At 42.4% G+C, this 72,048-nt stretch overlaps 1 protein-coding gene across 1 annotated transcript; it reads left to right on the top strand.

The window, feature by feature from the left end:
* The first annotated feature begins 33,808 nt into the window (after positions 1 to 33,808).
* On the top strand, positions 33,809 to 70,201 carry tbx4 (T-box transcription factor 4). Its single transcript, XM_079559717.1, has 9 exons — positions 33,809 to 33,913; positions 43,061 to 43,247; positions 44,229 to 44,323; positions 53,783 to 53,902; positions 57,926 to 58,073; positions 63,813 to 63,965; positions 65,996 to 66,084; positions 67,149 to 67,372; positions 69,362 to 70,201. The coding sequence occupies exons 2-9, from the start codon at positions 43,077 to 43,079 to the stop codon at positions 69,922 to 69,924; spliced, it is 1,563 nt and encodes a 520-aa protein (XP_079415843.1). The 5' UTR covers positions 33,809 to 33,913; positions 43,061 to 43,076; the 3' UTR covers positions 69,925 to 70,201.
* The last annotated feature ends 1,847 nt before the right edge of the window (positions 70,202 to 72,048 follow it).

The following is a 72,048-nucleotide window of genomic DNA, read 5'->3' as shown; positions in this document are numbered from 1 at the left end:
TCTGCGTGTGTTCATCACGGCGCCATGGAGTCTGAATGTAAACTGAAAGCTTATATTTACATCATTCCGAGCCATCCTACAGCCGTCTTTCCCTTACACTGTCATTATTTCAAATTTCAAACATAAAATATCGATGCTGCGGAGCCCCAAAGAATGCTTTTACGCCTCCGCCATGCAGGACGTGTCCATATTAATATTCTTTAGAGTCCTGTTGAGCTATGTTTGTTCCTTTCCCGGAGCGCCGTCACATATACAGTGTATTCCCTCGCGGCGGTCGGCTCTTTGTTCTCCTCGTGTTGATCCCCCTGTAACTCTTCCCATTAACCTTTCCGACAGCCCTCCTCCGTGTTATTCCCCTTCCCAAACACTGCCTTCATCCTCTGACCCCGCAGCCATCGCTTTCCTTCTCGTCCCGCGCGTCTGCTCCGTGTCTCCGGCGTTTCCCGCTTTTGATCCGAGCCGCCATTTTCCTGGGACGCGTTTTTTGACGAAGTGACGGCGAGAGCGAGCCGGGGCGCGGGGAGAAAGTGTTATGGGACAAGATGAACGCGGCAGGTTAGCACCAAGGGAAACAAACCTATGGAGATGTATCAATGGAGTTCAGTGTTAACATTATACAAAAGGGCGGAGTGAGAGTGAGGCGGCGCTGCAGGCGGTGGATAGACCCGGGTCTGCAGTGTATACACACAAGTGTGATGGAGAGAGAGAGACGGGCAGAAAGGGACAGTATAGTGTAGTGTAGGGGACAGTCAACTTGTACCTCAGAATCAGAATTACTTTACAGTCAACCCTAGCAATTGTTAACACGATGTACAAAGAATGATCAGAAATAAGTTCTTAAGAGGGGGTGCAGAGGAGAGGAGAGGAGAGGACTGAAGAGACTGTGAGATGCTTCTATTGGGCCATAATAATGTACCCTATCACAACTCTGCAAATGACACTCAGATCTATGTGTGCTGGGGTATATGTGTGCTCTCTAAATACATGGGCACCTGGTGTGAAAGTTGGTGAAGTTGTGAGTTGTTACACTGCGTTCCAAATAATAATGCAAATTGGATTTTTGTGTCAAAATGGTAAAAAAACAAAACAATAATAATGAAACTCATGGATGGTATCGTGTCTTGGGGCTCTATGAATCACTGACATTAATCTCAGAGACCTGGGATGACTAGTTTTCAGGTTAAGCCCAGTTAAGGGAAAAACTACTGAAAAAGGGTGTTCCATTTTATTATGCAGATCATCATTTTCAAGCAATATGGGAAAGAAAAAGGGTCTGTCTGCTGATGAAAAGCGTGAAATAGTTGAATACCTTGGTCTAGGTACGAAAACCTTCGATATTTCATGAAAGATTAAGCATAATCATCATACTGATAAGAGATTTGTGGATGATTCAGAGCACACTCCGGTTTGTGCAGATAAAGGCCCAATATGGACGGTTTCTGCCAGACAAACACATCAGATTAAGAGAACAGATGCTACAAAGCAGACAGGTATTTGAAGCTGCTGGTGCCTCTGGAGTCTCCCGAACATCAAGCTGTAGGACCCTCCAGAGGCTCCAGTTGTGCATAAACCTTCTATCCGGGCCTCCCCTAAACGGTTAATTGAATGTTCATGAACAGAAACGGCTGCAGTGGCTCAGAAATACATGAGGACTCATTTTCAAACAGTCTTGTTCACTGATGAGGCCGTGTAACCCTGGATGGTGAGATCAGTGGAGTAGTGGATAGTTGGTGAATGGCCACAATGTCCCAACAAGGCTGCGACGTCAACAAGGAGGTGGCGGAGTCATGTTTTGGGCCAGAATCATGGTGAGAGAGCTGGTCGGCCCCTTTAGGCCCTTTTAGGCTCCCTGAAGGTGTGAAAATGACCTTTGAAAAATATGTGGAGTTTCTGACTGACCACTGTCTTCTATGCTACAAAAAGAAGAGCCGTGTTTTCCCTAACAAAATCCTCTTCATGCATGACAATGCACCATGTCATACTGTAAAGAATACCTCTGCATCACTGGCTGCTATGGGCATAAAAGGAGAGAAACTCATGATGTGGACCCCCTCCTCCCCTGACCTCAACCCTATTGAGAACCTTTGGAGCCTCAACAAAAAAAACTTCTGTGAGGCTGGGAGGCAGTTTTCATCCAGACGGCAGCTCTGGGAGGCTATTCTGACATCCTGCAAAGAAAACTCTACAAAAACTCACAAGTTTAATGGATTTAAGAAGATTTGAAGCTGCTATCACACAAGGGCTCCTTTGGTTAAAATATAACTTGACCTGTTAATATTTTTTTTGATTGAAATATCTTTTGATTTCAGTAAATATGACCTCCTAAGGCTGCAAATTCAACAAATGACCATTTTCAGTTAATTATAAGCTTTAAAATGTATTGAAACGATGAGTTGCATAATAATTTGTAACAGTGGATTTTAAGGTTTTTACTATATGTATTTTTGAAAAAAATACTGTTATCACTAGGAATTTTTTTCCACCACATTTAAATGATCCTCTACCAGGTAAAGACTTGAAAATTATGCTGACTCTCATTTGAGTTAACAATTTAGAAAATCTTAGAAAAATGTCATTTGCATAATAATTTGGAACACAGTTTATAGTCGTCACTAAGCCAGTAACTAGATGTACTGGATCACTGGTAAGTGTGTTGACTATTTATAAAGGGCTCACTAGCCCTTATGCTATGATGCTACTGTGTTTTTTAGCATGCGGGACCACCCGTGGCTACCACCAATGAAAGAGGAAAGCCCTTCTCTTTGGTCCTCATGGTGGGGAGGTGACATTGCTGTAATACCACCCCCTGACTGGTAAACACGTCCCTATGTAACTTTGGACCTTGTCTAAAATGCTTAACGCCTGGCTCTTTAAAAAAAAATAAAAAAATGCTATGACCCATGTGACAGTGCTGAGGTAGGTATAATATTTTTAACCATGCAAGTTTTTGTATATTAGAAATAAAAAGTCATATGATTGACAGGCTCTGGAGCTCTGTGGAGGCTCCGCTTGCCCCGTGAGGGCGGGGCTTCCCACCTTTTTGGCACCTCCCCTTCTTCTTGGCAGGATGATTGTCCTCTTTTCTTTTATGATGGAGACTGGGATGTGCTGTTTTAATATGGACTGTGATGTGGACACTGAAGTGGGCTTGGTCATGTAACTGAATGCGTGACTAGATGTGTAACTGTAACTTATTGAATAACCTTCGAACTAAAGAATCCATTGACAATTTTAACAAAACATGTAACAAATGAAACGCCTCTGTCCTGTCGATTCTGCAAATCTGTGTTGCCTTTTACTGCGGGTTAAATCTAATTTTACATACATGACAGCGTTGTGAGTCACCTGGAGGCTCGCTCTCTAAAACAAAACAAAAAATCAGGTTAGGGTAATAATAAACTCAGACCTGACTTTTAACAGTCATGTTAAATCAATAACATCTGCTGCCTTTTACCATCTATAAGACATTGCCAAGATCAAAAGTGAAGTATCTAAACTGGATTTAAAGAGACAGATTCATGCGTCTCCAGCAGGTTGCACTACTGTAACGGCTGCTCACTGTTAGACAGCTGCAGCACCTCTAGAACGCTGCTGCTCCAATCATGCCGAGAACCAGGAAATACGACTACATTAGTCCAGTGCTCCGGTCGTTGCACTGGCTTCTTTCGCTCAGAGAAAAGGCTTAAAACAGCTCTGCTTGTTCCAAATCTCTTTATGCTGAAGCACCAAAGCACCTCTGTGACATGTTGGAGTGAATGTGCTGAGGCTGTATTTCAGTTGTACCTCAGGTCTGGAATTGTCTCCAAGAATAGCTCCAAGCATTTTTATTTGGCCACGTATTGTCACTAGCATTTTAACTAATACTATAACTTGTATTTGTATTCATATTATTCTTATGTATTCAAGTCCTTGATATGAAATGTGCCATACAAATAAAATGACCAGACACACATAAGTCAGGTGGCCGAAAGGTGTTGGTGGATGACACCATGACAGTCTGCACTATAGTTGGAGATGGGGTCCCACACCGTCAGCCTCAGATGGGCTGTTCTACCTCTCTCCAGGCAATCTGTGATGATACAGGAAGTTATATGCATGCCCTTATAGTCAAGTAAAGTAAAAGTAAAGTATAGGTTTGTATTATTTATCTAAGTTATATGTTTTTATGCTTCATGTTGCAGGATTGAACCGAAACAAAATCTTAGTTTGTGAACCTGTTCACTAACACTTCTGATAACATATTCTGATTCTGGACATATACAGTGGGGGAAAAAAGTATTTGGTCAGTTTCACATAGACATTGTATTGGATTTTGGCCAAATCCTTTTTTTCCCTACTGTATTTATCCTGAAACGTAATGGCTGCTCATGTAGTTCATTGTGCTTTGTGCTCAGCTGTCTTTGTACATGTCCTGTGTATGTATTTTGTTGTATACATCAACCTGCCAGGGGGTCTGCAGATGGAAATTAGCCCAAGTTCCCCCTTTAATGAAATTTAAGCCTGCAGCCTCTGTTTACATTGGATAATTTGAATCTAAGATCCTTAGAATATAAACTGTGTTTTGTCAAGACAAAGGGAAACAGCAAGAAACCATGTTTGGGCTGCACAAAGGAGAAATACAATTTGAGTGGTTTAGAAAGACTGCAGCTATTTAGGTAATGCAATGTTCCTTGCCATGTTTGCTGGATTATTTTGAACGGATAAACTTGCTAACCCTGTAGTTTCGATGTCTCAAACATGAAAACTAAAATCCATTGTATGAGTGAAGCAGTTCATACTTCAGTCTTCTCTGCTGTTGTTCCTGGACATGTTCAAAGTCAGTACTATATTTCACTTTAGAACAGAACTTGTAAATTGTGCAGCCAAAGCTACGTACTACCTATTACGTCATCCTTTTATTGTAAATGAAAAACACACATCCTCCTGATCTGATCAAAGTGTTTGTATCCGAGGAGCTTTCATCCCGCGACGCCTCGCCTCTAAAACCCTTTTGTAAGATGGCCGCCGCCGGATCAGTGGCACCCAGTGAACATGGAGATAGCTGAATCCGCGACACCCTGTAAAGAGGGGAGTGAGGAGCGAGAGGCTTTCAGCGCCAGCAGCAGACGAGGAGGACCAAAGGGTTTAGGACGCGAGCAGACGGGAGACGAGAAGGCGAGAGAAGTCTAAATGGGCTCTGATTTAGGGAAGGGCAGTTCAGTGGCGGCGGCTCGACGGCAGAGGGAGTTTGAGACACGTGGAAGAAATTGAGGGGGAGGATGGATGATGTACAATGGGTCGCTAAGGTTTTCAGACTCCCTTTAAATCTTTGCTATGATGGTGCAGTTCTCAGTGTGTATGACATTCACCAAAGACCAACAAAGCAGGACAGCCTTTCAGTCTGTATAGAGAGGTACATGAAGTTTAAGTACCTGGGAGTCAGACTGGACTCAAATTTCACTTTCAAGAAATATATAAAAAGGCTGTCAACCCTAAAAAAAAACTCCAAAACTTTCAACCCATCAGGCCTTTGTATCGCTAAATCCTATCGTCTTCTCTCACACAGAGTACTGTTTTACTCTGTGGTCATTCGCTGGGACCACTGCACTGAAGCCTGTAGATCAGCTGTATAAAAAGAGCCATCACGGTTTAGAGAAATACGTCGTAACTTAAAACAGACTTGCCTCGTCTACGAATCCCTCTATGGTTTGGCCCCTCCCCCTTTGGAGGAATTTATTAAATGAAAAGACTTAGAGCCTGATCAGCCACTAGAGGGGACTGTGAGGTTCCATTCAGACGAACCGCTGGACAGAACAGCTGTTTCTCAGTTGTGAGGATCCTCGGTGTCTCTGTGACAGGGCTGGTTGGAGTGTTTTGCATAATGGTTCAGTTGTACTGTCCTGTTCACTATGGACACACTTCCACAAGACTTAGCAGCCCCATCCTCACAGCGGCAGGGCAGTCCGGACAAGCGTTCCCCCGAGGATGACCCCCTGACCTCCGACGCAGGACGGGCCCAGGACACGAGAAGCAGCCACTGCAGGCACTTTAATGCACACCCTCTTTTAGCGATTTTTTATCTTAAAATGTATATGTCGGCTTTTAATTACATTACGTTGTATTTGAATCCTTTTAACCGTTTTACTCATTGGCTACATCACCACAGCTGTACATCAATAGTACAGTATCCTCAACCTTCTCGCTTGGTCCCATAAATCCCAACCCTGTGACATCTCAATGACTTTGGACAGAATCCACGTCATCACAGCACAGTTCCAATTCACCCCTCAGCCTCTCCGCCACTCCACTCCTCCGTTTGGCTCGATTACCAAGGATGCACCTGTGGATCCTTTGCTGCTTCACACCACATTCACACCTACAGCGGTGGGAGTGAGCGTTCCCAATGCTGGCTGGGATCGCTGAGTGGAGCAATACGGGTGCGGCCAGAGCTCGTACGGCATTTACATAGCGTTGAAATCAATCCAACTCTATACAAATACAGAGCCATAGTTGCGACCACCAACCACAGAATAAGATCTGACAGACACCTGTGTGTTATTGGCTCACACACTTCAGCTGCTCCAGCCCTGCCTCCACCTGCTGGGGGTCTGGCCAAGGGAGTAGAACGAGCTGAGCGAAGGAAAGGCAAATATGTTTCACTTGGTGAGAATGCAGAGCAATCTGAAACGTCATCTTGCTGATGCTACTTAATTGAAATTGCACTAAATCCCACCACCGCTAGTCCAGAATGGAGCTGGTAGAAGGAACAGCGATCTTGAGGTTCTTCATTGAGGCCTTTGAGCAATTAGAAGACAAAGAATAAAAAGAAGAATCAGTACAGGTAACAGTCTACTAAGCTGCATGCTCCCATGTTGTTCACATATGCTATACATAAAACAAGCACATCTCAGTACTCACATACTCAAGTCACATTTTCTAAAAATACTTTTTTACTCTTACTTACGTAAATATTTTGCCTACTACACACCTCTGCCCAGTATGATCCATTCTGAAGAGTGTTAGCCTACTGGTGCAAACAATTTTGTGCTTGAGCTAAATTTCATTGTACATTGTCCTTATTAAACTAATTAATGAAATAAAAAATGAGAACAACAAGCACTTGCTTTTCTACCAACTGTGCAGTACCTGTGCTGCGAGGGAGGACACCTCAGCCGACTTTGGTCCGTCCCGGGAGGCCATTGAACACCTTGCAGTGTGTGCTGATCACGGAGAAGCAGCATCGTCAGGGACCAACCCAGACCCTGCTGTTGCTTTTCTGGCTGACCTGTGGGTCCAGCTATAGGACAAGCTCCAGGGCTTTAAAAATCACATCTCCACTGTTCACCGCAGATGAAGTGGTGGGTGTCCTCCCTCGCTTCATCCATGTGCCCACCATGGAGGAGCTCCAGGCTGTGGGTGAAGGTATCGGACGGCAGGCAAATCTCCCAGCCTTTGGCAGAACAGCTGGGGCAATAGACAGGACCACTTGTCCGGGTGGTGCTGATGGTCAGGATTACATGAACCGGTGAGTGAACATCTTAAACATTCACACTCCCATCACACACTCGTCTACATCCATGGGAAGCTCTTCCATCGTGCTCCAGGCTGTGTGTGACCTTCAGGGCCGGTTCCAGGACATATTTGTGTTGTACCAAGAACACATGAGGGTGAAGAAGGGCCAAGTAGCAGCCGTGACCCTTTTCCTGATCCAGGGTTTTTGCATTCCTGAGTTTGGAACCTACAGGTATTGAAATGTGACTACATTGGCAAATCAAATAGTTATTGGTAAAATATTCTGCTCACCCTGTATTTGGTTATTATTTATTTATTTGTTTGATTCTCCTCTGGCTCTGGGTGTGGAAAGATTCATAACAGAGACCTGGTGTTTATTATGTGATGATGATATTGCTCACTTGTAGCCTTCAATGGCTTAATTTTTTCTCTGTGCATTTGTTCCTGTGAAAATAAAATAATTGTTTTTTTCTGTCATATTACACAGGATTATTACATAGCTTCCCATGTGCCTCACCTGTTGCCCATCTAAATATGCATGATTGTTTTTCTAATGCTTCTGCTGCTCCGGTTTCTTGCACACTATTGTCTGTATCTGCAATGACGATTCTAATTTATTAAAAGCTACATTTAGTAAACCATCATAAATCTGTCGCACTGAGCACATTTTTTGGCATGCCACACAATTAAACTGGTTTATTAACAGGTGTGGGACTTTATAGTCATGTGAAGGCAGTAGTGGGTACGTCGATGTATCCTTGGTATATTAGCCACATGCTAACGAAAGGGAGGACACACATGAACGTTATGAGAGTGAGAGTAGACAGGCACAACTTACCAGGGCAGAGAAAAGAGTCTGAAGTCCAGCCAGGCGCTCCACATCCAGAGAACAGTGAGAGCCTCTGATCACACAGTGTCTCGTTCAGATATCGAGTCCATTTCAATTTGATCGATTGCCCCCCTACTCTGTAGACATCATTATCACAGAAAACGCAGAAAACGCTCCAATCAATTTGTCAGCGCATGTCATTATATCCCAGTTACTGTTTGAGAACCCAGGTTTCTCATTATCTATTTTATAAATCGGGAATATTGTAAAACTCCTGAGAATAACCGGGAAACTCAAGTGCATGTAAACGCGCTCATAGGGACACAAATAAAGCTGCACAAATAGTTTTTTGATGCATTGTGAATCTATAATAATGAAATTCACAGAGCATATCACCACAGCAATAGGAAATAAAGAAAGCACCATTGGCGTATTTATTGATCTAAAAAAAGCTTTTGACACCATAGACCACAACATTTTATTTCAAAAACTGCCGCATTATGGAATTAGGGGAGGGGTGTTAAATTGGATCAAAAATTATTTAGAAAACAGACAACAATTTGTACAGTTTGCTGGCAATACTTCGGAAAAAATAAAAATTGAATGTGGAATACCCCAAGGTTCCATTGTTGGGCCCAAACTTTTTATTTTATACATAAATGATCTATGTGAAGCATCAGAAATATTACCGTCTGTGTTATTTGCTGATGACACAAATGTCCTTTTCTCTGGAAATAATTTAAAGAACATGAGTAAAATAATTGAAAAAGAAATGATGAAAATAAAGGATTGGTTTGATGCAAATAAATTGTCACTAAATGTGGCTAAAACAAAATTGATGGTGTTTTTCAAATTGTGAATTAAACGTGGATATCCAGCTGTCTTTAAATGGAAGAAATATTGAAAGAGTATCTGAACTCAAGTTTTTGGGTGTGACGCTGGATGAAAAATTAAATTGGAAATCTCATGTCCACAGTGTTAGAAATAAATTAAGTAGAAACATTGCTGTTCTTCACAAAGTAAAATATTTTTTAAATCGTGAATCTTTAAGGGTCTTATACTGCACTTTAATACTTCCTCACTTACTTTATTGCTCAGAAGTTTGGGGAAACACATACAAAACTACAATTCAACTGCTGATAAAAATACAAAAAAAAGCTATAAGAATAATAAATAAAACGCATAGTAGAGAACATACAAATCAACTGTTTATAAAATCAAAACTATTAAAATTACAAGATCTCATTAAATTACAAACATTGATAATAATGTATAAAGCAAGATTTTTTCGATTGCCTCAATCTGTACAATTGATGTTTGTATTCAACGCTGATGCATCCAGTCGTAGAAAACTTCACTTTACTCTCCCTTTTGCCAGAACAACCCAGAAGCGGATGGGCATCAAACTGTGGAACGCCCTGCCCTCCACAGTGCGCCAATTTAAAAAACAGTTAAAATCAACAAGTATCAACTCTTACACACTACTGTAAATATTAGATTTCAACTTTAAAAACAGTAGTACCTGTGTTGTTTATTCTAGTTTATGGCTTAAAATATAATACCTGTGAATCAGACCATTTATGTTTTGTTTTTTCTTGTTTACCTTTTGTATCTGAAGAAAGGGGCACTTAGCATAAGCGTTGTCTTCATCGTGCTCCTTTTCAATCATGTATATAAAAAAAAAAAAAAAAAAATCATGTATAGTTGTTGAAATGTGAAAACATGTAACTAACATGACTGAAATAAATAAATAAATAAATAAATAAATGAATAAATAATCTATGATAGCAAAACATATACCATTTGACGCTGTGCACTGCTGCAGACTTGTGCGAGTTGAGTCCAATCTCGTGGCTTCACTCGAGCATTGGAGATGTTTGACGATCCACTGCCCGTGTGCTGCCCTGTCTGGGTAAGTGTGTGTCCCTCACGGAGGTCCGAGCTGTTCCTGGGATAACTCGGTCTCGTGTTTGAGCCCTGCAGGTCACATGGCTCTCCCGGAGGATGGGGGGACACCCTCACCACCAGGGAACAACTGACCAGCGCTTGACCCGGCGGCACATGACCCACCAAATACCACCGAGGACTACTCCGGGAAATACCAGGGAGAAACGCCACCGAAGAGTAGCTCTGCAGGAGCGGGAGGGAGCGGGGCGGCGAGGCACAGTTGACCCCGACACTGAGACGATGGAGCCGAGCCCAGTTAAACCGCTTGGAGAGAAAAACATGGCCGCCGCTTCAAAGAGCAAAGAGGATTAGAGTAAAACAAGACGTGACAGTCTTTAGATCAGAGTCAGGGGTGAGCGGGCGGTTAAGTCCAGGAGAGACGCACAGCAGGCAAAGGGGAATTGTTAGTTTATATGACAATCTATCCAAAGGTTGTGCTAATGTGACTTCATCATATTGTAAGGACAGGTACTATTCCAGGCCCAAAGGCTTTAACTGGGCTGCTGTTTTATATAAAGTCACACAAACGATTTGTTTGTTTTGTAAATCGATCAAATAATGACCGAGGTGTTGAAATCAGACAGAACTTTCAGTATTCAGTGCTGAAGCAGGAGATGCCGTTGGACCTGAACTGACTCAGTGCAGTTGATTGTCTGTGTGAGTGAATAAGTGACAGAAAAAAGGCAGGTGAGGATGAAAGGCAGTAGTGACCGATGTATAAAAAGTGCAAAGCTAACTGTGGAGAACTCTCAGGCCCAGGTTATGTAGCGGCCAATGTGAAAAGAGAAAGAACCGATCCATTCATTTTTCTAAGCGGCGCTCTACCTGTAGCTACGGTGAGCTACAGGTCTGAAAATTGGGGAAAATAGAATTATTTTGAAAATCTATAACTGAAAAAAGCACATTTTTGCAGATTTCTGATGGTTTGCAAAAATATTGCCTCACCATTGTTACCGAGAAAGTCCCAAAAATATTGAGATATTGTTTTTTGTCAATGTTGCCTAGCCAACTGTGTGAATGTCCTTTTATTGTGGACAGCCTGTCACACCTGAGCAATATTCATGTGTCTAAACACCAAACGTGTTGCGCACATGAGTACTTCTGTCTATATCCAGACAGAAGTACTCACATATTTCTTTATTTGGTTACAACATAGAATAAACGCTAACGTGTTTCCTCAGAGCGTTTATAATCAGGATGGCTGTTCAGACTTATATAGCCTTGGTGTCTACCAGGTGCACATGGGACCCAATTGTAAGTGAACCAATCCACTCACAGTGTTCTACATAGACAATGAGAACCTGCATGTTTAACCAAGAAAACATTTTAAACTAAAATCGTCATTCAGTCCATGGGGTGCCATTTTTTTATTTATTTATCATTTTTTGGGCTTTAGCACTCGGAACATTGGAAGACTTCCCTTCCTGGATAAACATGATCACATGTTGGTTCATGGATGACTTCATCCTTGAATTAAATGTGTAACTACTGTAATGAATGTACATGAAAATCTTAATAATTCATCATGATCATGAGGATCACATAAGAAAACCATGAATTCATTAAAACAGCAATGAAATGACAATAAAATGAGCAACCAATCATGATCATGAGGATCATGCATGAACACCATGACTCATATGGAGGAAATCTACTTGTAAATTATGGGCAAAAACACAAAGTATAACTTTATAGGATAAATTTACGGCAATCATGAACTTCTCATTTGCTAATCCTTAATACAACATGATTTCATTATGATCATGTCCCCTCAACTAAAGTGGTGCATTATCCTAAACATTTTAACCTGTTAAAAACCAGCTCTGGAGATCTTATTTGGTGATGCTGTACTTGTAATAGCTTGTTATAAAAGTTTTTTAATTGTGTTTTTCACACAAAAATTCCAATTGAAAAAAAAATTAAAAAAAAAAAAAATCCAGAAATCATTGCTTCTTCTTCAGGACTAAGGTCTTTAACAGGTTAAAAGGTTCTGGGTAATGCACCACTTTAGTTGAGGGGACATAATGTGCAGTATATTTCCTCCATATGAGTCACAATGTTCATGTATGATCCTCATGATCATAATTGGTTGATTATTTCATTGTTACTTCGTTGCCGTTTTAGTAAATTCATGGTTTTCTTCTGTGATCCTCATGATCATGATGAATTATTAAGATACATTCATTACAGTAGTTAGATGTTTAATTCAGAGATTAAGTCATCCATGAACCCACATGTGGTCATGTTTGTTCCAGAGAAGTCATGATGAATGAATCATGAATCATGAAATCATGCATTCATTCATGCATAAGTTCATGAAAATCATTCATGAACTCATGTACCATTATTATAAAGTGTTACCTTCTTCTTCTTGGGGTCCATAACCTGAGGGACCAACAAAATTTCCCTCCAAATGATGCCTACAGTCATCAAAGAGGTGAGCAAAGTATTGGAGTCATGTGGAAGAGTCGAGAAAAGGTCATATTTGAAGGAAATGATGAGGTGGTCGACAGAAGCTGTGGATGAAGCAGATCGAGGAAGACGTCAGGTGAATATGAACATTTGGTAAAATACTAGTGATGTGACGTTCATGACCGGGCGGCTCTTTTTAACGGCTCTTTCAGGTGAACGCTTCAAACCGAATCTCAATTGTCTTTAATCGATCGTGTGTTAGATATTGTGAGTTATCTGGCTGGCGAAACAAAACTTTGATATTAAAAAGAGCCAGTCTTCTGAACGGCTCTTTAAAATGAATGGATCCCAACGACTCCCAGAAAAGAGCCATAAATCTTGCGGAGGTCACTTTCATGTTGTTTAAATATGTATGAAGATGAAGCGCCTGGGATATTATAACGCTTGTTTCGGTTGTATCTGAAAGGTGCTCTAATCTGGCCATGGTCAGAACACATAGTGCTCCAGCAGCGCATCCTCAACACTGTTCACACATTCCTCTTTGAAACACATGATGATGGGCTCATGATAAGCATTTTCCCCCCTTGTTTAGTCCATCCTACATTGTATTTAGTCCTCTTTGTACACACTTCAGATTGCATTAGTTGTTGACTTGTCTGACTGGCTGTCCTTTCAGGTATTTTACCGTAAGAGTGGGGCGAGACGTTACGGGACCTTTAACAATCACTAAAAAATACAACAAAGGGAGACTGGATCACGTTTCTCGAGCACTGTAGGCACATCCTTACGACCACTACAAGGAGCTCTCGAGAGGTTTCAGCTGATGAGGCCGAAAACTAAAAATGAATAGAAGTTGAAGTTTATTTATTGATTGTTTATTCCAAGTTTGCCCTTTAAATACAAAGGTTTAAGGGATATATCAGGATTTTTGACATAGGGCCTAATTTCCTAGTTTTTCAGAGTGTTGTTGATTTCTGGAGATATTTTTTGGGGTAATTCATGCAGTTCTTATGTTTGAAGAGTTACCTGGCGCTAGGCTAGTGCAAGGCTAGCACATTTCTATGGTATCAGCTAGCCTGCATTAAAAACAGTCTGACCCGCTCCACAGTGCACCTGAGGCAAATAGCTTATAACGTCAGACTAACCATATAAATGTTGGTTGGCACCCCGAGGTGCAATACACACTAATGGAATCACAAAGAAGAAGCTAACAGGCTAACGGGCAAAGCTAACTGTGGGCTGGCGCCACTTTAGCAGTATTTACAGCCAGATTTGAGTGAAAAAAATTATCTCCATTGAGTAATTGTGTTGTGGCACAATGTACAATATCCCTCTGTCCCTTTGTCTTTTCTGTCAGCGTAGTATTTACTCTCACGGACAATTAATGAGTAAAAAAAAGGCAACATGCAACAACATCTGCAGTGGCGCTTGTGGCCTCTATGAATTACTTAGTTCTGCTTTAAGCCAGCACTATTCTTTAGAGCAGTGGTTCTCAACTGGTGGGTCAGTAGCCAAAAATGGGTCACAGAACCGGAGTGTCCAAAGGAAACCTATGCAGTCACGGGGAGAACATGCAAACTCCACACAGAAAGGCCCTGTCCAGGTGGGAATCGAACCTGGGACCTTCAAGCTATGACGCAAAAGCCCTAACTGCTGCGCTACATGTGCCGCCCCGGGGGTCTCCAAACTTTTATCATTGGGGGGACACTTATTAAAGCGTGTATGCCAGACCAGTGGCAAATGCAGTGAAAGATTCTATTGGACACATATAGAAGAGGTTTTATCTCTATAACCTCACCATTATTTAGGCTCGTGAGCTTCAAGGGACTAGAGGGAGTTTAAACATCATGAAGAGTGTTCAAAAGCCGACACTTGCTGTGCCAATACATAAAATATACAAAATATAGCTAGCGCTAACATGCTACATATGCTTAATTTTAGCAATGAGTGCCGTTTTCCGCATCTACTGAAACATTTTCTGTGAAATAACATCCATATGGACCTTATTTTGGCTTGACTTTATTGATGTGTGATAAATATGTTTATAGTACATTAGAAAACGGCTAAAAAGAGTGAAAAGAGATTCCCATGAGAGCTAGGCCACATCCATTGTATGTATTGTATTACTGTATCTATGGGTCCCAATGGATTACCATGGCAACACCCCTAGAGTTCTATCACAGATGTGTAGAATGTTTACAGCTGTTCTAAATGTGATGATGTCACATTCTTAATCATCATCTCTGTATGACCTCATACCTCAGGCAGTCATTCCTTCACACACGCACAAGCCTTTTGACGCATTTGACATATCTCGACGTATCTCGACGTATCTCGACGTATTTCGACGCATTGAACTGCATTTTGTTGCATTTCAACACATTTGCCACATTCTCTGACGCATTTTGTGGTTTATTCAAGCATTTTTTCAGCTTTTTTCACAAAAGCCTTCGTGAAAAAAGCTCAGTCCATGAAAATGTTTGGGAAGAAGCGTTCTTCCGACGCCGCGCTCATTCAGGAGCTCCGGCTTGCGCTCTGTTCAGCGGAGAGGCTCAACCTCTCTTTGCAGAAGCAGGTGCAGAGCGAGCGTCAAGATAAAGCATTGTTAGCGAGGGACCTCGCAGACAAAACCCTGCGTTCACAGGAGGAACTGTTCGTTGAACGCGAGGCCCTGAGGGAGAGTACAGCCGATGTCCAGGCTCTGAACGCCCAAAACCAGGGTCTGAACGAGGAGAACTTGAGGCTTCGAGCCTCCGTGTCAGAGCGGGATGCTACAATTCTCCTCCTTCAACAGGAAAAGGATAATCAGAAGGACAGTTTGACGCTGGTTATCGATGCCCTGAAGACGAACTACGGACAGCTCAAAGTAGCAGACGAGAGTCTTCGTAAAAAGATTAAAGACCTGGAAAACCAGGTCGGACAGAAATCTTTTTTGGTACAACGGCAGGACGAGGAGCTGGCCGAATGTCATCTCAAGTTTGAACAGTTCACGCTGCTTGAGATGAACTACGCCGCCCTAAACGAAGACGTCCACCAGATGGAGGGGGAAATGAAGACTCTTCGAGAGGAGCAGCTGTCCATGAAGGAGGCCAATACAACCGCCGCAGAGGAAGCTAAGGAGACCATTTCTGACTTGAGAAAAGAGGTTAAAGTCCTCCATACAGAGCTGGACTCACAGCAGAGAGTGAACCAGACTGTGCAGCTGACCCTAGACAAAAAAATGGTCTCCTGCAAGAAGCTAGAACACCAACTCCATCAGACGAGACAAAAACTGATGGAGGAGCAACAGAAGAACCTTGTGCTCCAAGATGAAGTTGCCAAACATTACGACAGCCTGGAGGAGAGCGTGAGAGATAGACTCCACGCTCTACAAGAGTCTCATCATATGTTTGAGATGTTTCAAAGCGAGAAACAAGTTTTGAAAGCTGCCTGTGAGAGAACTACAGCTGATCTCGAACAACTGGAGTCAAATCTCCGCGATAAAGTCAAAATAATCAGCCACTTTGAGGAGAAAAACAAGTCCCTTGAGTCTGAAAAATGCGTCCTCTCAGAAGTGCTCAAGTCATCTAAAATGCACACATCAGAGACCATATTACGCCTGGAAACCCGGCTCCAAGAAGCCAAGACGGAGCTGGAAAAATCCAAGAAACTCCAGCAGCTGCAGCCGAAAATGGAAACCGACTTGATCCTTAAGAGACTCCAAGAGGAGAAATTAGAAATGAAGACGGACCGTGACAAGGCCATGGAAGAGGCGGAGAAGTTGAGGGAAGAAACACGCGATCTCCAGGGACAGGTTAAGGAGCTGTACGCGAATCTGGCACACAGTGCGGATGTGTATGTGGAAATGAAGATGGACATAGAGGCACTTCGGAAAGATAACATTAGCTTTTTACGCCAAAACATTGCTTATGAGAAGGCAGCGAAAGCAGCAGCCGCACAGCAGGAGAACGAAAAACAACCAGATCTGCTGAAAACCGTGGAGCCGGAGAGGAGCACAGCACCTCAGGACACACGGGCCAACAATAGCTATGCCTCGCAAGACATCAGGAACCGGAGAGAGAACGACCAGAGGAATGATGCCGACCATAACATGCCCAACGTTCAAGGCCGGTGGAGACATAATGGCTTCAACAGGAGACGTTAGGAGGAGCAGGGTCAGAGGAGAAACGGTCACTGGGCCTGAGGAGAAGAGATCTCTCTCGAGGTCTGAGGAGGACGGATCTCTCACGAGGTCTGAGGAGGACGGATCTCTCTCGAGGTCTGAGGAGGACGGACAGTGTCTGACGCTGGTGTATGAATGAGTGTGAATGGGTGAGTGGTTCCTTGATGTAAAGCCTTTTGAGTGCCTCAGAGCAAGTACAAAAGGTGATACATATATGGGACCATTTACCAGTTCCCCTTCTCTCTCTCCCATTTTTTTTCTTTCTCTGGGGTGACAGTGGCGCTGGGTCGTCGCTTAAGCGGAATGTCCTGTAGGCGCACGCTGTCGTTGTGTCCTTGGGCAAGACACTTCACCCGCCTTGCCTCCAGTGTCTGACGCTGGTGTATGAATGAGTGTGAATGTGTGATTCCCTTTTTCTTTTTCCCTTCTCTCTGTTCTTCCCCCTCTCCTCTCTCCATTCCTGTCCTCCATCCTCTCCTGAAAACCATCTCGTTTCTCATCCGCAGACCTCCTCTCGCTCACCAACAGATCCTGTAGTCTCTTTGTCCTCGAGCAGAACCTGTGTGTCCTCATCGCCGAACATCACACTCCTCAGATGTGACTCTTAACGCCTGACTTCTCTTCTCGTCTCTCATTATTCTCTCTCTTTCTCGCTGTGTTCCAGGCGGCCGGTCGTCGTATCACAGTCTTCAGCCCTGTCCATGGTTTACCACCGTCCACCACCGTCTGCTGAGGGACCCGTCGGCCCTGGGTCTCTATAGCCTGTCCGTCCATGGGAGTGGATCTCTCCTTCTGTGGTTCTCCCCAAGGTTTCTCTTTTGTCCCGCTGGGTTTTTGAGTTGTTCCTTGCCGTACTGGAGAGTCTAAGGACGGGGGACACCCGGGCCGCTCGTCGCCACCTGCTGCCGACGTTTATTTGGACGTTTATTATGTTACTGTTGTTATGTTTTTTTTACATTGTCATATTTATTGCTCTGTTTTATTGCCTTAATGTTCGGTGCAGCCCTGTGAGGCTCTTGTGATATTGGGCTATACAAATGTTTATGTTTCATGCTGCATGATGGAACCAGAAAGAATTCCTGGTTGTGAACCTGTTCATGAACAATGGCAAATAAAACATTTCTGATTCTGATTAGTCTACGTCTGCTTTCTGGTCATATTAGCATATTTTTTCTTACATGACAGCTTTACTTTTGTTTATTTTCTTTGAAACAGCTCATCCTGGCAACTAAGGGCCAATATTAAATGCCTGATGTCATTAAACAGGGTTGAATGAACATCGAAACTACATACGTAGGAAACAAATCCCAATCGAGACGAATTAGTGAGTTTCATATTACCGTTTGTGCAAGTACACGCGCACGGAGCCACAACAATACATTTAAACCTGGCTCTGTCCATTATTTGGATTACCTTACTGAATGTTGACATTTTTTATGCAAATAAATAAATAAAAGGACATTTAATTATTTTCACACTGTGGTTGAAGTGATTTTTTTCTTGTTTCTTCCCATAACATTTTAGTTTTCATATCAGAGCACAACATTTGACAAAACTTACCCCAAACGATATTTTATGATGTTTTGCCGCCCGTGAGGTGGGGATGGCTCAGAAGTAGCTACAACATCGCTTTAGTTTATATTGACACATTTTATATCTTCATGTCCAAGATGACGTTATAAACCAAATAGGGAGTTTTTCCTTCTACGAGACACTCGGTTCAGAAGAGCGGAGAAATGTTACAAAGCTTAAGGGCTGTTTTTTTTCTAAATCAGGTTTTTGCTCCACTCGTGCAACAAATTCGCCACTTCATCAGCTCCAATAGACTCCAAGATGTTTCACTTTTCTTCAGAGGGATTGTTTTAATACCTAATAGTATCTTTATTGAGCTTTGAACCCAAAAAAACAAGGCAAAATGATACAGATTTTTCACTCATGAATAGCTTATTCAAAACCTTAACAAGATCCAAAATACAATCTAAAATAATCTTTGTAATGTCACGGTCCTTGTGTGTTGTACTTCCATATGGGTCTTTTGAACTGCTCTTCGTCTGACCCGTCACCTCGGACCTGTTTGCCATGGGAGACCCTACCAGAGGCATAAAGCCCCAGACAACATAGCTCCTCGGATCATTCGGGAATTAAAATTCGGAATTAAAATCATTCATTAGTAAAACATTTGCATTAGTCGTTAAAAATGTTGTTGAGGGACTGGAAAATGTTCTGTCTGCTGTGCTACTTTAAGCGGAGATGTCCCTCGAGTGTGAGAAAAATGCATTTTGAGAAAATGACCCACATAAGTTAACAGGGGGCAACTTCTTCAAGGAAATAAAACATCGTGTTTTGTAGACTAGACACTTTAACCTTTGTTTTCCAGGTGAAAGCTGAGATGTTTAGAGGCAAAACTGGCCCAAAGAATGAAAATAAATAAAAGGTTTTGCGTGAACTTCAGTGAGTTTTGCATAAGGTTAACCCATTTTACAGACACTTTCATGTTCATCCTACTAAACTTGTCCCTTTTATTAACAGTAAACATAAATAATCAAACCTCTTCCTGGGAAAGTCCATTAAACGCTCTCGTGCCATACCCATAATCCTCCGGGCTCATTACCGAACGCGGCGGTTAGCGTTGGCTTTATTAACTCTGGTTTGACACATTAGGAAGTGGCCTCGGAAGTTTTCGTAATGAAGTCGAGTCGGAAAACACGCAGGGCCTCGTTAAAATCAGAGCGTTTCAAAGAGCCAGCGCCAAAGACATGTCCGCGTTCAGACGAGGCCCAAACAAACCCCACCGACCGCTCTTCTGTCGTCGAACCATGGACGAGTGTCGAGAAACAGACCAGAATGCCACGTACACCAAAGCTTGACCTTGTTATGGACTAAATCTCTCATTGAATGCCGGCCGTTCTTTGTCAACAGCGTTAATAAATACTGTACAAGTCATATTGGCCTCATGTCCAAAAAGAAAGAAAGGACCAAAGAGGACTGCTACAACAGTGGAGCTCAACTGATGGGTCGTGAGTTCGAGTTCTTCTGTCTATGCCGGGGTCTTCAAACCTTTTAATCCGGTGAGATAATTTTATGCAACAAAACCATCAGAGAGCTACTTATGAAGACTCTACTTCGAAAACACTTGTGCAACTTAGGAGGAGTTATAACCAAGAGGTTGAAAAAGTATCCTCAGCCCTTTCACTTTTCGACATTTTGCCGCGCTGTGGTCCACAAACATAAATATATTTAGTTGAAGTTACGAGAAAGACACACACTAAGTGACAAACAATTGTGAAATAAAATTCATACATGATTTTTACTTTTTTTTTTACGAATTGCCTTCAGAAGTTGCCTGATCAACTATTAGTCGTGCACTGCGCAAATCTGGCCTTTATGGCAGAGTGGCTCGAAGAAGCCATTTTTAATAGAAAACCATAAGAAGTCTTGTTTGCTATTTGCCAGAAGCCACATGGGAGATACAGCAAACATGTGGAAGAAGGTGCTTTGGACAGATGAGACCAAAATGGAACTTTTAGACCTAAATGCAAAACACTATGTTTGACGTAAAAGTAATACTGCACATTCACCCTGATGACATGGTGGTGGGAGCATCAGGCTCTGGGGGTGCCTTTCTTCAGCAGGGACAGGGAAGATGGTTCGAGTTGATGGAAGATGGATGGGGCCACATACCGGGCAAACTTGGATAAAAACCTGTTGGAGTCTGCAACAGACTTGAAACTGGGGTGGAGGTTCACCTTCCAGCAAGACAACGACCCTAAACATCAAGCCAGGGAAACAATGGAATGGTTGAAAACAAAAAATATCCAAGTGTTAGAAAGGCCAAGTCAAAGTACAGACCTAAATCCAATCGAGAATCTGTGGAAAGATCTGAAACGTTCACAAGCTCTCTCCATCTAATCTAACTGAGCTTGAGCTGTTTTGCAAAGAAGAATGGGCAATTCTGTATTTTGCTGTATTTCAGCAAAAGGCAGTTCCACAAAGTATTAAATCAGGGGTATAGATCCCACTTTTCAGTTTTTTCAAAAATCCCTGGTTTATAACAATCGTCCACAGACCCTGGAAGATCTACATGTAACCGAATGGAAGTGTGCTAGTAAGCATTCATAACTTCGAAAGCATGTAAACATTACTCCACTTCGACACAGGTTTAAAACAGTCTTAAAGAGGGGGTATTACGCTTTTTTCTATCACATAGCACCAGTCTATATCACACTACAATGATGACCAAACCTTCTGCTAGTCTGTAAATGCAGTAAATTAGAATAACTGCCTTGTATAAAATTGCTCTCTCAAAATGGCTGTAGTGAATGTCTTGAAATAGGCCTCTGTCTCTTTAAGAACCTCTGACCCTTTCCGACACGCCCCCTCCACACGCTGTCTGTGGCATCAGTGGGGAGGGGGTTCTGCTGAGGAGCAGTGGTTGGTTACTCGGCTGGTGACGAAAGCTCGGAGGCGTCTCCAGGAGGTGGGGGCGTTCCTAGGAGGACTCAGGCAAACCTATCCCTAAAATGGCCGCCATCAGAGTTTTTACAGATTACTCAAAAATACGTGAATGTGCCAAGGCAACACTTCAGGCATGTTTTTAATGAGGGAATGACATAATAACATGATGTAAAGCTTGAAAAAGTCGATTTTGCACAATACCCCCCCTTTAATTAAGACTTCGCATTTACTTTATGTTACTAAATGTATTAATAAACATGTTTCTCTTTTGCATTTTGATATTTTGATTAATAATAGATTACATTGGACATCCTTAATTCGCCCAAGGCACACATTTTACAGTTCCATAGACAGCAGACAGCATGAATGAACCTGGAGAACTCCCCAAAATAAAACATAATAGAGGAAGAACGGTCCAAAAGGGGAGGCTTGACTGAACAGAAACCAGGAGGAGGCGCAGGACCTGGCACGCCACAGGTCCCGTACACAACGCCCCATCACGCATGCGAGGAGTCCAACGCTGAGGCCCCTAAGACACACACCGGAGGTCTTTCTTCTTGTTCTTGTTACAAACACACATTGATTGAAACATCCGTGACTGCGGTCAGTTATAGAGGCAGGGGCATTTTACTTTACCATTTGATGCTGCCTGTATTACAGCGTGAGGGCCCCAAATCTGATGTAAAGGAAACAATGCTGCGTACGTAGCAAATGCATAAATCCCCTTCTGATCCACTTTTGCATGTGCTACTCACTCAACTTGTACATGAGCAAACACTTTGAAAATGACCCCCCCTTGTATCCTTAAGTTTTTGTGGCAAAATCGACATAGATGGTTCACATTTGTCTCCGCTCTACAGGCCAATGCTTCCTAAAACCATTAACCATTAACAAACGCCGCATGCCGTTATATCGGGCTTTTCTCTGATTGGTTAATACGCTTGTCAATCACACCCATCAGGAATTTGGAAAAATCCCAGATACATGTCTGTGTAAAGAAGAGGAGGCGCATGCATGGCTTGATAGGCTTTATATGAGTCTAAATGGAAGTAAAATGCAGGAAAATTAACTAGCTAACTAAAACTGAACGTCATAGAAGTTTTTTTATTTCCTACAGTGTTCACATCATGCACAATTGTGGCCGATTTACATATCATCACCTACAATCATGTGAATGGAAAAGCCACTTATCACCAAGATGGGAGCGCTTCAACAGTGGAAGAAGAAACATCCCCAGGTTTGTTTTCAAAAACACAGTTAAATCTGTATTTAAAAAGCGCCTTCAAAGACAAACCGCAGCGTTTACGGCGGTTTTTTCTCCGACCAAAAGCCAACGTTTGTCCAGAGCGCGGCGTCGGGAGACATTTCTATTAAAAACACACGCCCTCGTCCGCCCCGTTTGGAGCTCGGTTTCTAAATGCGACAGAGACAAATAGGCTGCTCGTACGATTGGTCCGCGGCAGAGGACGAGGTGGCCAATCAGACGAGAGAACGAAGGGGAGAGTACAGTGAAGGAGGAGGAGAAAGAGAGAGAGAGAGAGAGAGAGATCACTGTCAGCCATTTTGATTCACTCCGAAACGCTATGGATAAATACGTACAACACAGTAGCATGCTCAGGATACTACACTCGTCTATTATAGGAAGCGAAAAGCACAGATCGTCGGCAAAATTCAGATTCATCAATTTTCACGATTTTGGAAACCTTTTTAAGAGACATTTTTCACTAGTTGACACAGTTAATGTCCCTGTTGTTCCCTGATTTGACTTGCTTCCCGTCACAGTTTGGTGGCATGGTGGCACAGGGGTTATTCGCCTTTGCCTCAAAGCTAAGAGGTCCCAGTGGAGTTTGCATGTTCCCCCCGTGTTTGCGTAGATTTCCCCGGCTGCTCTGGGTTCCCACATAAATTATGAACAATAGCGTCCTCTCCAAGACCCCTGAAAAAGACCTGGAACAAAAGATCAAATCATATAAGAATGATGAAAAACTTCCTTATTGGGCATAGTCATCGTGCAAACAAGTCCAGGTTCTAAACCCTTGGGACATGGAGCACTCGTGTTTTCAAAATCACATCTTTTTTTCAACTTTTCTTTTTAAAATGTCCACTGCACAGACAAAATTGCTGCTTTTTTCTAAACTTATCGTCAAAAATGTCCACTTGGCTGTATTTTTAAAAACTTTTTTCAACATTTCTTCATAAAATGTCCACTTCATAGATTAAATGTGTGCTATTTCTAAACTTAAAAGCTTTTCTTCCTGAAATGTTCACTTTGCTACTTTTTTCAACTTCTTCATAAAATGTCCCCTTTACCAATATATATAATACCTTTTCCCAACTCTTCTTCCCAAAATGTCTACATTGCTAAGATGAATGCTTTTTTAAAAACACTTTCCCTGATGCAATGTTCAATTTAATGATATAATACTATGCTTAATACATTAGATCAGGCGTTATCCCTTCATGATCAATATGGAAAACTTGTCATATCCTTGAGGTTTATGCTCAAAGAAAGTATTTCCTCATCTGCCTGTCCTGTCCTGTCCTGTCCTGTCCTGTCCTGTCTGCCCGTCCCCTGATGCGACCCCTCCGCTGTTGTTAAATGTCCCCCGTGTTGTATATCTGGGCTGGAACTGGGCTCCGTCTCACGTGACCCTGGTGTTTGTCTGAGAGAAAGCGCCACTCTCCACATCATCGGCACCTCGGCTCCTCCGGCCAGACCGCAGTACTGCACCGGGACATACTACACACAACACTACCACCAAAATAAAATACACTCGGCTGCTGCTGAACCACAGGCTACAGCTTTCCTGCAGTGACTGACCGGATTTAAGGTAAGGACCACTTCTTCCTAGTGCGCCAAGGATGCACAAAGTCTACAGAGAGAATTGTGTGAGTTCTTAAAGAGAATGAATACTTTTTGTTTTACTTTCTACTTTCAAACTTTTGAAGTATGATCCAAAGTATTTTAGATATTGGATAACTACATTTCATTTTGCGGTGACACTTTTCATTCTACATCTCAGATGAATGAAGCAGCAGTAAAGTACTTCTAACCAGAAATGTCAGTTTGATTATCAACAGTGTAATTCTCCATCAAAAACAACACATAAGTCAAAGTTTTTCAGAATCTGTGTCAAATATTTTGAAAGTGGATACATGTGTTGCTGACCCACGTTTTGCTCCTGTGGCTGCACTGGTGTACTCCTTCCACACTAAGGTATATTTTCGGAAACATGTACTTTATGTTTCCAAACCTCTTCTTGAAACTGTTACAATCAAACACATTTCTGTTCGAACAGGAACAAATCGACACTACTAAAAGTAAAAAGTGTGGATAATATAAAGAATGAAAAAGCTAGAACTGAGACGAAAACCTGTATAGCGCAACAGCAGACACAGAGTTCATACTTTTTTATGGTCTGCATAAATAAATAAATAACAGTAGATTTTTCTAAAAGTGGACAAATGAAAATCTGGATATAATGAAGTAATCCTGTAATACTCTTGTCTCTCCTGTTTCAAAACATTGTGTTTTAAATGCCTGGAATGGAAGCTGAGGAGCCTTTTCATTTAACAGCGTATTAACAGCTGCAAAGAGCAATTTCGTCAAACTAGATTTGGGAAGAAATGTTATAAATTGATCTTGGATTTTCCCCATTTTGTGGTGAAGAAGCAAACATTGTCCATGGACTAACACTAGCAAACAACAAGAGGAAAAAGTGGAGAAAAGAGCCGTGGGACAACTCCATTAGCAGCTGGTTCACTACTGCGAGACACATCTAACACTTTAATGCAGCGCTAACTCTGTACTGTACAGTGGTTCTTATATGTCCTGTGCTGCTCTGTCTACAGCCAACATACCCAAAAATAAGCTTTATATTGTACTCCAAGTTTTGTGGTTTGAGAGACACAAGTAGAGACTCAGAAGTAATGTTTAATTTAAATGGACAGAACAAAAGCACACATGAAGGAGAGGCAGACATTTCCAGGCAGGTTTACGGGACTCTGAAAGAGCGACCGGTGCTGAAGGCTGAGCTGCTGCTGCTGCTAATGAGAGTCGCCGGGATTGTACGTGCCTCCATGTTGAAGTCTGCTCATGAACTGAAGAGCGCTACATCGGATTAAGCAAACATTGCCACTTTTGAATGTCTAGTTTCGGTGTTACATTTGGTCTTTTGTTGGTGGAATAAAACTTTACAGTCCACTCCGTTTCTGTAAAGTAAAAAAACAAAACAAAAAGGTAATTGCCGGATGTATTTGGTCCCGCTTCAAAGCCTTGCCGTGCACACTCCAGGACAGTAGGGGGCAGTGTGTGCACATGTACCGTCAACATCACAGACTCATGACACAGAAGGAGGTTTTTGTCCCGTTCGCGTTGGCGTACCGGCGGTGAGTTCGGACACAATATTCATGTTTTTGAAGTTTTTCTCTACGGTACCGCAAATACGTCAACACTTCAGCGCTTCTTTAACTTGAAAATAATTTGACTGAAGAACTTGTGTTGGAGTAATATATGTTTTTGTGCTTTTAGTCAAGTAGCCTAATGAAATCAAGTACTTACAGCGACCAAGATAGTGAAGGAAGTAAACAACGAAAACATCCAACACACAGTAGCAGTGTCTAAATACTTTTAGCAATAACTTTCCATCGGTTTATTTATGTGGTATGTGCAACAAAGCCCACAATACTTAGTGCAAGTTTATTACCATAGCCACATTTCTTATAATTTGCCTTAAAACCTTAATAATGCTGATGTATTGACCTACCGTTCATGGATTACATCTCTCGTTATTACAACTTCTATCCGATAATTAATGTTAAAGGGACTAGACAGAGTTAAAAAATGTTAAAACTAAGTAGTTTCCTCCCCCTACATGTTCCCCTACATGTGTAGAATGAGCTCAGACCTGTTCACCACAACTGCCTCTAAAATCCTGCACAGTCACTCAAAAAGCTCATGCACAAGCTTAATATAGAAGGTGCAGTTATTCATATGACCTGAGGTGGCAGTAGTGAGTATAAAATGGCCAACTTGCATCTAGCCCCTTTAAAGTGACATTTTTCTTCTTTATTACAGTGAACAAAACTATAACACCCACTTCCTAAAGGTTCGACCAATTGCAGTTGTAGAAATATAAATATAACGGAGAAGCAGACAGTTAGCACGCGGGCTAGTCCGGAAAGCTTTCATCGTTTGCTAGCTCGTTGTTCAGTGTCTTTTTCCTGTTGCCATAAAAAATTATGAACAATCCATGTTCACTGTTTTCGCTGTTGTCAACAATCAATTTTGGTGACATCAAAGCCTAGTTAGAAATCATGACTAAATATCTACAGACTTTTTTTCTGCGTTGTACTTTAGATTAGCATTAGCGTAAGTGGCCTCTGAGCTAAATGCTAAATCCCTCTTAGTTAAGTTTCTGCTTTTTGTGAGTTGTCTTTGAGTTTTGTTTTTGAAAAGCCTGCGTGGTGTTTTTTACTCTATTTATTGGGTAAAAAGTTACGTACGGCTTTAAAGCGGCAGACTTGTGGACCTCTATCAGAGATTATGACCTCAAATTCTACCGACGCATCTGTTTTTGTTCTAATTAATCCTGGTTTAGCCCCGAAAACATTTCAGACGAGCCAAGTTTGATGCACTTCCACACAGGCTCGCTGCACTTCTATAGAAACCGCCCCGGCAACAGTCTATAAATGTCCGGATTTGTCTGCGAACGCCGAGTAAACAGGCTCAAACCAGGGATGAGTCACGGCCAACACAGACCGAACGAAGCCCCAAAAGTCTGTTTGTTTGGGCCCGGGGCGGGGAACGTATGGAAGGCACAAAAACAACACAACAACGCCGGAATCAATGCAGTTTTACAAGACACATGTGCATTTAAAGGAAATATGCACGGCTCATATCTCCGTTTTAAAATCTTACGAGATTTTAAACGGATAAATCTGGATGTTATGTCAGCTTAGTTGTTTTGATTAGCCTCCGCGATGTCACCAGATTTCCGTCCAGATGATATTCTGGGCACCTCATTGATGTTTTCTGATTAAAAACACTATCTATTTGTTAAAGGCTGTGGTCAGGAGTTTGAACTGACCTTGCGTTATACTTTTAGCTAACAGCATGCTAACATATTATTGACATCATAAGGAACCGACGTTTGCAACAACTCGGACATGCTTGGCTTTGTTCCTTTAAAGGAACAGGCCACCGTTCTACATACTGACATATGTTCTTACCTGAGCTTAGACGAGTTGATGCGTACCTGTCTGGTCTCTGTGCGTGCTAGCTCCAACTTCACCCCTGTTTGGAGCCATAGGAATACATTGGGAGAAGCCAAATGCTAACAACATCTTTGGTCGCTTTGCGTGACTGAGGGCATGCACAAAAAACAGACAGGTACGCATCAACTCGTCTAACCTCGGGCAAGAACATATCCCAGTATGTAAAAATGGTGGCCTGTTCCTTTAAGAGCAGCAGTCTGTGTACAGTGACGGGCCTAGAGAGGAAACGCAGCACTAAAATACACAACAATAATAAAAAAATAAATAAACACACAACCATAGAAGCTACCATAAAAAAAAGTATTTTGGACGTGAACTGAACACTGAACAAATATCATGTTTTGATGGAGTTGAATTATTCAGAAGTGCCAGACCAAAAGGAAAGAAAGAGCTAAGACAGCTATGAAGGTAAGCTAATGTGGCTAACGTTATGCTAGCAGCAGCTAACGCTATCAATTTGCCAGGCATTGTGTCACGCATAATAATAGCTTATAAATAGGCTACATCAGCATTGAAATGGTGCTTTTTATGACTCAAAACAATGGATGCTATTCATGGAAATTGAGTTAATGAATGAGGAGTCTGTTTGCCTGGAGCACCATCTGTAGGCAGCAGTGGGATGGGTCAAGGTAGGGTGAAGGTAGGCCTATACTTTACTATCCCCGTAGGACAACCGGAGTACCCAGAAGGTACTGGAGTAAGAAACAGAAAGCTTCACTTTTAGCCGTCATAATGAAGTCACTTTGAGCCCAGGACAGATTGGGTGATGGATTATGAACTGTCAATGTGAGCGATCAATGTTGTTGACTTCCAGTCTTCCACGGTTTTCGCCGGATGTTTAGGTTGAATGGAGGTAACAGCTGTTCCAGGCCTTTGACCATGTTTTATAAACTCTGTAACAGCGCAAGGGAAGCAATGCCCTGTTTGGGAACATTATGTCAACCTGTCATAGAACTATTAGCCTATAATTGTGTAATTAGCCTATTTGTTTAAAACAGTAAACCGCCTACCACAGCCCCCAGACGTGACAACATGGCGATCGCTCCTGTGGCAGTCAGTGTTTTATACATTAAACTATGTTCAATCTGTCTTGGTTCCCCCTCTCTGTCATGTGCGCGCTCTGGAGAGGTCTTCATTGGCCCGACTCGAGCTCCATGTTGAATAACGCCAGTTGAAGGCCATCCTTAACGCCATCCTCGCACCTCTTTTGGCCCGCGGACTGTACTTCGGACGCCGCCGTGTTCTCCCACTCTCCGCCACTCCGCAGTATTTAGTCTGTTCACTTGACAGTCCGTTTACAGCCAATAACTCACTCGTCAGCGGCGACCAGTGCGCGCCAACGCCCCGAGAATAATTCCCCCGCGATGATTTAGAGCTTTTGGATGAAACGCACCATGCGTAAAGCGCGCAGACTGTCTGTCAGCGAGCGCGGCGCGGCTAACGGCGGCGCGCACTGGCCTCGTGTCATCGGTGGACATTTCAGACGCGCTGGCACCTGATTTATACGCGGTCACGGATACTGGCACCCAGGGGCAGGTATTACTCTATTACATTTACTAAAGTACAGCTTTTCTAAACAGGCCTTAGTGGAGACTAGTTTTATCAATAGCCTATACCTTCACCTGAGTAAAACTATTGAACTGTATAAGGCCGATGCGAAGCAAGCTTCATGTTGACTTACAAAGACTTTGTCTGAAGGCCAGACACTGCAGAGAGAAGAAATATGCATTTAGAGATATCACCTTGAAGCTTTTGGATGATTACTGACACAAATGAGACTACATTCTGTTCCAATTTTCAGGGGGGACTTTTTGTTAGGTCCTAAATTATGTAGACATTCAATAATATTCAAAACTGTTTTTTTGTTGTTGCAAAGACTAAACATGATGTCGAACAGTGCTTCCTAAAAACGTCAAAAATAATAAGTTTGAGACTGGGACATTTAATGGCACGATAAGTGAGATTAAGATGTGCAGTATTTTGAAAGAAAAAAAATCCCCCTTTGTTAAATTTTCCACACGGAATCAGTTTAACAATGAACTCCCTATTTTGAAGATTTCGGTAGATTATTTATTTGTTTCCAGATTTGGGAAGAAATGTTTTACATTGATGTTAGATTTTCCCCATTTTGTGGTGAAGAAGCAAACATTGTCCATGGACTAACACTAGCAAAAAACAAGAGGAAAAAGTGGAGAAAAGAGCCGTGGGACAACTCCATTAGCAGCTGGTTCACTGCGATACATGCGCATTGAGTTGTTTTTGAAGATTTCGTTTGGTTATTATTTGTTTCCAGGTGAAAATTTGTTCAGAGAAAAAACTGACCCAAGACCTGAAAAAGAACAAAAAGTTTTACTTCGTGTCTCCTTATAGGATTAAAGCTTTATCTCTTTATGTTCCTTTAATCATCTTTTGACGCGCAGTTACTTAAATGTTTGGATGACTGTTTTCCCCCTCCACGTGCTTAAATTCCTGTAAAGTAAGTAGTTTTTGTTTTTTTTTAATTTTTCAATTTTTTGTTATTGGGTAAATAGATCAGTTACTACCCACCTCTGCGCGTTTGCACGTGCTTTAAACGCGCTCTACGGTCAGAGGCTGCGCGGTCATGTTCGGGCCGCTTCCACAGAAGTTTCAATAGTTAAACTTAACTTGCTGCTTATATAGACCAATGGTTATAGACTACAGCGTCAAAACGACATCAGCACAGGCCTGCAAAGGGCAAAGCAACGTGAACTCACCACCAACAAAAAGTGGAATAAGTCGTTCTAAAATACAGTAATTGAGGCAAACGAGAGCGCGCGGTGCCTGTGCTGAAGTGTATCCAAGGATTTTACGCACGAGTTAGCTTCATTGAAAGGCTAATTCACAAACAGGTAGGCACTAAGTAAACTGCTGTTCTGAAGGTTAAATCTTAATCTGTGTGGCTAAGTATGAGGCTGTTTCACTTTTCAAGTGTTTGGTTCTAAAATGCGTAAAACAGAAATTGTTTTTCGGCCTGCGGTAAAGGATGCTCAAAGCATATTGTAAAAGTTGTTTTCCTGTGTGTAGTAGTAGTAGTAGTAGTAGTAGTAGTAGTAGTAGTAGTAGCCTATTAGCAGCATGAATCGCTGTTATCGCTTGACCTATATCTCAGAGAAGGAGTGTTCAAGTCGTCATCTGAACTGGTGTTTGGCAAAGCCTTCGTGTTCCCCACGAATCCTTTTGTCATGTTTGTGAAATTGTTTGAGATCAAACTGCATGGAACAGTACTTTTCAGGGGAATTATTGTATTTATTTACATAGACTTTATGATGGGAACTGTGTTTTTCTGTCTTCGTCCAGTATTAGTAATGTTTTGCACATCACTGCCATTTTCTGTGATTCTTCAAACATTCTTGTTATTATGTGAAATTTTAAGATAATTCATTTCATGCACAAGTATGACTACTCTTAATAACCCCGTACAAATGACGACTTTAACGATCTGTCTATAAGATAGACTATATATAAAAATAAGACAGGATTCTACAGTAGCCTATTTCTATTTGACTAAATGTCGCAGTGAAAATTTGTCAAAAAAGACACAAAACAAATTGAAGATGAAAATGCATACTAAGTGTTCGGTGCCATGTGCTGTGGTTTGGGCGCTTATGAGGGCGGCGTTGTGCGTAAAAGGGAAAAGGCGACAAGGAAAAGGAAGCTATTTAACATAAAACAGACCGGAGCTGTTTGAGAGAATATTAGCAGGCAATAAGGCGATATTGGTTTGACAAATCGCCACTTCTGGGGTAATATGAGCGGTGTGTTAGTGACGCGCTGTGCGTAAAAGCCCAAAAAAAACAAAAACTGTTTACTCCGCAGGCCACGCTTGAACCATGTCGTTTAAGTGACTGAATATTACGCTTTGCTCTAACATTTTGGCACATATTTGTCTCTAAGTGAGGCCCACGAGCAGTTATGGAACGCAAGGGCTATATATATATATATATATATTAGTTGTTTAAAAAAAAGTATATATATATATATATATATATATATATATATATATATATATAGTAGTATAGTATATATATACCAGCGAAAAGGCTGCTTTTGATTTATGCGTCTGCGCATAGAAGGCGAAATAAACCAAATGCCCCAATGTTTGGTGTGAATGCGTTGCACCTCAAATGTTTAATTCTATAAAAACGTGCCGTGCGTGACAAAGCTGCTGCTGACGCGGATGACATCAAGAGAGGCGAATTGGCCTTGAAAGACAACTCGGGGTTGGGATTGGTTGTGGGAGAATTGCGAACTGAAGTAGCCAAATAGTAAAAGTATCAGATGGATCCACTTTCAAATGCAGGAATAGGAAGTACCTAAAAGTGTTTGAAACAGATTTTTGAAAGGGCTAAAGGGGAAGTACTTGATGTTTTTTACTGTTACGTTCCACCGCTGGATAACTCAGGGGTCGCACTTTGAAAATGATAATGTGATAATGAAAAGCGAATATGGGCAATAAAATGTTCGGCTCCTAAGTGGTTTTGAACATGTGGAAACCTTCATATAACGTTTTCAGTAACATTACAATATACAATGCGTGTTTTGGAGAAGAAAAGTATTGCATAATTACAACTTTCTCAAGTCCGCCCTCAAACTGCTCCCACTTTTGGTATTGAGGTCACCCAGTTTGCCTCACTTGCAAACTGAAACTGTTCATAGGTTGTATAAGCTAAAAATATACGCATTTTCGAAGTTGCCCCACTTAAGGCATGTGTTGAATGAAAATGGCCTTACACATGTTTATTGTGGGATGACGCTGCGCAAAAACGCATTTGGAATTTGTGATTTTGCCACTCCATCAGACAAAGGCCCACAGTCGCAGCTTGTTATTGTGCTGAAAGCGAGACCCTGCAGGTATAGGGACATTTAGAGTCAGTTTGAAACGGGGGAAAACAACAGCACGTTTTATTTTCACCCATTTTTTATATGGAGAAAAAAAAGCGTAAAAATGGCCAAACCGCGCATTAAATGTCCCATATTTGTGGTGACGACTTTGGAGAATGGATACAGTTTAGGATTAGAAGGTTTCATTTTTTGACAAAGCCTAAACTTTGTTGACATTTTGGAAAGATTTTTGCATGATACCAGTTTAGTCTGAGAGCAGTTAGGCCAGTGGTTCAACTTCTCACGGCAAGTATAGCACCAGGTCTGCAAGATCAATCCAGGAAAGATAGATCTAAATTTGACTAAATTATGGCAGTAAAAATGTCTAAACCAACTTAGATGCAAGTTCCCATTGGTATTCACTTTGGAGAGACCCTGAACTATTGTAAAATAATGTGCACTTCAGTAGTTCACTTTCAACAAACATTTTGACAAGGTCCCTTTGTAAAAATGTGCCACAATAGCATCCTTTAACCCCTTACCCCCCGCCTTAACCGAGCGCATTTTCTCCAGTTCAGTTTTACCCAAATCTAAAAGCCCAGGCCAGAGTGACGCGTTTTGTCACATTATTATGTGTTTTCGTCTCTTTTTCGTATTGGTTTCGTTGGCTTTTTTTGTCCATTTTTGTTGCTTCCTTCATCGCTTTTTTTCCTTGCTCTCTTTTGCTTTTTCATCACTTTTAATCGTGTTTTTGTCGCTCTTTTGTTGCTTTTTTTTTTTTTTTTACTTTATTTTGTATTTTCATCCTCGTTTTCGATGCTGTTTTGACGCTTCCCCCCACCATGAAGCTTTTAGTTCTCCTGTTCCAAACCAAACCGGAGAACATGTGCTCGGCTCAGGTGGGGGGTAAGGGGTTAAACTCGACTGCACTTTGGGATAAGAGCTAACATTTTAATTCTGCCTCGGCTATATTTTTTCCTCAAATACTGACACGGTTTAGCTAAACAAAAATAAAAAATAAAAAGAGCGACTTGTCACGATTTCAGTGAGATCGGTCGCGCCGGGAAGCCAATCGGCGACGCCGCGCGCTCCAGCGAATCCAATCCGCCCGAGGGGCCGTGTTCTCCGGCTCGGCCTCAGAGCGGGGCCCGGCGGACAAGCCCCATCCTCCGCCATTACAACATCCACACTCACACACACACGCACACGCACTCTCCCACGGCCTCGGTGTGTGCGTGAGCGCGTGGTCGTGTGTCCGAAAGGCGGAGGGAAAAACATCTCCGGACTGCTCATGCGCAGAGAGAGGTCGGGCTTCGGGAGTAGGAGGAGGAGGGCGGGGGGGGGACAGCTGCGGAGAGCGGGGGGGGGGGGGGGGGGGAGAGATACGATCGAAGAGCGGACAGACCACACGATCCGACCCGCGATAGACACGTCCCGGACGCGGCGCGAGAGGGAGAGAGCGAGGCCGGCGAGTGATGGAGCGAGGGACGTGACGGGAGGTACGCACGGCGCGCGGCTGTTTTGCGGATTTAGCGGCGCGTGTTTGCAGATGCAGAGGTTTACAGTGAAGGTTTTTAAGGTTGTGAGGCCGAAATGTTTGTGGTAAATCGGAGGGGAAAAAAATGTTGTCCGTAGTATTTTTTTAGGCTGCAGCTTGTGCGTGATCGTATTTGGGGCCCGTGCATGTCTGGCTTCTGCGAACAAACATTGGGTGTATTATTGCGTAAAATATCGTGGCCTTTAAAAAAAAAGAAAAAAAAAAAGGACATATCTTGCTTATTTATTCTCATCAAAACATCTTGCTCTAGGTTCGTAACTGAAAGAAGAGAATTAGGCTGCTTTTTGTAATCCCGATCAGAGCTAAATATTCCTGCGGGCCTGCAGAAACCGTACACATGAACAAGTTTAAAGCCACACTGCGGAAGATTTCAGGTCGACTATGTGTCGCTAAACCTAGCCTTCAAAGTCAAAACGATGCTAAACATGCTAACGATGATCAGTCAGACACCGACGATGCTTTTTTTCTACAGTGGGTTCAAAATAAAGCATTTGGAAGAGGACTCCGTGTATTGCTATGATAAAGCTTGAAATTAAAAGATGACCGCAGAGACGGTGGCGATGTCCCGCTCCCGGCGACGACATTTCGAGTCATTTCCACTAGTTTTCATAATAGACATAAATGCTTGTATTTTGTTGTCTGGGTCAAATGTTCCGCAGTGTGGATTTCGGGGTCATTTTCCCGCTGTGCTTTAGTCTATAACATCGAGCGTGTGTGTGTGTGTGTGTGTGTGTGTGTGTGTGTGTTAGCAAACAGCTCCGAGCTACACGGCCTCAGAAGAGTTCACACAATTCTCCTCCATTATAACCTGAATATCTGTACGTTTCAGTGCGAGAAGGAGCAGGATCCATGTTCCGAAAACCTGACGCGCTCATGTCTGCTGGCTGTTGTTTGCCTAAAGTTTGAGTTTGTGCGTGTGTGTTGTAAAAACAGAAAATGATTTGGTCTGGTGAAGTAGACTCCATGGCAGTTTGTTATTTTGACTCTTCTGGAGATCGTTCTAAAGAGCTGATAGTGCTGGACTTTGCGCTGCAGTTTGGTGATGTCGTGTTAGTGTTAGTTACTTTCGATACTTTCAACCGCAAAAGATAGTCATTTCCACTTCCACTTCCTGGGCAGACTGATGTAAACGTGTGTTGGGGAAATTTACATCACAAGGGCTATTTAAAAACGAACTCAAACAGTGCCCTGCTTGTTACGCACATACGAGAGGACTGACTTTCCAAAAAGCTGTTCTGAGTTTGAGAATCCTGCTCTGCCGACCGACGGCTGACTGTGGTTTCAGAACTCAGGGTTTGAAACAGCAAACGGAGATCGTATTGTCAAAGAAAATATGGTAATGGTGAAATAAGCATTATTTTTCTTTTATTCAATGATTGAAGAGGCCTGAGGGCATAATTCATCATTGTGTTGAGATATACAATAGATGCTTCGCTTGGAGAATTTCGGATCCATCTATTGTTTGTCAATTAAGTTGTTTAAAAACAAAAGGAGTGAGTAAATTAATCAGTTAGTTTAGCTAACTTTACTTTCTAACATTTCTATAATTGTTTATCAGCACATGGTCACGTTTCTGGTGTCACAGAAATGCTACAAAACTAGCCTGCGAGCTCAGTGTACCACGGCTAGAAACGAAACTCAGGTATAAGGCCTTGAACCCTTTTAGAAGTGGTGCATCTCCGCAGACGTTACCCGTACACTTATACTATAGGGTTAAGGTTAGTCCTTTGAAACTACAGGACTGTGTGCCTAGTCCTGTAAATGTGACCCAAATCTGTAAATCTCTATAAATGGATTTTTTTTTCCCTATCACATCTGGATAATTATTGCTTTATTTTATTCTTTAGTTTGAATTGCAGCGACACTAAAAGAACATAAATGAAGACCTTTGCACTCAAAAAATGGATTATATCAAACTGACATTTTTGGGTCACTGACGTTTTACAATTTTCAAATGCCCCAAAAATAAAAACGCAGTAGAAAGTCAGCTTTAGCATTTGGGGAACATTAATCTGTACATTCTATTTAAGAATGGGCCCTGCTCATTTATTTTTACATAATTAGTTTTTTCCTGCTTTTAACATTGGGAATGTGTTGAAAATGTAACTCGGTCTTTTTCTAAATTTCAAATAGATTGAATGTGAATTATATTTTTTCCAAATTTTTTCTCCGTCTTGTCTTTTGGCAATCGATCTTAACACTTTGAGGCATTTCTGATATTCATAACTAGAATTGTTGTGGCTTGAGGTGGAGGACGCATAAATCTCAGTGTGGCGTCACAAACCCACTTTTACTTTTACTTGAAGGATATTTATAGAGCAGAGCGTGGACGGACTGAAGTCGGGACTGCTGAAAAGAGCTTTGAAAAGCCCAATCTTTGTTCTATTTGGTTCGTATTGGACTGTTTTTCTCAATTGCTGTTTGGAAAAGGAAAGAAACATGGCAGTGTTTTGTATTCTTATATTTAGCACATGGACTGTGGGAAAAGAGAGCGGGAAGCAGCCGTTTGACGGCGAGAATCCCAAATGTTTTTGTTGTAAACGTGACTTTATCTTTACGAGTGCGCACTTTAGTCGTCTCTGTGGTTTACTGTCAGCTCCAGAGGGATGTGTTTACAGGAGAGGCTGAGAGAGAAGCAGCACAGCGGCGTCAGTTACAGAGTGAAAGACAGTGGGGTGTGAAAGCTGAGGGAAAACGTTCTGACATGGCTCATGCATGTGGAGATTCAAACAAACTGAGGTTAAATAAAACCTTTGGTCAGTTTGAAGAAGAAACGGTGCAAAATGTCATGAAAAAGTCTTCTGTCCAACTGTTTAGCATCATGGGGCCGGATCGAACATCCTTGGCACGTGGAACCATTCAGTTCCACGTGCCGATTAATTTCCAACAAATTCTGTAGAAAAACGGAACACCAGCTGTGAAAAAGCTGCAGTTTCGAAGCAAATGAGTAATGATGGTAAACACAGATCAAAATGCACAGCTGACGTTCTCAAAGCTGCAGGTTGAAGGTTTTGTCGTGGCCTTCACAGTTTCCAGACTGAAACATCAGTCCAGATATCTCTCAGCAGACTTTTGTAAGGAAGAAAGACTCAGTAAAGTGTTTAACTGTGCAGATGCCCAAACCCTTGATGTAGCTTTTTTACTGTGATGTTATTTTGAAATAATAAACGATGAAAGATTTTGAAGCAGCAAAGTCATTTTTCATGACAATTATTTGTACGTTCTTCTTTGAAGGCTTTTTAAAGTAACTGCAGTACTTCTTAGTCACGCAGTAAACCTGCAAGTGGCACAAAAGCAGAAGTTTCTGCAATTTGCATGTCATTTTATGTCTACATGTACGTGCCAGATTTTCTCAAGGTGTGAAAGTGGAAGGTTCTCCAGGCAGCTGCCCCAACTCGATTCTAGCTCTCACAATACCTGAGCCTTGTGAGATGGACCTGGCAGTGTTTTTTCTCCTTGTCTGGGTGCAAACTTTCCACATCAGCTCGGAAATTGGCGGGAATTCTTGCAACGTTTATGAGAAATGTATTATTAGGAATTAGTGCTATTACTGCTTTTACTTCATGACCACTTTTAAAACTACTACGGTATTACCTGTGTACAAGTATTATGAAGCCCAGTACTGTTTGTCACATGGGCTGGTTGTTACATTGCTTTTTAAGGCTGGAGGGCACCAGGATTTGATACAGTTTTGAACAGAAAAAAATACAAATATTGTAGCTGAAACATATTCATGTATTTTTTATTTTTTTCTTACATGAAATAACTACAGTCAAAACTACAGTCTTCATAAGTTAGATTTTTTTCATTATAGTTGTTTCAGGGTTTTCTCAATATCAACTTATTTTTAAACTTTGAAATGTAGGCGTTTGACAAGAGCAGAATGTTTTTGTTTCTGAAAGCAGTAGTTGAAGGTGTGACCGCTAACGGAAACAGTTTGTCACGTGGTCAGGTGGGGCAGGGGTTGGTCGTCACAGGACCACACCTCTAATTACCCAGAATGCCCTACTGTCTGGAACTGTTCTGGCGAGGTCCCTGCTGGTGAATGTACAGTTAGCGGGAGGAATTTCAGTCATTACTGAGTGATTTTTCTTTATGTCAATTGTTTGCTAAATTCATGTTTACAATAAAATACAAATTACAAACATGAAGGACAATGGAGCGCTTTGTGACGACCTGCTCCTATACAATATCATTTATTCATGGTGTCTTCAAGAATTTTAGTCATTTTAGTCAAATTGTTGCTCTTACTTTTGGTATTTGTACCTCTTGTAGTTCTTTGCAGTGTTTAAAGACCTTTGTGGTATTTATTCTATAGATGTATTTTTTTAATCTTTAAGTACTTCTGTTCATGTGCTCCAGTCCTTTTCTTCAACTTACAGTACTGTATGTCGTATTCCAATGAATGATGTACTTTGGATTAATGCATTTTGCAAAATTCCGCTTTCTGCTTTAAGTTGTATGTAAGTGTGACTGGGAAGTTCTGTTGATGAGCAGCGGACTCAACAAACAAAGTGTGACAACCAGCCCTGGTCTCCACTACTACTATTGTTGCTTCTACTACTACTACTACTACTACTACTACTACTACTACTACTACTACTATTGGTACTTCTATTGTTGAGCATGTACACTGGGGGATTCCCTACATTTTTCAGCTCATGACACGACCGACCAACCCCACATATTTGACAACCTGTTAGCAGCGTGTATTGTGCTCTTCCTGGGTAGGCAGGTGAGCGAGGACCTGGAATAGGAAATGGAAACTGGAACTGTCTTTTACATCCACTATTTTTACTTCTAGCTTCACTACTCTGTGTTTTGTGTTCTGTGTTGCACGTCAGCGCCGAGAAAAGAATCCTAGTTTCGGATTTTGATACTACCACTACTACTACTACTACTACTACTACTATGACTACTACTACTATGACTACTACTACTATGACTACTACTACTACTACGTCTACTACTACTACTACTATGACTACTATCTACTTGTGCTGTAGACAAACCGGTTTTAAGAATTGACCCACGGTCTCATGACGTGTTTGTGCTGAAGACTGAAGAAACTCCGTCCAAAATAATAATCCGATGTGCAGAGAGCAGATCTTATACATTTTCACATAATTGCATAACGTTGCCAAGGGAAGAGTCCCAAAAGAAGCATGTGCGTTTGTTATGTCACGGTGTAAACAAAAGTGAAAGTGAGTGACACATAAAAATCCTAATTGAGACTATTTTGTAGAATGTCTTTAGAAAACATTTACAGCAGTTTTCTTCTTTTAGATATTGATAATTATAATACTATTTTGTGGCCTATTTAGGATTTTAAAATTATTATGTTATTATTTTTTACATTTTCTTCCTTATTTTCGATAATGGTGAATAATTGTAAAATCCTTGTACCTGCTCATTCCGAGCCGACGAGAGTTCCAGAATGATACAACATGAGTTTTTACTGAGAACCTTTCTGAAGCCGTCCGAGCAGAGAGTCCCCTCTGAGGAGTGTGTGTGGAGTGTGTGTCCCTGAGTGGGACGTCCCGCTGGAGGACGGGCTCAGCCTGTTCACAGTTCAGACCAGAAACATTCTGCGTCTGATCCCACTTTCACAAAGACATTAGTGTTTTATAATTCTGTTTTGAGATTCTATTTGAAAGTTAGTTTGTGCTTTCAGTCCCTGTGATGACAGTGTGATGTTATTCTGGAGTTACTCCTCTGGAAAACTCACTCTTCTATACACAAACTACAGCTCGAGAAGATCAATATAACACTTTATTTATATAGCACTTAAACAACAGTGCTTCACAGTGCACAGATACAAAAGATATAGATAAAAACAATACATTACAAAAGGTCATTCAGAAATAAGTCTAAGAAAAATGTCACTTTACTAAATTCCTCAAAAGATTAATATAGCTGTAATTTTAGCTTCAATGTATCATTTAAAAAAAAAACAGTAAAAAACACAGAAGCCAAATCACTGAGTAAATCATTTTTAATTGGATTTTTAAACGTGCAGAGGAGGTCACCAACTTAGTGACCCTGAACAATAAGTGGCTAAGTGAGTAAAAGATTAAAGTGCTGTTCTGAAAAGTAACAACAGTCCTTACTCGTTACAAATGGTCCTAAACAAAGGCGCTTGAATGTCTGTTACGACATATAGGTGGATAAAAGGAGGTGCAGACCGAGGTGCAGACCGAGGTGCAGTGTGTGCCGGAGTTCGGGACGTCCCGTTACAGGCGTCTGGACGGTGCAGATTTCCGGGCGATGACACACGTGTGAGAGACGGTCCGCAGAGGAGCTCGCGCTCTCGGATATGAAGACTGTCCTCTGTGAGATTCACTACGTTACACAGTCGTCTGTACTCCAGCTGTTCCCGGAGAGGGAAGAGACTCTCGGGAAGGGAAAACCACCTAGTGTGAGTCGCTGTTTGGTCATAGTAAAAAATGAGGAATGTGAAAATAGTGGAAAGTAGCAAATATCAAGCATATTTTTGAAGAGCATCTAAGTGTAGATCTGCAGTTACAGCGTGGGCGGAGGAAGACTGAACACAGCCTTCTTTTGCATCATTTCCAACGCAAAGAAATCAAGTCCATGGGAAAAACATACACTTTATAAATGACAGGTGCAATGACAGGAGCTTTCACTGTAACATAGGTAGCACCGATACCACTTTTTCTAAAACCGAAACGAGTACGAGTACTTTGATTGAAGTACTTGCCGATACCGAATACTGATACGTATACAAGGCATTATCTTTTTCACAGCAGATTAGTTTGTAGTTAGTTAATTTACTCATTTACATTTTCTTGAGTAAAGTAGGCGACACTTTTAAGAGAAGCTATATCAGAATTGTGCATTTTTTTTTCTCAATATAATTACATTTTAATTGCACTGTCCATCATAGACAGAACAGCTCATGTCCAAAAGCTTTTCAATGTTGATGTTGTGATTTATTCATTGATGCATTTTTATTCAATAATAGTATTGAGATGCTCTCTTTTCGCCTTTACTTCAGCTCCGTGTGGATTTGAACTTATCCAGTAGCAACAGCGTGATTGGTTTGTTGCAGCTCATTTTGACTCAATATAAACATGCTGTATCTCTTTAATTTGGATTTTCTGAGGACTTTTTAGTTGCTGGGTTACTTTTTCAGATGAATAAGCCCCTGGGCATAAAACGGCGTAAGAATCGTCAAAACTGTTAGCCGCGTGTTAGCGGCTAGTTTAGCAACAATAGCCTGTTTCTTGTAAACACTGCAGACTCCACGCTGTAGCACTAACAACATTTAGCTCTGGTTAAATCCAGCAGACTCTGGTTTAGGGAGTGTCGTCTGTAATAAAGTCAGCTCTATGTGGAATATTGGATTTACACACAGTTTGTTGCTCTTTTCTCTCCTCACCTGAGAGGTGCAGGCCACACATCAAGTGGTATCGGGACCTCATTAATGAGTGCGAGTATGAGAACAATCATGTGGTATTTCGCTTCACATGCAAATGACAAAATACCTGATCTGTTTTATTCACAAAAAAGCTAAACATTTACACATATTTAGTTCACCATTAGGCGAAAAGTCTTGTGAATATTAAGTGTCTGATGTGGCATATCTTCAGGACGGACATTTGAAGTCATTTGGAATTTTCGATCAAAAGCTGCCATATTTTTGATACATTTCAGAAGTAACTCTGACACGGCTTTGCTCACAGTGTCCTCCAGTCTGTTTCTGCTTCAGATGATGATTTGTAAAAGCATTTTGGACAAAGCAATAGACAGGTTGGAGAGTTCCCATGACATTTTTTGCCAGGCGAGAGAGTTTCAAAGCCGGTGAGTCAGATGCAGGTGGTCGTGTCCAGGAGCCTCATGTTCATAAACAACACTAACATCACCACCACACAACATGACCGTCATGGTTCCACAGCAGTCGTCCAGTCACAGAGTTATGAGCCGAGAGGCAGAACTCATGGGTGTGACCTCCGCTTTGCACAACGCGAGCGTGTGTGAGGACGAGGGAGATTTTGCAATGATTCAGTGTTTCTTTCCACAGATTTGAGCTCTTTAAGCGGCTCACAGTTTTGGACTTCACAATGTTAGTAATGTTTTTGCCAAAGGATTTTTTCAATATCTAATTCCTCGCCTGGTTAGTGTGTTTTTTATTTCACATGATAAATAGGCATATAGTTACATTTACTCATGTACTTAATGGGACTAGATGGAGTTTAAAAATGTTAAAATATTTTCCTCCCCTGTAGATTGAGCTCAGACCTGTTCACCACAACTGCCTCTAAAATCCTGCACTGTCACTCAAAAAGGTGTCATGCACGGGCTTAATATAGAGACTGCAGTTACACATAAGACCTGAGGTGAGGTAAGGTGGCAGTATTGAGCATAAAATGACCAACTTACATCTAGTTTCTTTAAGAAACTGTACTTTTTCAAGTCGTTTTAAACAGTACTTTTTTACTTCTACTTGAGTAATATCAAAATAAAGTATCTGTACTCTAGTCACCGATGACACTGTGTATGTATTTTGTGTTTCATTTCCTTAATTCTTCACAAGGATTCGTTTGCTTTTGTTTTTATGGGATTTTATTTGAAAATATAGTAAATCATTTCACATTATTTCCTGTTTTGTTTCTCATCAGTTCTTTACTGAAACATCAATCAAAATTACAATTACTCACAGTAATTTTTTACTCTTGAGTACATATTTATATATTGTTTATATTTTATAGTGACTCTACCTTTGTTAATAACCAGCTCATTCAAAAACTTCCCAAATCACTTTGTAAATAATAATAATGTAAATCAGACTTGTATGTTTAAACCTGGCATTATTCAGATTGTGTTGATGAAAATATAATAGATATATATAAGATATTTATACGGTAGTACTAAATGTCTTAAAACATTAAATAAAGACTTTTTCACATGGATATCAGTAAGTGTGTAGCCCACTTTGTGTAATCATCAGCCTGTCAGTTCAACGTGGTTTCAAGTGTTTTTGTGGGATCTATCTTATTATTATTATTATTTTAGTGGGATCTGACCATGTGACCCGTATGACCCATGTGACCCGTGTGTGTTTCAGAGAGAGACAGAGAGCGATGCTGCAGGAGAAGAGCTCCGTGGCTCCGGACGACCAGACCAGGGCACAGTGCGGAGCCGAGGCCCAGAGCGAGGCCTCTCGAGCCGGGCGCGAGGTCAGCACGGCAGGGGCCCCCAGCTCCAGAGAACACAGCGCAGCAGCGGCCCCCAGCTCCAGAGAACACGAGCAGGTACAAGACTCTGAGCAGCCACTGGAGGAGGAGGAAGGTCATGGACAAAAACAGGGCTCATCAAGGCCTTTACATGTCATTCAGAAGCATTACATCAGATTCAAACTGGCACTCAGTCTAACTTTAAAGGATAATGATGACATTGCTCAATACTTTTTACAACACTTTTTATGAATTCATCAAAAATACCAAAATTATGGGAATACTTGGGACCTTTGGGACCATTGTTCTGCTGTTATAATTCATCTGTCGGGCTGTGTACAGTGAAATGATACTAGTGTGATATCAGAAGGATGAAAGTTTCAAAAGCAGGTCAAAAATCTACATTTTGATGCTGTTGGTCCAGAAGTGTTAGTTAGTTGTTCAGCTCAAATAAATGTTTTTTTTTCCCCCAATTGTTTCCCCATTTTTTATTTATTTTGTTCCCAATTTTTTCCATTTTCTTTTGACCCCAATTTTTTCCTCATTTTCCAAATTTGTTTCCCTCATTTTTGCTCATTTTTATTACTAATATTTCCCCCAATTTATTCCCCTACTTTTGCCCCATTTTTTTTGTTTTTTATTCTTTTTTACACATTTCTTCTTATATTTTTGCCACAATTTCTCCCCATTTCCCCCCAAATTATTCTTTAGGCTTTAGGCTTTTGAGCTTTAGGCTGTGTGTTTGTCGGCCCTGTCGCTTTCCTCTTTTGAGTAACACTAATAATCATAAAGTGGACTGTGTCTGGTGTTATTGCCAAGCCCTGCTTTGTATTTCTTCATCTTTATATATTTCTATCTTTCCTGTAGATGAAGTTATAAAAAGTGAATGTCTCTTCTTTGAGATCTCCTTTCACCGTAACTGTTAATCCCTGTTTATGTCTCAAATCAAGATGAACTTTTGTAATTGAGAAGGTTGTCCTCAGTGAAGCTGTGCTCGTCTAATATTGGTATTTGTGATTTGATTGAACCTAAAAGAACATTTCTCACGTGTCGTTTCAGAATATCGAGAACATCAAGGTGGTCCTCCACGAGAGAGAGCTGTGGAAGAAGTTCCACGAAGCAGGAACCGAGATGATCATCACTAAAGCAGGCAGGTCAGAGACAACTGCATATGCACCACATGCTCTAACCACTGAGCCGGGGATTTATCTGAGGCATAGATGCGGAGACAAAAGGTTCAGTTTCCTATCAGCAAAAGTGTGTTTCCTTTAAGAAAACCCTGAGGTCCGGTCTGTTGTTTTGTTGTTTTCACTGTTGTCATTTTATCATTTGCGTGCATTAGTGTATGAATGAGAGCATGAATGGGTGAGTGGATCCTCGCTGTAAAGCGCTTTGAGTGCCTAATGTAGGTGGACAAGCACTATATAAGTTGAGACCATTTACCATCATTTGAAATAACAGTTGTAATGTCAGTGATGAAATATTTGGTTGTAGCACCTTTAGCTTTGATTACAACATACAGTGGCTTTGGATGCACCGATCCGATACTGATATCGGAGCCGATACTGCAAACAATAATAATAATAATAATAATAATAATAATAATAATAATAATAATAATAATAATGCATTGGTTTTATATAGCGCTTTTCTGGACACTCAAAGACGCTTTACATTGCACTATTCGTTCACTCCATACTTGGTGGTGGTAAGCTACTATTGTAGCCACAGCTGCCCTGGGGTAGACTGACGGAAGCGAGGCAACCAGTCTGCGCCATCGGCCCCTCCGACCACCACCAACCACTCACTCACGCACTACATTCGCAAGGCAAATACCATATCCGGCATCAATTCCAAATATTCGATACTGAACTGATGCCTGTTTTGGCTTTCTTTTAAAAACAAAGCTTTCACCGACTAAATAGAACTGAAAAAATGAATATGGACATGAAGCTCTGAACCTGGAGAATTCAATCGATTGCTGAGTTTGTTAACGTACTTTTGATCAGCACGCACAACGCTAGCTAATCAGAGCTATCATCCAAAGTAATGAAATAAAGCAGTGTTTGTGTTTTAGTTTATGAAAAGTTAAAGGGACTATTCAGAGTTTAAAAGTGTTAAAATGAAATATTTTCCTCCCCCCCCTACATGTTTCAACAATGTCCTAAAATCCTGCACTGTCACTCAAAACTGTGTGAATTCGGGTCTGAAGTGCCGTCATGCACGAGCTTAATATAGAAGCTGCAGTTACACGTATGACCTGAGGTGGCAGTGGTGAGTATAAAGTGGCAAGCTTGTATCTAGCCCCTTCAAAGAATAACTGATCTAACATATTTATGTGTTGTTTACATTAATGTCATGTAGCCTGGGTACTTAGAGTCGAAAAATCCAGAGATCCTTCTTTAAAGTTTGCCATTTCAGTTTATTAATACATAGCCTATAGCTGATAATTGATCTGTAACATCTCGTTTGCAAGATAAGACTTTCATGATGTCAAAATGTGGAAAAGCAGCGCTCACAGCAGCCACTTGAAACAGAGTCTCATGGTATCGGTGGATATCGGATATCGGCAGACACTCAAGCCCCAGTATCGGTGTTGGAATCAAAAAAGCTGGATCTGTGCATCTCTAGCTGTGGCATTGTTTCAGTAAGCTTCTGCAATGCCAAAAGATCCAGTTAAAAGATCTTGTATTGATGATGGGAGAGTGTGACCACCGTGCAAAGCCTTCTGCAGCACATCCCAATGATCCTCAAAGCATCAGAACATTTTAGTTGCATCCAGGGAAAGTAGCCGTGGTAGCGATATCTATCTCTCTAATAGGAAGCCCGTCCCGGTGATGTCTGTGACAGAGGATTAGAGGCAGGAGGTTTTGGACATGAACCAGACCGGGCTCTTCTCATTTCTCACGCGCCTCTGGAACCTGCCGAGAGGGGACAGGAGCACCGTGAGAAAACACGCTCCGCAGTACCAAGATATATACAAACTGTATTCCACTTTTGAGAGCCAATTGTTAAAAGGTCGGACCGATACCAAGAGCAATATCAAAGAGAGACGGATTGTAAATAAACTCCTGAATAGGCCATGTCGGGGCACACCGTGGTTATAGGGAACGTCGAAGCGTTTACGTTCAGATGTTCAGGCGTTTCACACAAGGTAGATACTATACCTACAAGATTTACTACAATGTCATTCATTGTAACACTCTTTTAAGAAGACACAAGACTCTCCACCAGGGCTCTGCTGCCATCAACATCAAAAAAGCTGTTTGGTCTTAAAGCCAAACCCACAGTATTCATATCAGCAAAGAACAAAGCAGATGCACATTTTAATTGATCGTAAGAAGATGAATAAATAAAATAAATACCTTTAAAAACCAATATATACAAGCTTCTCTGGATGGTCCTTTCCTGCAAAATTTCAACAGATCATTAGTCACAGCGTTCGTTCTGGTGCAGATTTGGCCTCATGCTGTGCTATTGCAGATTGTCACTCATATGAAGACACATGGGTTCACTCTTTTCATCAAAGCTCAAAAGAGCCGCACCACAGGCTACAGTATTTAAAGTAGTGATATGACGAGTGAACGCTTTAACCCACGGATATGAAGATAATGAATCATTCATTGTAAATGAATTACATGATGTGTTTTGACTGAACACACTCTTGTATCTGGAGCACTTGTTAACTAAAAGGCAGAGCTTTATATTTCAAATGAGCTGAGCTAATCACATACATTAATGGAATAGCTATTAGTTTGTCAGCGAAATGTGAGCAAATGCTTTGAATTAGAGCTTTATTTGTGAGCCTAGTTTTGATAACACTGTCTAAAATGTCTGGAATGTTAAACATTTTTCCAACGCAGAATCTGAAAATGACTGTTTTCTGTGTGAGGCCCGGTTTTTGTGCAAACTGGATTCTCCAATCTCTGTTTTCCTTGAGACATTTATTTTGACTTTCTGTCGTTCTGTTAAAACCAACTCTAAGGAGTCTGAGTAGGCTCTCAGTCGTACAGGAGTTGTCCATCTTAGATGAAGGTTCTTGAGTCATCTTCTGTACTCTGTAGTTGAAGTGTAGGACGTTTCGCCTCTAATAGGCAGGTAATGAGCAGTGACCCGCTGACAGAGGGTTCTGTGCTTCAAAATAACGTGCAGCACGTCCATATTGACGGACGTTTAGTGAAACTTGTGTGTAACAAACTTGTAGCTAGCTAACTCTCTCTGTTGCCCTAAGCACTGGGACTGGTTTTAAAGGGCCTATATCATGCAACATCGACTTTTTGGAGCTTTTAGCCATGTTGTTATGCTATTTCCTTATCAAAAATACCCCACAGAGTGGTTTGAACAGATGTCATGTTTGCAGTGAAGGATGTGAAGAAGGAGCTCTTTCTAAATTATTCTGGACACGCCTGTTCTTATTTCCTACCTAACGAAAATGTTGCGTAGAAAACAACGCGTTTGGCTACGAGAGGACAGGACTTTATTCAACCTAAAGAAGAGGACACTCGCCAGAAGTTGGAATTTCTTTCCGGGATTCAGCGACTCTCAGCCAAAATAGTGTTTTTCTGTGACTGTCTCTTGATGGATGTTTGGTGAATCTTCTCAAAGTGGATTAACGTTTATAACCATGGCCTCTCCATCACATTGGGGTGATGGAGATCTATCGCTTTTGGTCCGGGAGATATCAGCTTTGATCGGTGCTAGCTCGATATTGTAAAATCCCCAAATATCGGTCGACCTCTCGTTGAGACTGAAACTCAGCTGAGAGTTGGGTCATTGAGTCTTAGAACAACAAAAGTTTTTTACCCACAGGTTGAGAGTATCTTCTAATAGGGGAGGGACTTAGCCAAGCTAACCTCTCCCAGTGAAGTTTGTGAATAAATCATGATAAAGAGTTTTGAATGGAGATATTTGTTTGTACTGGGGCCCTTGAGGTGTCTGGATCTGCTAGGGAGCTGCTCTGAACCGTGGGAAAAGCTAATGATATTGACCCAATGAATCAGTTTCATTGCCATTGGGTGACTGATTTGACAAGTTATGGTTAAAACGTAAACAAGGCTTGAATAAAAACTTTTCTGCTCTGTCCATTCAGTAGTTATACAGTATAACTACTGTATAAACAATAGTTATACTGTATAAAATGAAGCTAGGAGCAATGTTACTTTGCAGTTATTTTAAGCAGAAGTATTATTTCCAAAATAATGCAGCATAAGCCAGTAGTTCTCAACTGGACCAGTTTTCAGAAGGCCACGAGGCTTCCCAGAAAACATACATTAGTATTTTTGTATAGAAATGAAAAATGATAGAATCACTACTTGAGTCTGATAGAATGACTGTTATATTACACAAGTAAGTTGCATTTAGGTCGCTGCTTGTCATCCCAGGAGGATTGTGGGTCCCGACACCATAACAGTTGAGAACCACTGACATAAGTTTACAAACCGACCACTGTCACCGCTGGGAACAATCGATTGGCCTCTGCGTGTTTTTAGACAGCGCCTGTATGTGTGTGCCTGTGTGCAGCAGCTGTTGGGCTGGACCTGCACATGTTTGGGCCTCTCTGATCCCTCACTCTGGGAACCTGCACTTCAAACGCTGACAGGGAGAGGGGAGGTGCTCTGCAGAAAGGAATATCTAAGGCTAGACTTGGATATCACAACTTGGTTTGCAGGCCTGCTGCTCGGACATGAAGTCTTTGTTTAAAATGATGTCCGTTTGGTATTCCTCCGTGCATGCACCACTCTCAACAAGTAAAAAAGCCAACAACTCAGGCATTCATGAAGATCATTACATCAAACAAGGCTTTTGTACTGAAAATAATTCCCATTAAGCCCTGGACATAGCAGCGCTTTCAGGGTATAGATGCAAAAGGATTCTCTCCCACTCTACTTGATTCTTAAATGTGTTCTATTCAACATATTTCCACGTTATCACAACTGCTAAGCTCTTTGCACTGGGTAGACTTGATTACGTTCAACCACAGTTCCACAAAAATAAAAAAGAGAAGCGCATAAGTCAAGTAGTGTGGCTCTAGTGCTTGTAAAGTCGACCTCAGCGACTAATCATGTAATGTCTCTCCACAGAAAGCGGTGAACACTTCTGTGTGGTTTAGCTTGTACTGCACGCGTCCCTCATCGGCACTTTATAAATCACATCTATGGTGGTTAAAGACGCTGTACCCGTTTTTTCATGCACATATAATCGATTGAAAAAGGGCTGCACGGTCTGTAAGTTTAAATGTCTTTGTTTTATTTCATAGATTTTGATGAGACATAATCAGAATCCTCGGTGCCAAATCTTTGACCAGTGAGATGAGCTTTCCTGTGAAGCGGCCTGTCAGGTCCAATCAGAAGCTCCCAGGGGTGGGAGCTTAGTCGTTTACTATTGAAATCTCTCTAGTCATTTTGCAAAGTAGGAGTGGCTTTAAAGTCCAACCACGAGGGGAGGGAGGAGACTGTCTTTATTTTTGCAATCTTGCAGAAAAGCACTTTAATACTTTACTTCACTGCTAAAGCAGTCAATTCTAAATCGGTCGATATCTGAGCTTTATTCTGGTAGCTTTTGGATTATTTGCTATAATTGTAAAGAAGACATTCTTTATTTAATCCCAAGTGCTCTCTGGCAATTGCTGTGGTAATAATATAGCTCCTAAACACATTATTCACCTAAACAATTTCACTGCAAAAGCTAAGACCTCCTGGAACACGACAGACACAAATAGGCCTCACTGCGAGCCATGGATGGTGCGAGTTTCTTTCTAGAATAGGCCCGATGCAATTTGAAATGACATTGTTGCTGTGGAACAGTTTAATTAAGTAACAAAACCATTAAAGTGCAAGATGGAGAATAGCATATGTTATGTTACCATGTGAGACCGCCTGTAACAATGCGTGAATAAATCTGCTGCTGATCCACTTTTGTATGTGCTACTCCTTTTGCACATCAAATCAAATCAAAGTTTATTAATATAGCACTTTACAACAACACTTGGCGGACCATAAAACGGCACACAAACAACATAGAGCAGTAGGTGTTCTGGAAGGCTTGTCTTAATAGGTGAGTCTTTGGTCTGGACTTGAACAGTGGCAGGTCAGTGAGGACTCGCAGCGAGTTCCACAGTTTAGGTCCTGCCACGGCAAAAGCACGATCGCCCCACGGCCTGGACCAGGACCTGGGCACATTCAGAACCATCTGAGAGGAGGAGCGCAGGGCTCAGCATGGGCGGTGAATCGACATTTTATATTCAATTTGATAAGGCACAGGAAGCCAGTGGAGGATTGGGGTTATGTGGGAGCGTCTGGATGTGTTTGTCAAAAGGCAAGCAGCTGCATTTTGCATCAACTGAAGGTGATGTAGTGAAGACTGCTTGATACCAAAATAGAGGCCGTTACAGTTCTCGATGTGTGAACTGATGAGAGCATGTGTGGCCTTTGTGAGGTCACTACGGGATAGAAAGGGTTTGGCCTTTGCTAAAAGTTGCTGCTAAAAGAAAATGGATTTGACCTCGGCATTGACTTGTTTCAGATTTTCAGAGAGTTAGTGGACAGGACATTGTGCAAATCAAAAATAATGCACTCCCTTTTACTTTCATTTAAATGTAAGAAGTTTTGGGGAAAAACATTTTTTCAAGTCCGACACAGTTATGGAGGGAGTCAACGGCAGAACCAGGTTTATGGAGCATGGGCAGGTAAAGCTGTAGACCGTCTGCATACAGATGGAGGGATAAGTTGTGCTTCGCAATAATGGACCCTAGCAGTAGCATATACAGACTGAATAGGACTGGGCCGAGGATGGATCCTTGTGGCACCCCAGAGGCTAGTGCACATGAGCGAGCTAGTGCACATGACCCGGTCATTTACCAAGGATTAGGGCTAAGGTAAGTTTACCAACCTTAGGAATAGGGTCAAGTATACGGTTAAATAGAATTAGTTTAAGGGTTAAGGTTAGTTTGGATTAGTTTAAGCTAGCGTTGTGTAGGTGATGTCATGGTTGGAGCTTGACTTATCATTGGCCGTTAATGTCCGTGGCTGGTCAAACAGGGAGAGACTGACCTTTCCCATCCTGGGAAAACAATATCACCGGACGGACGGGGCTTTTCTGTGTGGAGTTTGCATGTTCTCCTCGTGTCTGCGTAGGTGTCCCCCAGGTACTCTGGTTTCCCAAACCACTAAAAACATGTACAATAGGCCCGAATGAACAGTGTGTGATTGATGGTGATTGGAGGGGCTGATGGGGGTGTCAGTCTACTCCAATGGCCTGCTGTGGTTACAATAATAGCGTGCCACCACTGAGTATGGTATGACAAGAGACTGTTTAACAGCTCAAGCTAAAGGTGAGCAGCTAACACTGGCTACTTTTCATCGTAACAATTCATATTCAGGTGATTTATTCGTGACAAATACACAACTGGCAAATTAAACAGCTGTTTTTGTACATTGGTGTTGAGTTTCATTCAAAGACCTGTTTGTGTCTGTTCTCCTCCGACTCCCACAATGCATTGTGGTCTATATTGACATGTCTAGTGACCATCACAGAATACATTGTGTGAAATTTTGAGTGCATTACTGTTGTCTCTCTGGACATTCGGACACCGGGGCAAAATGGTGTGACCACGATGTAGTGCACTGTGGTGTGGACATCCGGACACAGCTTTGGACTCTGGTCAATCCCAGGATTTGGGGACTTCACGGCACGTTGTAGATGTTCCTGTGGGGATTATCTCGTCTCCCAGCGCCAATGACACGCCGCTCCTCTCCTCCATCGATCGGATTAGGGCCCGGTCTCGGATTACCCCTTCCCCTGTCGCCCCCTCTCCTCTGCCCGATATGACTGATCACTCCCCGAAACAAGAGCCATCGAAAACCAGGCATCCCCAAAACGCAACGGGCTGGAATTTTAATGCCCGCGCTCTCCCCGGGTGAAAGCAAAGCACCCTGGGATATCGTGCGAGGGCTTGGCAGTAGCGGCGGATAAACGTTTGAGCGATGTCTAAACTGTAGCGCCATTAAAAACCTCTTAGGGCTTAGTAAAAGGGATCCCGAACTCTTTGTAGATTTTTTTCCCCTTTGCCGCACATGGGATACACAGGTCAAAAGAGGTGGTTTCTTAAAGGGACAGTGCCAGTATTCAATGTCAGAAGGTTCCCACGAATGACCCGTTCAGAGCAAGTGTGTGTTCATGTACACGTCTGGCCACAAGGTTGCAGTTGTAGTAGTAGTACAACTTTTATTGCAGATGGCAGTTTTAGTAGTTAGTTTTAGTTTTTTTTCCCCCTCTGCCAATTTTCTCCTTCCAAGAACACAAAAGGTACACCTATGAAATGGTTGAAACTGCTCTTGTAATTAAAGATTTTAATGTGTGTTTACAAATAATGAAAGAGGGAGAGCATCCATTTTAATAATGATGTTGTGTCCAGATTCGTTTCTAACATTGCAATTATTCTCTGGGATGAGCAACTAACGATTGTTCTCGTAATCGATTCATCTACAGATTATTCCTACAATAAATCGTTTGGCTTTGAAAGGTGAAAATTGTATTTTTTCCAAGCTTTTTCCTGCATAAAGCCACTTGAGGACATGCTGATGGAGTGAACAAAAAGTGAATATTTGTTGGAGGAGCTTAGGGCTAACTCTGTTTTCTGATTGGATGAGACACAGACAGATGTTGATGTTCAACGTACAAAACTCTACAGACCCTAACTTCAAAAAACAAAGTCGTTTTTCATCATTTTCATGACATGTTTGCTCTACTTCAGTTTGTGCTTACCAGAAAATGATTTCTCGATGACTAAAATAGTTGCAAATGTTTCAATAATTGACGAGTTATTTCAGCCCTTGTAATTTGAAACAATAACAAAAATCAGTAAAAAGTGTCTTTACCTAAATGTAGCTAACTGTTCTGATCTGGGGTCGGTCAGGTCTAGGTTCAGCGACACTATGTGACGACCTGAACGTCCTGAATTACCAGGTTATTCCATTAATGGATTTCTTCTTCCCTGATGGCGTGATCCCATTCCAAGATGACAAAGCCTGGATTTGTTGGGCTCACATTGTGAAAGAGTGGATCAGGGAGCGTGAGATGGATTGTCCACCACAGAGTCCAGAATCTTTGGGATGTGCCAAAGAAGGCTTTGCACAGTGGTCACACTCTCCCATCGTCAGTACAAGGTCTTAGTGACATTGGAGAAGCATGTTTTTTTGTCCGACTGTGTTAAAATTAGATGCTCAACACAAAGGCCTTTTTCCACTGCTTTAACAATACACTCATTTTATTCCACCACAAGAGAAAAGGGTATACAGTAGAGCCTTTTAATATTAAAGTTTCTGCATTTACCAGATTCTTTATTACTTTTTTGTCAACATCTGAGAGAACTGCATAACAGTAACTTTTGTGTAGAGTTTAATTTCATTGTTAGATTCTCTGTCAGGAATAGAAAGGACGTAAACACAAGAGTTGTAAGTGTAATGTGAGTTCATGTCGACTGAGTAATAGATGAACTCAAAGTTACACAGTCGACAATCGGAGCATTTGGTTCAGCTGGATGCAACATGAAGCTTCTTAATCCATCCAAAGTTCTGGCTGTTCAATGAAACCCTGATCATGTTTTCTCTCTCCAGGAGGATGTTTCCGAGCTACAAGGTAAAGGTGACGGGGATGAACCCGAAAACCAAGTACATCCTGCTCATCGACGTCGTCCCGGCCGACGACCACAGATACAAGTTCTGCGACAACAAATGGTGAGGTCTTCAGCCTGTATTTCATGTCTGAGTAGTAGCTTCTAGGGCTAATGTTCTGCTAAACTCCATTTTAAAAACGGGCCCTCAGATTGTTAAAGCCGCCACGGTCCACAAAGTTCCAAGCTCTTTAGAAATGTGTAGAATCAGCTGCAGGTCACTGGTTTTACATCAGGGTAACACTCTCTGGACTTCAGAGCAGAAATCAAGCTCTTTCTGGAAACAATTTCACATAAGAATAAAAAGCACTGTATGAAGGTTTTACGGACATAATCTTTTAAAAGCGTAAGTGCTGTTTGCACGTGCAAACCATGGATGTGTTGTTGTAAATATGTGGATAGGGTTCCGCCCTCTGGCTTGTCGCCAATTTGTGTTACTCTGGAAAGTATTTTCCCCATCGAGCGAAACATTAAATCATGCAGCCACAAACAGGAACATAAAAATATGCTCTACAGGTTTGACAAACTTCTCAATACGAAACACTGTCGTCATTGTTCCTTCACTCTATACTCAGTGGTGAGAATCTCCAACCTATACCCCCACCATCTCACTCTACTCTGCAAAAGCCGCGTGTCTTGCCCAAGGACACACGGAAGGGCATCTACAGCGTTCATGAAGGCTGTATTTTGTGGTGTATCTATTGAGTCATGATAACTGTGAGGAAAAATGTTGCGATTTTACGATTATTCACACTTATTGAAATTAAAGAGACTAGATGCAAGTTCGTCATTTTATACTCACTACTGCCACCTCAGGCCTTACACATCACTGCATGTTCTATATTAAGCTTGTGCATGACGGCGCTTTGAACCGAATTAACACCTTTTTGAGTGACAGTGCAGGATTTTAGAGGCAGTTGTGGTGAACAGGTCTGAGCTCATTCTACACATTAGGACATGGCTGGAACATGTCGGGGGCGGAAAATACTTAGTTTTAACTCTGTATAGTCCCTTTAAGGAAGAAAATACAGAGGATTCAGTTTCTGGAACTGTTTAAATATTCACCAAAAATCAAGACATTGCATTTATTTAAGGGTTGAATTCACTATAATTACAAAAGAGTTCCTACCCCGACATAACCAACCGCAGCTGCACATGGTTCTTTTGGGACTCTTCCTCTGGATACGCCATGCAATTATCATGTGAAAATTGATTAGATTTTCCCCTCTGCACTGGGGATTATTGAACCTGCCGCTGACTTCATGTGTTTCAGGAAGGATTCAACACTGGAAATGCACTACGGCTCATGAGGCGATTTATTCTTTATGATTAATCAGCTGTGAGCCTTTGTAACCGCGGTAATTGTACAACCGGTTAATCTCGACATCGCCGGTGGTGAACGTGGTCTTTTCTCACATCAACAACTTTTTTTCTCCCTTTGAAATCAGGGCGTCAGAGTTTCCAATGGGCGCAGAAAGAGGTCTTCATGATTAAAACACTTTATGATGCAACTAAAACTGAGGGTGCAGATATTTTTGAAGTGAGGTGGGCAATATATCGTCTAGATTTAGAATAGTTCATGTTTGGAAGATATGCAAATTTACAATATCGAGTTTATCTTCAAGGCCAAGAAATGTGGGGGAAAAATTTAGAAAGATTTGAAAAAGAAAAATGATGAAAGAGAAATAGGGATAAGCAACAAAGTGATGAAGATGTTTGGGCACATTTGGTGATTTTGTGCAGAAATATCGCTTCATCATGGTAATCGAGAAAGTCCCAAAACATTGAGATATTAGTTTTATGTGTGTGTGAGTGAGTGGTTGGTGGTGGCAGGACAGCAGAATCCTAATGTTTGTTGGATTTAGCGCTCAAAGTCCGGAGCACTGAGGCTCCTGTTCGGAGGGAAAGTGATGTGCATACCCTCTGTATAGAAGCCCTCATTATTCTCCGTCTCTCCGTCAGGCTGAGGAGATTTCAAAGGCTTTTTTTCCGGCGGCCGCTCGGGCTCTGGTCTCCGTCTCACACACCTCAGCCGGGCCCTAATTACACTGATGTTTGAGCAGCGGGGCCCGCCTCTGTCTGGGGCCTCTGCTAACGGGCCGCGCTCACGGGAACTGTGCGCTCGGACCGGGGCCGGGTTAACTGCTACCAAATGGTTTGTGAGGGAGGGGGGTTGTAAGTTAAAGCCACACTGCGCAGCATTTCCCTACAGTAAATGAAACAAACCACACGCCTTACAGGTGCATGTATCCATGAAAAACACCTTAAAGAAGCAAGCGTCTTTACGGGGGTGTTCTCGCTCAGAGCCAGGAGCGGGACATCACCAGCCCGTCTACATCCAGGTTCTGGTTTGTTTATGTTTATGTTGACAACCCAGAATGTTCCGCTGTGTGACTTTAACATGGGATGGAACTTTATTGATCTCACTGTGGAGAACTTCGCTTTAACAGCTGCTCAACTTTTTCCACTTTATCGAAAATCCACTTTATTTTTATTGCTCATTTTATGAGCAAACCCATTCCAGTGCTGCAGGAAAGATCAATGTAAGACAAGAAAAGAAACTTTTAGCTCCACCAGTCGTCATTAAAATTATCATATTGATAAAACCACATGAGAGAAATAAAAAGGTATATCTAATTTGAAAGAAAAAAGTGGGTTAAGGTTAATGTTACTGTCCTTTATTCGTTATTTTACCACAAATGCGCAATGAAATTTGTCATCTGCATTTGACCCATCCCTCCATGCCACTGGGGCACCCGTCAGGAGCAGTGGGCGACCCGTCAGGAGCAGTGGGCGACCCGTCCGGAGTAGTGGGTGACCCGTCAGGAGTAGTGGGCGACCCGTCAGGAGCAGTGGGCGACCCGTCAGGAGTAGTGGGCGACCCGTCAGGAGCAGTGGGCGACCCGTCCGGAGTAGTGGGCGACCCGTCAGGAGCAGTGGGCGACCCGTCAGGAGCAGTGGGCGACCCGTCCGGAGTAGTGGGCGACCCGTCAGGAGCAGTGGGCGACCCGTCAGGAGCAGTGGGCGACCCGTCAGGAGCAGTGGGCGACCCGTCAGGAGCAGTGGGCGACCACAGAGAGCCTTCTCCTGATGTGGAGCCAGGCTCATAACTTTAGCACTGATCTGCGAGAGGACGCACTTTGGATCGAGCACAGTCCATGTCCAGCTAATGTTTAGCTTTGAAAAGCGTCATGTCTGTAAAGTATGAACCTCATGTTTTATGGCGTTTTGTTAATTAATATATTTAATCCAAACCACTTTATTTCGGACTCAAACAGATCGAACATAGGTTCTTGTGTGTTTGTGTATGAACTCACAAATACTGATTCGGCCGGGCTGCTTAGGTCAGAATCACCTGGCTGGAGGACTCACCTATTGTGCATGTTTGGGGTTTCTCCACCTGTGCACTGCTGGGTGAGGGTCAGATGCTGTCAACAACCTAAGCCCTGAGGAAGTCTCTTTGACAAGACACATCCGGCTGTTTCCATTCATTTGACTTCATTCAGCTGAAAAAGCCTTGATAACAACAACTAAACGCATCCTTTAAAAGCAGTCAGTTTCACTTCATTAGACTTGTCTCCTGGAGCTTTCACAAACTCAGGTTTATTTTCCTCCTGGGACAGGGCCCTGCATTACTGAGTCTGGGATGCTCTATGACAAAGTGGTTTTATACAGTCAACATGGGCTTTCTCTCATTATCGCGTCGTTGAGTTTGTAGCAAGCAGGAAGTGACATCTTTGGAGTTTGCCAAAAAGCTAAAGAAAGGCAACAAAGGAGATGCAAAACAACGGTGTTCACTGCTGGGTCATTATTGCTAAATACGCTACACTAACCCCAGTGTAATCCATTTTCTATGGTTTACTACGACTTTAACTATGATGTTGATGCAAGATGACGACAGAAAAGATCTCCATTTGGGGAGAAAGATGAGGGTCTGAAACATGATATCTGGAGACTGAAGTCCTAGTTTTAGCCTCATTAAGTTCTTCACCTGTAGTTTTAGTCAGTAAAGTATCACTTTGACTGAATATGTTGGTGGATGAAAGAACCCGGGATCACGTGGCCCTCTCCTCTGCCCTCTCCTCAGGATGGTGGCAGGGAAGGCGGAGCCGGCGATGCCCGGGCGCCTGTACGTTCACCCAGACTCCCCGTCCACCGGAGCCCACTGGATGAGGCAGCTGGTGTCCTTCCAGAAACTGAAGCTGACCAACAACCACCTGGACCCCTTCGGACACGTAAGGCCAACTTCAGCTGCTTTTATCCCTCGCAGTTTTAATGTCAGAGTGGAAATAGACCAGAGGAAAATAATTACCAGTCTGTCCTTTGTAGTTCAGTAAGTCACTCCAACATGGCGACGCTCCCCGGTCTTACCCACGCGTCATTCACAAATACTTAAAGTTTGGTATCCATGTGTAGCACGAAAGGCTGTGCCTGAGATGACGCTGTAATCCAAATATGGTCATTTTTTTCTTTGTGGGAGACAGAAAGTCAGAGATACACAGACATTACAAATGTTATCTTTACACACTTATCTGCACTTCAGTAGCTCCTACAGACTCCAAATATTCCAGTTTTGGACTTGACAACATTTTGAAGGGTTTTTTTAGAAGGATTTTTTATGATCTAATTGTTTGCTTGGTTTAACATTTGAAGTTTTACAAAAAAAAACATTTTCACTAGTAAGTTGCCTTAAAAGAAAGATACAAATGCAGTAATATTTGGTAGGACCGTCTTTAGCTTTAAGCTGTTACAGCTGTGACAATGTGCAATGATCCAGTGTTGCATTCATTCTTCACCAAGATATTGTATAGATGATGGAAGAGTGTGACCACTGTGCAAAGCCTTCTCCAGCACATCCTAAAGATTCTTTAGGATCTGGACACTGGAATCTTTTGAGATGGATTGGCCTCCACATTCATCTGAATCAAAATGTTTCTCTCAAGTCCTTGGTGTGGGGCAGGGGGTGAGGGGTGGAAGCATAGGGAGGACAGGGAAGAGAGGGAGTTCATTTCCCTGATCCACTCTTTCACAATGTGAGCCCCGTGAATCCTGGCATGGTCATCCTGGAACATGCCCGTGCCATCAGGGAAGAAGACGCCCATGGATGGAATAATAAACTCAAAGCAAACACCCGTTTGTTTGGTTTAGATATTTTACAACAAAATAAACACTTGCATTATATTTAATTTAATGAAATGTTAGGCAGAGTGGCTAAATGCTTAAGTACTTTCACTAAAGAAACATTTCCATTTATTGCAGTAATATTTGACTTTTACTCAAAAAGCCACCATTGTCCATGTGTGCACTGACCCTGTGCACACATGGGTTCTTGAGCCGCCGCTCACTGCTGTTTTCCTTTTCCCTCCTCCACACACAGTTTGACTCAAAGAATGGGATTCTCTCCTCTGATCAGTCAAAGTGACGCCTTCCTGTCTCAAACGGGAACTTAAAACCTTCTCCAAAATGACCGTGCTTTGTCGTGCGGCTCCAGTTCCCTCGCTCTGATGCCTCCTCTGTGCTATAAGGTCCTAGTGTGGCGTACGCCTGTGTGCAAAGGCCCTGGAACCCAGTCTCAAGATGGCGGCGGCTCTTACTCACTAATTGAACTGGTAAACTGTGGGATTAGGCCTAAAGCTTTTTTTAAGGGGTGCGGGTGACATAATGCGAATCGTTAAAAGCGGGATCGCACTAATGGAAGTTCCTGCTGCCTTTCCCAAAGTTTTCAGCCCCATTAAACGGATCAGTGAGCGGCTGGAAACGTGGAGAAGCCTTGGCCTCGCCCCAATCAACCGCCGGGCCGCTGTTTGCTATTAAAGCCACGCTGCGGAACATTCCGGGTTACATGTCACCAGGCCAAGAGAGAGGAACAAAACGCCTGTAAAAGTCCAAACGTAAACAAACATGCCGGCCGGACTCAAAGTGGCCCTGATGATCAGACTGTGTGCAGCGGGTGAGCAACGTAAAGCATTTTCCAGGTTCTCCTCATTTTATATCTAACGCTCTTCGATACCAGCGGCCGAACTTTATGTTTTTGGATCATGCAGAGAGCGCGAGGTCGAACAGTAAGGGCACATCCGCGCTCAGTGTCCAGGGTCTGAGTAGAAAACGTACTGGACACTTTCCCGGAACACGCATTGGGAGCAGTTTCTAACCCCTTTGCAACATTGTTTCTATTTTCTCATAACTCGTCCCGCCCTGCAAGCATTAAAAATGACGCATTATAAATATGATAGGTCTGAAACAGTGCTTTCAAGTTTAAAGTCGGCTAAAACTAGCAACAAGATGCAAATCTGCAATAGACAGCATTTGTATTCCCTTTAATAGATCAGTCTTCTTGATATCACTGTTTTTGTGCTTCCTCAGAAGGTTCCCATTAAGGTGTTAAAGTAATAATTTTTAACCACATGTTTGGCTCCCTCTTCTCCGGGCAAAGCAAGGCAGGTCCTCGCAGTAATTTATCTATTTTATTTTCACCATTTTCAGCGTTTTGATTCTATCTGATCCTGCTCATTGGGTGAAATGTCTCCACTCCCACTCCGTGAGCAGTCCAAACACAGCGGCTGGTGTTTCTCTTGTACAGTGGACGGAGTGAGCTGGCTCCCCGGGGCTCTGCGGGGCCTGTCTGAAGTGGTCCATCACACACACACACAGTCATTAGGTCCATAACCCGCAGTCCGGAGCGGGAGGAGGCTGTCAGCTCCGCTCTGCGTCTGAGCGGACAGCCACAGCCACCGGGGCACGGATAAACTCCCACCCGGCAAATCTCAATACACTTTTTCTCCATTTACAAGGCTCTAAATCCCGCTGACATTCGGGTTAGCCAGTCCGAGGAGTGCGTGGTTAGGCCGATCTAAACAAACATGGCGGCTCACGTGAGTAGGATGAAGTGAAAAAAGACCCACCCCTTTATCATGCTTCATTTATGTTTTATTGACGAACTCATCGGAGAGTTTTAGAATCTCGCTTCTTCAACGTTTCCAGGCTTATTCATTCTTTAATTTTCACATGTTTGGTATCCATGTGTAGCACAAAAGGCGGGTGAAATGACGCTGTTATCCAAATATGGTCACCTCCTTTTCTGGGAAACAGCAGCAAAATACATGCACATGTGTAGCCATTACAAAACTTAAAGGCTCATTCTGTTTTTCATTCCAATCTTGCAACAATATCTCCACTTTAGTAGTTCCGACAGACTCCACATTTTACAGGCTTGGACGTGACAATATTTGGAAGGTTGTCTCTGAAGGATTTTGTAATATCTAATTCCTAACTTCATTTATTGAGTTTTGAACCCCCCCCCCCCAAAAAAAAAGGTGAATTTGAATCCCATCTGAGCCAATCTTTGTGACTCGTATAATGAGAAAATAAAACCCATTATGACATTTCATTGCTGTAAATGTGAGCAATTTTGGCCATTTTTTGGTAGCCTGGCATCCAGACTAATCTCCGATGTTTATTAATTAATAAACAGGAGACTACTCTGGCGACCCTGTCGTAGAAAAGCTACTGCTTGAGGCGGGACTAATGTGGGACAACCGAAGCGCAGCCAATGAGAACATAGTGGATGTGACGACAGAAACAGCGACAAGAAAGTTGTCGTCATTCGGACATTAACCATACGAGCGATCGCTGTTATTGTTTACTTCCGCAATTTTCGCCGGATGTTTTGGTGAATGGTCGGCAACAGCTGATGCATACAGGCCTCTAACTCGGTTTTATATAATGATAGATCTGTTACAGCGCAAGAGAAGCAATGCACTGTTTATGGACATTGTTTTTGCTGATTATAGGATTTTAATAAAATGTTTATCAAATATGAAAATGTAAAATGCCTACCACGGCCAACAGATGTGACGACATCGCGATCGCTCGTATGGCGCTCCTGCCACACGGAGTTCAGTAAATGACTTCTGTCGTTTAAGTCAGAAAAACTTAAGAATACAAGCATACCGGAGCATTACGTGAAGTGGATGCTTGTGTTGAAAAACTACAAAACAAAGGCGAAACAACGTGACGCCCGTTCAGGGAGCTGCTCTGATTGGTCGGTAGGCTCCATATCGCTGCGTCACTTCCTTTGAAAGCGCGCAATGGAGTGTTGCCAGACCCTCTTCTGTAAAGAAGCGGAGTCTGGTTGGCGAGACTCATTTTTTGGCATTACGTGACTTATTTTTTAGATGGAAGCATGAAATGTCACGTTGCTTTGTGATTGAGGTCTTTTACCTTCCATTTACCTTCGCTGCATTTATATTAGGTTTTATATTAGGTTAGGGCAGTGCAAATTTAGATGTTTGCAACACGTTTTTGCATTATTTCTGAGGGCATAAACATCGCTTCATCATCGTTATCAAGAAAGTCAAGGGGGACTTTGTCAGCTCTATAAGTTGAGCCAGATAACTAAAGATGTGCTCTTCTCAAGCCTGACTCGGAAGTCTAGCAGCAGATACTGGCTCGAAAAAAAATCAGCAACATCATATTTTTGACTAAGTAAAAGGACAACAAAGGGACACAATGAAGTAGCTTTGAATCCAGCTGTGGACAGAGAAGCAGAGCGAGCTTTGGAGTGGGGAGACAGACACAGAGAGAGACGGAGCTGAGGGTTTGTTGACGCTGATGGTCTGAGACAGAGCTGGACCGCTCCTGACCCCGGCTGCTTCTGCCTGAGTGACCACGGCGCTAAACACGCCCACACGCACTCATGCCTGCACTAAGGCACATGTCGCTACCCCGTTTGCCCCACTGGTGGATGTCTGCTGCTTTACCTTTTGAAAGACGTTCTGTATGTCCACAGTCCGCTTTAGTTTGTTCCCAGAAAGAGAAACATAAACCATTGTCATTGCTGTTAAGCACAAGACAATCTGGACCAGGTTTAATTGGGCTGGAATGGAGTTAGGGTGATATCTGGATTTCTTCTGGACAGTCCTGTTTTTAAGCTTTGTGTCCTCCTTTTGGGCGCTTGTCTGGTCCTACGGCCTGTACAGCTTTTATTTATTGAGCACCTCTGACTCCCTTCAGCGCTGTTGGCACTGTTGAAACCCGTATTCATTAGAAGCCGCCACAGCCGCTATTCCTGCCTTTCCCTGTCAGATACGAGATACTCAGACCCACATCTCAGCACGAGCCAAGCTGGGAAGGGACAGGTCTAATGCATTCATCGTTTTTGATTTGATCATTAACAGAGAAGTTTGTGCATGAGCCAAAGGAGCGCTGACCCCTCCCTTTAACGTAACCATGGAGACCTGTCACTATCACCACCAAATGCATGAGCTCCATGTTAAGATGTTAAGATCTTGAAAAATGCAAAAGGCTAATGACATGTTAGAACATTTTAGTGTGACATGACTTGGTTAAAAAGAAAAAAAAATCATGCATAGCTCATATATATTTCCGTCTGTGGGAGATCCCATTAGGGATGTGACATTTGCGACTGAATCGGCTCTGTGACGTGAACGGTTACAACCAGGTCTCATTTTTGTAAAGAGCCGGATCTGTGTCTGTTTTTATAGAATTTTATAACTGAGCAAACTCTAGAAAGCAGCACATGAGCAGAGCAGAAACCAGTGAAAAGTCTTTGAACAGTTAAGGCAGTAGCTGCTTTTTTGTTTTTTTTACTTTTAGTACTTTTCTTTTACCGACATGCATTTCAAAGGTTAAAATTAATCCCTGTTCAATCAAAATCAGTCCCTCTGAACAAATTCATTTTTTAGAACAGAATGAGTTTTCTGGAGACAATATGAAAATTAGCCAATTTTTTTAACAGCTCAAACAAACAGGAACAAATCCAAGATATTCGGCTCCCATCAAAGAGTCATAAATCCCATCTCGAGATTCCACTCTTTGCTCACGATACAGAAAGCTTTTCATGTCGAGCATTAGTGGCAGTCTTCTGGAGAACAGAAACAGCTTGGCCTGCCACTGAAAAACGAGTACTTTCATGGCTGTAATTATTAAATCCTATTCATGGGTTTCTTTTGCAGATAATCCTGAACTCCATGCACAAGTACCAGCCACGTCTGCACATCGTCAAAGCTGACGAGAACAACGCCTTCGGCTCCAAGAACACGGCCTACTGCACTCACGTGTTTCCGGAGACCGCCTTCATCTCGGTCACATCCTACCAGAACCACAAGGTACTGGCTTCTTCATCTCGATTACCTCCTACCAGAACCACAAGGTACTGGTTTCTTCATCTCGATTACCTCCTACCAGAACCACAAGGTAGTGGTTTCTTCATCTCGATTACCTCCTACCAGAACCACAAGGTACTGGTTTCTTCATCTCGATCACCTCCTACCAGAACCACAAGGTAAACTCGATCATCTCGATCACCTCCAAATAGAACCACAAGTTACTGGCTTCTTCATCTCGATTACCTCCTACCAGAACCACAAGGTAAACTTGATCATCTCGATCACTTCCTACCAGAACCACAAGGTACTGGTTTCTTCATCTCGATTACCTCCTACCAGAACCACAAGGTAAACTTGATCATCTCGATCACTTCCTACCAGAACCACAAGGTACTGGCTTCTTCATCTCGATCACCTCCTACCAGAACCACAAGGTACTGGTTTCTTCATCTCGATCACCTCCTACCAGAACCACAAGGTACTGGTTTCTTCATCTCGATCACCTCCTACCAGAACCACACGGTATTGGTTTCTTCATCTCGATTACCTCCTACCAGAACCACACGGTATTGGTTTCTTCATCTCGATCACCTCCTACCAGAACCACAAGGTATTGGTTTCTTCATCTCGATCACCTCCTACCAGAACCACAAGGTAAACTTGATCATCTCGATCACTTCCTACCAGAGCCACACGGTATTGGTTTCTTCATCTCGATTACCTCCTACCAGAACCACAAGGTAAACTTGATCATCTCGATCACTTCCTACCAGAACCACAAGGTACTGGTTTCTTGATCTTGATCACCTCCTACCAGAACCACAAGGTACTGGTTTCTTCATCTCGATTACCTCCTACCAGAACCACAAGGTACTGGATTCTTCATCTCGATCACCTCCTACCAGAACCACAAGGTAAACTCGATCATCTCGATCACTTCCTACCAGAACCACAAGGTACTGGTTTCTTGATCTTGATCACCTCCTACCAGAACCACAAGGTATTGGTTTCTTCATCTCGATCAGCAAATGTTGACTGTGCCATGTGACTGCAGCCAGTGGCTAGAGGACGTTGCTTTCCCTTTACAGACCCGTAATCTTTTCCTCCTCTCCATCACACTGCCTCTTCATTCAGCATCTACGCTCAATCCTCAATAAGCTCTTACCGGACACAAATTACACACTTTATTTATCCCACTGTGAGTTAAACACTGTCCATATCCCGAGAGAGAGAGAATGTGTCGCTATGTGGCGCTAGTATTGAAAACCGTGCGGCTCAGCACAGCAGAAACGTGATCTAAACAAATACAAATGTGATGTGAAAGTTCTTTTGGACATGAAAACCGTGCATTACATGATAGATTTAAGATGCGAGATAAGAACTTTATTGATCTCACAATGGAGAAATTCACTCTCAAAAGTGAATAGAGGGATCTTATAAACAATGAATAAACACACTTTTAAAAGGGGCAAAATACGTAAATAAATAATAGAATATGAAATGTCAAAATGTCAACGTTGGCAGTGCAAAGTTTATCATAGTGCATTTGATACAAGTGACAAAAAGTATCATGTCATATCATCTGACCCAAAATGCCGCAGCCCAAAGGGAAAAGTCCCGACTCCCGATTACCCAGCATGCCCTTGAGGATAAGGCTCTGCTTTTCTGAAGAGAATGGCTCCGGCGCAAGATTGGATATATTTGTGGATGTCTACCTACCGTTCATTTGTGTCTTAACATATTAAGTGCTGCGCTGTTTTGGGGATTTAGCTGTAGAGTGCCAACAATCCAGTCCATTTTCATGATGTCAAATAAAGAAAAGTGTAAGGTAAATATGTTTTCTTGCGACAGTGATTATTAGCCTTTACATAGATTGTTTGCAGACGTGAGTCTTAAAAAAAAAGGATGATGGTGAAAGACAAATGGGACAAGAAACAATGAAGTTAAATTACAGACCTTTTGTGCACAAGTCAATAAACCCAGTGATAATCACCATTTCAAACAATTGTATGTCCTTTTTTATATTGCAGATCACACAGTTGAAGATCGAGAACAACCCATTTGCCAAAGGATTCCGAGGCAGCGAGGAGGGCGACCTCAGGGTGTCCAGACTACAGGGGTAAACAACTAGACAAGGTTTATTTTAGGAACGTTTGCTCCATTCTGCCGTGTCCATTCACAAAACCTAACGTGCCTGATAAAGCTCTCAACTTCCTAAACAACATCTCGTCATACATATGTGTTTTCTTTTGTGGAAGATACCAACCATGAACGCTTGTTTTCCAATAGCACATATGAAAGAAAACTTTAGAGCAGGGGTCCTCAAACTTTTTTCCTCTGGGGGCCACATTATCGTTCCTGACTGTGATGGGGGGCCGGGACGGGTTGGCTATAACATAGAAATGTATGACTCAGACCACAGTATTAACTGCTTACACTTTTATTGCGCTTTACAAGCCTACGTCACAAGTTTCTCAAAGTTCACTGTGTCATTATTCATTGAATGACTCCACACGTTAAGCTTCATTTACCACGTGGCTATAATGTGTTGTTTATATCCTGATCTCGTATGTCATGGCGATCTGCTGGACACGTGAGGAACTTCTTTATTTATTTAAGTTCCCCCCTAGTGGCTGGAATGAGTATACTGGTTATTTAAAAAATCATAACACCGCACAGGAATGGGCTAGAGACTTACTTTTTTTACATACTCAGGAATTTGTGCTCTACAAGTCAGGGTTAAATCATCTGGCGGGCCGGATTTTCCCCGCGGGCCGTAGTTTGAGGACCCCTGCTTTAGAGCCTATCTCCGACCGACACCAAACATTCCAGTCCTGTACTTAACAACATTTTATTGTTAGTTATTGAACTCTGAAACCCCCAAAAAACAAGCTGAAACATTAACTTTTTAGAGATATTTTCACTAGTAAGTAAGATAAGTAAGATATCAAGATCTTGTACCATGTATCATTTTAACCTGGCGCTCTCTATCCATTTAAAGCATGAAATCACTTTTTTTTTAATGTGAAATGATACAAAACTCAGTAAACAACGGGAAAAGTTTCAAACTGATGTCTCACATATATGTCTACATTGACGTCTCACCCTAAGAGTATGTTTAATAGTTCCCCTATGGTAACGTTCATTGTTGTACCGTTTTGCAAAGTAACGTGTCTCTGGCAGGAAGGAGTACCCGGTGATCTCCAAGTCCATGGTGCGTCAGCGGCTCATCTCGTCTCACTCTCACCTGTCGGGTAAACTGAGCTCCGGAGTGTTACAGGGGCATCCCCAGGTCCTGTCCCAGTATCAGTACCACGACCCCGGGGTGAGTCCCGACCAGGAGCCCCTGTCCAACCACTTCAGCCAGAGAGAGCCCGGGCTGCTCTACCACTGCTTCAAACACAGAGGTACCAGCACAGAAGCACACGCTGAGCTCCAGGTTACTGTACATTTAGACATTTATAGATAGACACTTGATAGTAAGGCCTGTGTCGTTTAAAGCTCTGATTTCACTTGTAGATATTCATTGTTATTTTAGAGTTATTAATGCCACAAAAGCCTCTGGTTGGTGGTGGCAGGAGCCGAGTGGGTAGGAGGATTTTGGTCGGGAAGCTGGAGTTTGTAGGTTCAAACCCCCTGCTCTCACACAGACACTGGATGATGTAGACCAGGGATTCCCAACAAACCGCTTGGACCTTTCTTGTATACTTTAAGTACCCCCTACGTCATGGTGCAGCCATTTATATCGAAAGTTATTGACTAAAACTTATATTTGGTAACAAAAAGTGTGTTCAAGTTGAAGCCAAAATACTCCGAAAAACATGCCTTTTACTCCAAAGTTTCTGCGTTCCTTTCAAAGCAATATACAAATACGCCTGAATGATTTCAAACTTGAGAATAAAAAAACAAAGTACCCCCTGTTGTGCTGCCGTACCCCTGGTTGGGAAACACTGATAAAGACCAGGGGTTCCCAAACTTTTGAAGCCGTGACCCCCGAAAATCACTCCAGCCAACAATTCGGGACCCCAGTAAAATTAGCATTTAGAATATTTTAAGGTGCAAAACATTTCTAATCTGCTTTAATAATAAGATAAGACTTTATTAATCTGACAATGAAGAAATTCACTTCCATCAGCTCTGAAAAAACATAGACCTGAAATATGCAATCGAGTAATTGTAACTAGGTATCTTATATACAATGAATAGAAAGCTTTAAAGGGCAAAAGTATATATACATATGAATAATAAAAGGAGAACAGGGCGGGCGGTTGATAAAGTGATAAAGTGACGCGTGAGGTTACTTCTGATGCTATATTTTCATATTTGGCTTCATTTCACTAAAATGTTCAATCAATAATACATCAAATTCAATGTCAGAAATATACAAATATCATCTATCATCTGATCTTAGTGATGTTAGTGTGATTAATGCCGTATTAAGGCCGGTGATGGTGGCAGTTTAGATCAGGGCGTAGGAGGCTGGATTAGGAAGCAGGAGGTCCCGGGTTCAAACACCAGCTCCCGCTCACACACTGGATGCTCTGGACAAGGAGGCACTAAAGACCCTGGTCCTGCCTAAGAGGAAAAATCAGCCCCAATCTCCCTGGGACTGCGGATGGTCTGACCGTGAGCGCAAAATGAAATGAACTTAACCACTGGACCACAGAAGCACACACTATCAACAGTTACTTTGGTTCACTTCATGGAAGTCCATGTTTCTAATTGAAAGGATCTCACGTGAATGAAGACAAAAATCTGCAGTCTTATGTAGAGCAGGGGTCACAAATTAAATTTCACCAAGATCTGAAATGAAAAAAAAAAAGAAAAAGTAAGAAAAAGTAAAGCAAAGGTCCGGAACATACAGGGTTAATTCACGGTTATATGAGGATATTTAAACCTTTATTGAATCTATTACTGTGAGTGGAAAACAATGCAATTATTTGAATCTTGTTTTGGCTCCTAAATAGCAGAATGCATAGGCGACTGTAGCTTCTATTTGTGCACATAATATATGATAATATATTATGTGCACATTGTGTCATAATAATATCATAATAATATCAGTTAAACACATTGAGCCCTGCTTAGTGCAGGGTTAGTCCTGGTTCAGACCTTCTTACTGCCGATCGGGAAACAGCCGCGCTATTTGCACATTACGATCGCGCGTGCATATTTAAATACGGCGTCCTCTGCTCATTGTTAGCGAGCCATATTTCAGTCTTTCCGAAACCGTTTCTAAAATTGTAAAAAGTGTTGTGGAGCTAAGATGTACTTTCTCTTTCTGTTCACCTGGTTTGTTCTGTTCAACAAAGCAGTTTCAAATAAAGGCTGGGGGACTAAAGTGACAGTGGGATCCGTCCTCACTCCCCCAGACCTCACGGATGTGTGTCTTGCAGATAACGGCCGCCACTTGGAGCTGGGCTGCAAACGTCCCTACTTAGACGCCTCTCCCCCCGTTCCCGAGGAGCCTTACTTCCGATCTCCGCCCTCCTACGACTCGCCCCTGCTCTCCCACCCTTACTGCCCCGACGGCGTGCCCCCCCCGCCGCCTCCCCCCCCGCCCCGAGAGCCCTGCATGTACAACGGCCTGGAAAGCGACCATCCGAGCGGCCAAGACTCGGAGGAGCTCCCGAGCTCCCTCAACTGTAACGTGTGGATGCCGCCTTACCCCCGCTACAGCGTGGAGGGAGTGCCCTATCAGTCCTTCCCCCACTTCGCCAACCCCGCAGCGACTATAGCCCCCAGACCGCAGGCCGACGTCTACAACGCGGCGGCGGTTCCGAGAGGTTTGCCGGTCCTCTCCGCTCCGCCCGCCGCCTCCACCTCGGCCTGCTCCGGGTCCAGGGAGAGGGCGTTGCATCACAAAAGGCCCAGCAGAGAGTTCTCCGGGTACGCGCCGCAGGGAGCCATTTCCACGTACCAGTATCAAGTGGGGCTAAACTCCTGGACCGAGAGCTAACGTGGAGCAGCTAGCACGGAGATGCTAACGGCTAACGGTACCAGTTAGATTGCACTCGAAAAGCCATATAACGTTTTTTTCCGAAGCGTGACTTTTTATGATATACTTGTGTATCTGTAATTGGTTTTCATGCCCACCTTGTATTTATTTAGTTATGGACGACATTTTCAGGACGTTTCGGCGTTGAAAACGGAGAAATCCCTGAAGTGGTCCGGGCTGTCTCCGTCTGTTGTTGCAAACGTGGACTCTTCATGAGGTTGTCATTTGTTATTTGTGTCGCCGAACATTTGTATGATTTTCTTTCATCTTTAAACACGCAAAAGGAGGAGGCGCAGTGGCCACGAGACGCAGATCCTCCCAGATCGGAACAACTTCACCGATGAACAGCTCTGATGCTACTTTCACTGCCAATTATACTCCATAGGAAATCTCCAAAGTCGATGCATTCAGCTCTGATTTGTAACCAAGCTGACAACTTCTGAATTTGTAATGATTGATGGGTAATGAGGAAAATATAATGAAGACACTTGCAAGTAGTGAGATAGTGTGAAAGTCCCACTCACTTCCCGTTCAAACTCCTGCCCCTCCCACCAACTTCCTGCTCCCGCACTGTTACCCATTTCACATGGGAGCAAATAAAGAAACAGCTTACAAATGATTCAAATTCATGCTCTATTTTCTCCTGGAATATTCCCAAATGCACTATGGAAAGATGAATAGGATCAAAGTGATGAAATGCACTGCCCAGGCCACGCTGGAACAGTAAATGTTACAGTGTGAGTGAGGAGTCCAACAGCCTGTATGTAGCAAACAGGGCTGAACCATTATGGGGGGGTTGTTTCTTTTTTCACAAAGGAAATGCCGTGGTCAAAGTTGATCTTGCAGACCAATTCAACATCAACAGAATATCACTTTAAATAGAATAAAAAGCAGTGTAGACGTGAACAAAATCTGGGAATATGCATTTACAAACTAGACAAATCTGTAGACTAGAACTAGATCAATTTATGTGAATTCACATGAAAGATGAGCATATCAAATCACAGCTGATAAATAAGGTTTTATTTGTGATGAATCCTTAAGGAGGCAGATGTTTGTTAGACATTATATTACATAAATAAAGTGAGCAGACAAGAGGAGTCCGTACTGTGTGTCTTTCCACAGCCTTAAAAAGGTTTGTTCAGAATCAGAGATTCTACTTGTTCTGTCTTTATGTTCCATCATGTACAAAATAAACGCTTTTTCTTTTGGGAGAATAAAAACTTATTTTATTGTAACAAAGTTTTCATGAAATTAAAACATGATGTCAAACAGGTGTCTCTACTGCTTTTTCAGAGTAATACCTCTTTTCTCCTACAATTGTTATAGAGAGACTGAATATGCAGGAGAACGTGCAGTAATGAAATAAATCCAAAGTCCACGTGTGTTCTTCATGAGTGTTTCGTATGTATGTTCGTTTGTGTTTGGAGAACACTTCGATGTCCGACAGTACCTGCATCCACGAGCGGGACAGGAGGCGGAGTTTGTTTTGGTGGGGAGTGACTGTCTTAGGGGCACAGAGCAATGGCCGCTGGCTGCTCTGCTTTATGCCCACGACACTAGAGGCCGACATTGCTGTAGTACCTCCATATCGCCGCAAGTGCCCCATTGAAAAGCATTGGAGTTTAGGCACGTTAAAAACAACTTTAACGCCTGGTTTCTATTTTTTCAACACTAGACTAGGCTAGATATTCCTCCTGAGATAACGCTGGGTTAGTCACACTTTAAGAAATCTGGTACTTCATGAGGGTCGGACAGTTAGCATTGGAGCAGCGCGAGCTACACGTCACGCAAGGGCCGAGTTTACGGTGAAAATCCCGCCCTTATGTCCTTTTTAGGCACATGCTTCGTCAGAGCTGGAGAGGGGAGTCTGTAAATCCTCCATGACTCCCCCCACGACCGTGGTCATTATGGTAAACGGGGAGGAGAAGCTGTCCATTTATATATATACAGTCTATGGCACAGAGGCTATTTGCTACACAGAGCCAACAGAAGTAAAGACATTTTAACCTCTTATCCCCCGCCTTAACCAAGGGCATTTTCTCAAGTTCAGTTTTACCCAAATGTAAAAGCTTCTCGACTGGA

The sequence above is a fragment of the Gobius niger genome (assembly GCF_951799975.1).
Source record: "Gobius niger genome assembly, chromosome: 1".
NCBI lineage: Eukaryota > Metazoa > Chordata > Actinopteri > Gobiiformes > Gobiidae > Gobius > Gobius niger.
The sequence above is the reverse complement of the archived record's forward strand: the minus strand, read 5'-3'. Positions and strand labels throughout refer to the sequence as shown.

Bases quoted from the DNA above. Each gene is read 5' to 3' on its own strand.
- tbx4 (XM_079559717.1), top strand. From the start codon at position 43,077: ATGCTGCAGGAGAAGAGCTCCGTGGCTCCGGACGACCAGACCAGGGCA. The intron at 43,248-44,228 runs GTACAAGACTCT...GTGTCGTTTCAG, and splicing joins GCTCCAGAGAACACGAGCAG to AATATCGAGAACATCAAGGT. The intron at 66,085-67,148 runs GTAAACAACTAG...TGTCTCTGGCAG, and splicing joins AGGGTGTCCAGACTACAGGG to GAAGGAGTACCCGGTGATCT.